Source organism: Schistocerca americana, chromosome 8 (genome assembly GCF_021461395.2).
Source record: "Schistocerca americana isolate TAMUIC-IGC-003095 chromosome 8, iqSchAmer2.1, whole genome shotgun sequence".
Lineage (NCBI taxonomy): Eukaryota > Metazoa > Arthropoda > Insecta > Orthoptera > Acrididae > Schistocerca > Schistocerca americana.
This window is the reverse complement of record NC_060126.1, coordinates 285,558,586-285,630,674: the sequence shown is the minus strand read 5'-3', so window position 1 is coordinate 285,630,674 and position 72,089 is coordinate 285,558,586. Positions and strand designations below refer to the sequence as shown.

At 42.0% G+C, this 72,089-nt stretch overlaps 1 protein-coding gene across 1 annotated transcript; it reads right to left on the bottom strand.

Annotated features, from left to right (window-relative positions):
- Positions 1-17,640: 17,640 nt before the first annotated feature.
- Positions 17,641-50,423, bottom strand: LOC124544659 (flexible cuticle protein 12-like). Its single transcript, XM_047123277.1, has 3 exons — positions 50,296-50,423; positions 28,853-28,977; positions 17,641-18,191 (listed from the first exon to the last, which is right to left on the bottom strand). The coding sequence occupies exons 1-3, from the start codon at positions 50,308-50,310 to the stop codon at positions 17,879-17,881; spliced, it is 453 nt and encodes a 150-aa protein (XP_046979233.1). The 5' UTR covers positions 50,311-50,423; the 3' UTR covers positions 17,641-17,878.
- Positions 50,424-72,089: the final 21,666 nt, after the last annotated feature.

Sequence of the window (72,089 nt, the reverse complement as noted above, 5' to 3'; positions counted from 1 at the left end):
GCAGAAGATCCCTGAATGCAGAAATATTTTCTTTTTGCTGACCTGTTAAAAGTGACACTCTTAATGATCGTGGCAATTTAGAAATACATAATTGAATGAGTGCAGATTCACTATATGGTTCACTTAAGTACTGGTTTTGTTGGACCATATGCTCAAAAAATTGCGTGACACTGGGAAAATTTGTATTCTCATAATTTGGTAAACTGATTAGCTGATCTTTAATTCTGCGCTGTGTCGTCTTCGACCAATACGCTGATAGAAAAGCATTCTGAAACTCTTCTACCGAATAGCATTGTCTCGCGATCGGTCTCATACGAGTTGCCGGTTCGCCTTCCAAAATACTGCAAATAAATTCAAGTTTATGCGTTACGGGCCAAGTCGGTGGAAAAGCAAAGCTAAATTGTTGTATCCAATCGAGTGGGTGAATCTGTGTTCTGTCATTTTCAAACACTTTAAATTTTCTCACTGACAGAAAATGTTTGTAATCAAAATTATCGTCTCTGTATGATGGAACAGGTTCAGGATTGTAAGAGAATCTGTTTGACTGTGACTGTTTTGAATCTAACTCACGTACTCTCTGTAGATTACCTAAATTATACGCGCTGCGTGAGTCTGACAAAAGTTCGCAAAGTGGCGTCTGCTGTGATGTGTTATTAACTGAAATATTTTATATCTCTGTTACCTCTTGCTGTAAACTTGACAATTTTCTATGCAATGTGTTATTAGACGAATCGATCTCATTGATTGTATGCTGTAAATTTTGGAATTCAGGTGTTTGGTTAAACAAAATCGGTGCAGTATCGTCTGATTTGCTGTCATTATTACTCTCAATAATATCAATACGACTGGCCAATTCATCACATTTTTCAGTCAGTATTTTTACCTGATCATCGGTTTTAGTGTCAGAGGCATTAATCCGTTTTTGCATTTTACGTGTGGTTTCGTTCAGTTTTTTAATGTCAGCTTTGATGTCATCGGAATCCTGTATTAGCTCTAATTGTTCGAGTCTGTCTGTCACTGTCTGAATATCTGCTGTGTGTGTATCTGTTTTTGATTTAAGATCAGAAATTTCATCACATAATTCGGTGTTCAACTGTTCGATGGTATTAATTTTGTCCGATACTGTAGCAATATTGTTGTCTACGTATGTTTTTGCCTTCGCAAACATTTTACGTTTATCTTCTTGTCTCTGTGCAGTGATTGTTTCCATGACTTGACGTTTTACTTTATTTTGATCCTGTATAAATTTGCGGAAACGCGTATCACTGTTTTGTAGGTGAAGATTAAAACGTTCGTCAATTTGAGTGTTCTGTTGGTCGAATTTCGCGTCTATCTTTGCATCCATTGTGCGCGCAAGTTCTGCTGTCATTAACTTAAACTCGTCGCGTAATTGTGTAGCTTTTTCAGAGCATTGTTTACCGACTGCACTTATTTCGTCTCTAAGTGTTTCTGTCGTGGCTGTTTGCATATCCCTTAATTCCTGAGCAACAGACCTAATTTCTTCGCTACTTTTTCTTGAACAAGCCTCAATTTCCTCGCGTAACTGTTCCTTAGTATCATGACATTGCGCGGCAACGTCTCTAATTTGTTCACTAAGCTGTCTGGAATTGTTGTCTAATTTTTCATTAAAGTATTGTTTGAGTTTTTCGTTATCTTGTTTGTTATCTTCACTCTGTTGTCTGACCTGTTCACTATGTTGTTTGAAATTTTCTTTAAATTATTTGTTATCTTCACTCTGTTGATTGGTAATCTCGTTTTGTTCTGTCTTAAACTGTAGCAATACAGCCATAATTTCATTCAAGCCAAAAGTAACGGCTGCATTCTCTGTGCCGTGAGATGCCGTATATGCAATTGTCGCGTTTTCTGTACCCATTAGGATATTCTGTGATTTGCTAGTCGGATGTGCACAGTTAGTCACTACTTCGGAATCAAGTAAATCTGTCCTACTTTGAGTATCCTGTTCATTTTCATTAGAAAAATTTGTCCGTTTGTCACGTGAATTTTGCGAACTGGTTGCGTGAAGCTGGGCAGCGCTCATTGCAACAGAACGCCTCACGTCATCAATTGTCGTCAAATTAACAGAGGAGACAATTGAGTTCGTTTGTTCATCATTAAGATAAAAATCATCATTAGTGGTTGGAACGCACTGATTGTCAGTGAACGTAGGATTGTCATCATTACACTGCGTGTCACGCCTCACGTCATCAATTGTCGTCAAATTAACAGAGGAGACAATTGAGTTCGTTTGTTCATCATTAAGATAAAAATCATCATTAGTGGTTGGAACGCACTGATTGTCAGTGAACGTAGGATTGTCATCATTACACTGCGTGTCACAAGTACTATCAGTGAAGTTGTTTAAGTCGGTAATTTCATTCATTACACCTCGCGATGTACTATTAATAGTTTTTCGCGGCATTTTTACACAAATCACAACTATTCACAAATGAGACAAAGACAATGCAAAATTCAACAAATACAACAAAGAGCAACGAATTGCCAATGATCTGTGGAAGAAAGTCACAAAATTAGTAAAAGCGTTGCGCCAAATGCTAATTATATTTAAGTAAATAAGAGCTGATATCTGACTACTTCTCAAAAGATTCTCAAAGAAATACGATCCTGGTCCAGATGTCGCCTAGTGTAACCTCCCCACAAAAATAGGAAAATGAAAAGAATTGAATAGAATTGCAAATAGTGCCAAATGTTAGCTTCATTACCTTATTTAACAATATACCTCGTCCCGAACCTAGACCAGAGATGTAAAGGGCGCACGCCGCCGACCCATGCCGACGCCCGCTCAGTACTACCGTCCACTCGCTACTACAGTCGGCTGACTACTACCTCTCGCGACTCGCTACACACAACATCCTACTCGCAACTGAACTCTCGCGCGGTCAAGCGCAGACTAGCAACGATAAACAACTCTCTGGTCAGAGATTCTGTCATGCCTCGCCATCGCTGGTACTGAATACACACGCGTTTCAACGGTGACACCGACGAACGGCCTTGAGCGACGGTTGCCTTTGGCCCGTCAACTACTATGGATGTTTCCACGTCTGACATGTGAGTTGAGATTGAGACCACAGTCGTCACACGACCCCCGTCTTCAGGGAAGACCATGTAGTAGATACAGCAATACAGCACAGTCCCTCCCAAATGAGTGCGTGGGGCGACGACGTTGAGGACGAACCGGACCTCACCCGGAGTTGCTGCTGTCGTCCTATATTGATACCCTACATAGCTTCCATCCACATTGTGGAACAAGTAGTCGTGATGTCGGTCGATACTGTCCTCCACCGCTTCTAACGACAACAGATACGATACCAGCACCACCTCGCTACACATACAATGTCGCAAGGCTCAAAACTAATATGCCCAGCAACAGTGGGAAGTTTCAATTTCTGCGTGACATACCCGCTCCTTCAGAAGTTATCTCCTTTCTACAAGAGGTGCATCTCGCTACCACTCCGACTGCGGATTCGTGTGTTTGTCCTCAGTCGGCGATCAAACTGCGTGCGGTGTGGCGCTCTACGAAGAGGAAGGCATCCCAGAAGTGGTAGCTTTCCCGTCTGGACGAGATATGGCCCTCACACTCTTTGATTACAGGGCTCTGTAACGCCGGAAATGCATATCATTCTATTTCCATCTATTGTACTATAAATTTTTTCCTTATTTTGTTACCTGAAGATATGACATATCTGTGTCTTTATATATTGTAATCGTTTTACTATTACAATATATAATAGCATGGAGAGCTGCATCAAACCAGTCTCAGGACTGAAGACCACAACAACAACAACATATATATATATATATATACAAGGTCCGGCGGAAAAACCTCCCCTTTAAGGAAAGCTAATAAAAACGAAACCAAATAAGGTAGAACAATTTTATTTATACTAAATAAAAGTACATATTATGCCATTTTAGAAAATACTCTTATGGTCTTACTTTTTAAATAAAACATCCCCTAAATGGCTTCCTGCACTGTCGACACACTGATTGAGTCTTTCCCTGAAGTTATTCATTACTCTTTGAGTCATTTCAGGTGGAATAGCTTCAACCTCTTGTGTAATTGCTTCTTTCAGGGCTCGTAAAGATTGTGGACGTTGTTCATAAACTTTTGCTTTTAAATAGCCCCAAAGAAAGAAATCACAGGGCGTTAAGTCCGGCGATCGTGGGGGCCAGCCAATGTCTCCACGCAACGAGATCACATGTCCGGGAAACATTTCCTTCACCAATGCCAGTGACTGCCGCGCTGTGTGGGCTGTAGCACCATCTTGCTGGAACCACACGTTCTCTATTTCACCAAAAAGCTCCCTTAGTTGCGGTTGGAGAAAGTCGCGGAGCATGGCACAATAGCGTTCACTGTTGACGGTTAAATTCCTGTCATTTTCTGCGAAAAAGTAAGGACCGATCACTCCGGAATTGTAAACAGCGCACCATACTGTTACTTTAGGGCTATGAAGTGGTCGTTGATGAAGTTCTTGGGGATTGTGTTCACACCAGTACCTGCAATTTTGGCTGTTCACTGTTCTGGCAAGGTGAAAGTGTGCTTCATCAGAAAAAATCACAATATCGTTGGGACGAATGTTCCGAAGAAGGTCTTGGCACAAACTTACACGGACACCACAGTCTCGTTCACTCAGTTCCTGCGTAGTTACAAGTTTGTAAGGATGCATTTTAAGATCTCGATGCAAGATTCTTCTCACACTTCGATCAGATATTCGTAATGCTGCCGCATGCTTTTTAGCGGATCGTCGAGGAGATTGTTGAACTGAAGCTCTAACTGCATCAACATTTCCGGGGCCTGTTGCAGTCCGTGGTCGTCCAGGTGGTTTCCTTTTTAATGCGGAACCTGTCTCACGAAAGTTAGCAACCCAAGAATAAATTGTTTTCTTATCGGGAACAGGGTCCCGTCGTCCGAGCGCAAAGCGAACGCAAAAAGCATGTTGAGTATTAATAGGCGATTCGCCATTTCGAATAAAATCTTCCACTACGAAGGCACGATGTTCACCAGACCACGCCATGGCGTACACTGAAAACGGCACGTAGGCAGCTACTTAACGACGTGCCCCCCACCACTCTGCTCCTTCTACTGTCCGCTGCACGTTACTTTGTAATCGGGGAGTTTTTTATGCCGGACCCTATATATATATATATATATATATATATATATGTGTGTGTGTGTGTGTGTGTGTGTGTGTCGACGTATAATTGGTTTGTTTTGTAAATACTATTTGTATTTTTACGCTGGGTCTTGCATAGGGAAAACTATGCTATCGAACGATTACATCGACAGGTCGTGTGGAGAACCAAAGTGTTTAGGATCTTTGGAAGTGTTAACTCTGCCACGTGGAGCGCTGGCAGAGCGGAGTCGGGCTGGAATAGGGCAGGGTCCCTTCCTTTTCCGAAATGAACTTGAGTGTCGTTGAAATTCAAACGCCAGCATTAAAGTAATATCATTCGATTTCACTGCTTTAATTTCAAAGTTCAGTTAAGGTATACATACTGGCTACAATATTTAGTTTACACAAGCAGAAGTTAAGAGTGCGAGTTTTGTTACCATATTTTAGCTTACCTGTGACTGCAGCTTAGCTAGGGTACGTGCTAAATTTTATTATTGTTCATTGTTCAGAATCATTTAATTCAAGTTCAAAGTTAAATCTCTGATTTCTAAATTGCGTCGATTCAAGTATCTTTTGAAATGATTGTTGAGGTAGCCCAAGACTAACCTTATTTTATTGAATTTCGTAGTGCTTCAGAAACAAAGTTCACCATTAATTTCAATCACTAAATTAACTTTCAATTTTCCGGTTTTATTAATTCTTTTGCTAAATTAAGTCAGAGTGTAGCGAAATTTATTACTTCTGACAAACATTCAGTTTTCACACAAATCGTGTCAACCTTCAGTTGCCACGCTTTTAGTGCTAATTATATATGCAATAACCTTTCTTTTTCAGTTATTATAGTAGTTGTCCATAGGACTGGCGACCGTAATTTTCCCCAAATCTCAAATATCTAATTAACGCCAGTTAATTGTTAACGTAACGACCGCACATTTACTTTCTTTATTAACTTTACCCGTTTTCAAAATTAATTTCCACCAGTTTCATTTGCATTTTTCCTTTCATTTAGATGTAACCCTTTCCTCCCTCTTTACCGACAGATTAACTTCGGTGACGATTGCTTTTCCCAAATTTCCATTAGGTACACGCGGTTTAATTTTTACTGTCATTAAGGTCGATAAGTGAGTGGGAGGTTACAGCTCGACACCCCGATGTCAACGAACTACGTTATACGCAGAATAAATAGCACCTTTATTTGCTGGGCGATCCGACTATTACATAGTGGGAGGAGATATCAGCTGTGGAGCGATCCAATTTTGGAAACCCAGCCAATGCGAGCAGCAGTATCTCCACTGCCTCCAGAGGCCACGATCCTGTCGAATCCCGACACGTGCTGGTACACATTCCTTACAAACAACCAGTGTCAGATGAAATAACACAGTTTCAAAGATTTTACTCGTCTCATACTGATATGACTTTATGAATATCGACAGAAGCGGTGAGTGAAAATTTTTAGCAACCCTGGGAACCAAATCAGGTTTCCTGCTTACTCGTCAGATGCATTAGCCACTAAGGCACCTTGGCACAGGAGTTTACAGAGCTGCAGGCATTATCCTACGATGCTTCCCTCCTCGATCCAAGTTCTCGCTGCCACTACAGTCTACTGTAAATTCCTTCTTAGACATGAACAGAATTGCTGAAGCTCTGCACGTTCTGGAATTGCATCTCAGAATCGAACCTAAATGGAGGATCCAAACTGAAACCAAGGTACAGGTACTTACACAAATAACACTTTTTCAGAGACTTTGCTGTTCTTATGCCAAATATGGTTTTATGCCTGAAGTGGAGAGTGAAAATAGAAGTCAAGTCCAGTAACATAAGGCTCCTGCTCACTAGGCTGAAGTATTAGTCAAGAAGCCACCTTGGCACAGTCTTGGAGAGCGTCGACAATTCTGGTCGTCCGTAGGTGAGAATTTAGAGTGGAGCGAGAGTGGAGCGGCAGTGAAAACGTGGACAGAGCAGGGACTTTGAGTAAGTAGACTGTTCTGTCTGGCGCCGCTGGCTCTGATCGAGCATCGACTCACCCTCTTGCGGCCCCATTGCCAATATCTATAAGGAAGAGTTGGTATCTGTGGGTTCTGCCCTTAGAAGGTATTTGCTTACCGATGTATGTACGGGGTTCGTTGGCCCGAGACGGAGGCACGGTTTTGGGATTGGTGGTAGCGTCGCGACAACAGGTGGTCACGAGGTCCGAGCGGCCGAAGCCACGACCTGCGCAAGGAGGGTCTGTGCAGAACGAAGATACCGGAGTACTTCACCGGGGTCAGCGTCGACTACAAGCAGCAGGCAGACATTCGTGTCGGACGACCGCTCATGGCCTGGCTGCCCTCTTCTACCTGTCTCTCATCGCCACCATTCAGTAACCGCTGCGACCCACAGTGGATCCATGGAACTACTTGCTGATGAAGGGGAGTGACATTCAGTAATCCTCGTGGTAATCTGTTTCTTTGTCTACCTGCCTTCCTTATTATTTTCTGGTTTGTATCCGACTCTCAGAATTTTACTCGGTCGACTCATTGGTCGTGTACTAAGACGCTAGTTGTCACTTGAAAATTTGTGTCGCTATTATATTGCCTTTCCTTTCTGGTTTGTTTCCGATCATTAATGTTCGAATTAATCAGCTCTTGGTCGTAAATGCAGCCGAAACAACTTTTTTTTCCTTCGCAGGGGAATGCCTCGGCTGCCCGATAGTTGCCAATTGTATCGAAATGACACTTTGTATTGTCTCCTCGGAAGATGGCTTTGAGGGGACCTTTCATTTTTTGTGTTTGCATTTTGTTGTTTTATAAAATCGCAGTGCTGGTACACGACTATAGGTTACATTCTGATTTCGGCATCTTTTGTTGTTTGGTTTGTTGATGGTCAAGGGTCGGCTCGTGTGTGGGTACTGGGTTCGTTCGATTCGGCACGTGGGCCGATACCTGCCTCTCTCGGTTCATGTTTGACTGCCATGTGGTGTGAATGTTGTTCTGTCAGGTCCGACACGTTGTAAAAATTTTCGTTCTCAAATGAGAAGTTGTCTTGGGTGAGCTGTAGCAGCACTTTTGGGGATATTTGGCGTCGTTTTTTTTTTTTTGCCTAGCAGCAGTGGTCTTCCCGTGTCGGGAATAATTTACACGGCTGCGACCTAGTGTGTCGATGTCGGACTGGTTCATTCCTTGTCTTGGTGTGGGTTAGGGATTGCTAGCGGGTTGGCCTTGCTTTTTCTCCATTTTGAGGAGTGTCTGGTGATTGTAATTTTAGTCCGAATTTTGGTACCGGCAGTTGGCGGGGCGGGCATGGAGATGGACTTCTTTTCGCGGTCGCCTGCCTAATTTTATGTATTGACCGGGGCTGGCGGAAGGCGGGCTTGAACCTTCGCGCCTCGCGGGGTAGCCATGCGATCTATGGGCGTCATGTCCCGGTCCAGGCGGCTCCCCCCGTTGGAGGTTCGAGTCCTCCCTCTGGCTTGGGTGTGTGTGTTGTCCTTAGCGTAAGTTAGTTTAAATTAGATTAAGTAGTGCGTAAGCTTAGGGACCGATGATCTCAGTTTCGTCCCTTACGACCTTACCACAAATTTCCAAATTTGTTCCGCCGCAGCAGGGGCCCTGGCCTTGCAGCGTCCCCTAACTCTGACCAGCCCTAAAGTCCGCAATTTCTAAGCCCTGCTCTATACTTCGCAACATGACCTAGTGGCAAGTTTGCTTTGTTTTCGACGGCCCTGACGCAAGCAGCTCAGCGGCGGCGATGGCGGCGGCAGTGACAGCGGCTATGGCGGAAGCTACATGGAGCTCGCCCCGCCCCAACATTCCAACTTTGTTTCGAACGAGGCACCCCTCAAGGGTCTGCAGTACGGTGAGGGAAGCAAGCGCTACATCGGCTAGTGCGCGACTGTGATTCTAGTGTTTTGTTGTTGTTGTTATTTTTAAGGGGGGGTGGGAGGAGAGGACTTGAGGTACAGCGTCACCGGTGGATCTCGGTCTTACTGTTTGCGGTAACGGTAAAATTGTTCTATCGTATAATGATGTCATTCCAAGGACATCACTGGTGTGCACGTCGAAAATTTGGCTGTGAGACTGGAAGTCCCATACCACCCTCTGACGGTGGAAGTTCAAGGTTTCAAGCAATAGGTAACACAACTATATTAGGTACTGATAATGGGGGTCGTATGATAGTCGATACACATCGAGTGGTCGTATCAAATTAGGAACGAGTCCGATACTTATGCCTAAGCTGTGCTAGGCCGCTCCCTCTACCGTCCGCTCCACGCCAGGCGCTCTGTCCGTGGTGTGCGCCGGCCAATAGCAGCGTGCGGAACAGCTGTGGCTAGAAGAAAACGCTACAGTCGTTGCTATTAGCCGGCGCAAACCACAGACAGAGAGCCTGACATTGCGAGGGCCGCAGAGGGAGCGGCCTAGCACACAACATACGCATAAATACCGGACTCGTTCCACATTGGAATCATTATAGACAACACATGAAGTAGACTGCCAGTCACGTAGTTGAAATATCGTGGAGGAAAGACATGGATTTCTGGCTTTTGTTTCTTCTCGCTGTCACTGTGATATCTGTAATTTAGTCGCTGCAAAATTGCGTCCCATTCTTTAGGCACTGTCTAAAACACAATTCATTTATGTTATTTTATTGTATCATACTGCCAAATTATCTCAAGTCCATGTGGGCAGCTTTGGTCCATGGACAATCTTCCTCATTATCTAGAGGCATCCGGAGATTTGAGTCTTATATTTCTTCTAGAAAGATGTGGGAATGCAGGGACTACCTGATTTCTGGAAAGCTGCACGTTGTAGGATCATGTTGTAGAAGAGATTTTGTGATTCCGTCGTGACGTAGCCTACTAAATTCGAGTCTGGTCCACTGTTACTTGATTTTTCCGATATGTTTTTGGTGTTGAGTGTTTCGTGTAGAGAATTTGTAGGAAATTGTCGTGACATAGATTTCCAGCAATACACAGCATCATTCGGTCAACAAATATAATTCTTTTTTCTTGGATTGTTGACATGATCTGTACTTGAGATTCATATTCGAGTACGGTGCAGACAAAGATATTACACGTCAGAAGAGCCATTGGTTGATCAGCTTCATCTGTTATGCTTTTCATGAGTTGCAATAGGTACAGTCTCTATTCGGTTTGTTTAAATTTTTCAGATTTGTACGTTAGGTAGTTTCCAAGATATATTACGTTACCTTGTGAAGTAATTTCATGCCCCAAAAGTTGAATTTTGAATTTGTGATGGCTGGTAACCGAATATTGTTTAGATTTCTATGCCTAGAAACTGCTGACTGTGCCTATAGCCCTTGGTATGTAGCTCCCTCATTGGCACACGATTTAAATACGGGAAAACTTTTGCTACTGTGTAGCAACCCATTTGTGGTCACATATTTCAGTGGTGCGGCAGCTCAATGCTAACAAAATTCTGCAGTCGCATAGAAATTCAACAGTTCAACCAATTGGCAGTCGGGTAGAAAATCGCTATCGTAACGTAATGTAGTGGTGTAGTAGTTCCGCAGCGGCAATATTTTGCAATTGTCTAACGTTTCAATTGTAGCAACATTTTGCATTAGAAAGATAACGTCACGCGTTTAATGTGACGTTTCTCATGTTTAATGCGTTTTTGATTACCTTTTCATACCCTATTAGGTCACGTGAGAGAGGAGATAGGAAAATCTGCAACGCATCGATAATAACCAAACAATGAGTGTACATATAAACCTTCTGTTATAGATAAGTAACTTCCTTTGTAATTCTTATTACTATTGCAGCGCGCAACAACAGTGAGCTTGGAATAGCTTCCAAGCGTAGTAGGCGCTTGTCAGAGCTGAGCAGAAAAGGATGAGGTACGCATTCGACAGAGCGAGACTGGGTCGCTTTACTGCCCCCACTGTATTAGACTTTGGCCTCCTTCTTCTCCTGGCAGGGAAAAGAGCTCTATCGGTAGAAGGGTAACTTACAGTATTGGACACGGGATGCAAAAGAAATACCATCCGCCACCCGCTTGCAAAGTGATTTCCTATTTGGCTCCAAGCCATAGCGTGGGAATCGTGCAGCACTCTGAGAACTTAAGTCCTACGGCGAAGACATTGTGACATCAGAGGGACGGCTGTCGTGACCCCCACCCGTGCTAGATATATGAAACCAAGCATTCATTGAGCAAACACTTTTTTTCTTTTGGTAACAAAGAGACTCTCGCGGTGCTAAAGCCTATGATTGGAAAGGACCTGTGAAAAATACAGACAATTAGTGTGGGGTACAAAGTTCCGTAATTCCCACAGGATGACATACACCACACTCTGGATTCTGCTCACGTCACTGTCGATACTTTGCCACAAGACGGGTCAGACCGGGCTGTTTTCAGACTCACCAGATCAATAGTCGTCTAACTGACTCCATGCGACTGCAGGAAAACTTGTAACATTGGTGTGTGGTGATGGACAACGTCTGCATGGTTCTTTGCAATTGATGGATGACCTTCTGCCCTAGAATTCAGCCAAGCACACAGATTTTTGTTTACCCTCCTACTTTGTCAGATTATATTTTGTCCTTAGATGTGAGAGTTGACGAATGTCTGGTTCAGATTTCTGAATGTGGAGAGTACTTTGCAATTTTCGATCCAAGTAGGAGAGCTTCATTCTAAGTGCGGGTTCGATATGAGCATCACTCGGGTGCACATACTGTAATGAATTTAGTTCTTCTGACTTTATTCATATAGATAGAATATTTATTAACTTGGTTTTCGGAAATTTAAAGATAGATTTGCATTGGAATGGACGCATACCGTCGTCCTCATTAACGTAAATCTGAACAAGTGTCTTCCAGCACCTATTTCAGAGTAGGGCAGGATTACTTTCAGTTTCAACTTCAACTAAAAGACCATATCTTTACGAACAGACCCGTCGTGCAGTACGTGAGCCGAGACCTCACACCAGCAGGTGACGGCTCAACGGCACACCACAAATGTTCAATACAATAAAATATAGCTCAGCTCCTGTGGTGTACAGACTCTTTTGATGCCGACTTCTTGCTCATTTCTGGTCATGAATCAGTAGATCGTTAGGCTTTCATAACAATTCTGACATTGTAATACACGTTCATTTGTGATTAGGGAGGGCATATTCATACAAGAATGAGAAGTGGGAAAACTGACATTCCTCCCCAGACCTTTTTCTTTGCTTTAAAAGATATTCGTCTTCGAATTGATTGAGGTCAGTTTATTTTCGTTGAATAACTCTTGCTGATATTCACCACCTAAATAGCAGTGATGCTGAAAAGTATTCAATGTGCCTCTTTCTGGTTTGCTCAAATAAATGAAATTCTTAAAACATAATACCTTTCTTTCGAGTTGTAAGTAACAGTGGTCCTCCCTATCTGTGTTTGATTCTTAAGGATGGCAGATCCACTGTCAGAAGATAGTACAGTTATTTTGGTTGGATGCGTATTTTTTTATATTTGTTGATAGGGTTCATTCACATGGCACCCAGGGGTTGAATGGCCCAGAGCTAACTTGTTTTTCACTTTATCCAACATCCATTACGTAATTGAGGGAGTTAAGGAGTCAGATCACAATGTAGTCGTGACGAAAAGTAGTTCAAATTTAACACATTAGTCAAGAAGAGACAATACGCAAAGAAATGGCATACGGAACCACTAAGGAGCGATGAGATACGCTTGAAATTCTCTAAGGCTATAGATGCAGCAATGATGAATAGCTCAATAGGCAGTGCAGTGGACGAGGAATGGACATCTCTAAAAAAGGAAATCACAGAAGTTGTAAAGAAAAACGTAGATACAAAGAAGGTAACTGCGAAGGAGATATTGGTAACAGAAGAAATACTTCAGTTGATCGATGAAAGAAGGAAGTACAAAAATGTTAAGGGAAATTCAGGAATAAAGAAAAAAAAGCCGCTGAGGAACGACATATATAGCAAGTGCAGGGAAGCTAAGACGAAATGGTTGAATGAAAAATGTAAAGAAATCGAAAAGGCAATGATTGTTGGAAAGACTGGCTCAGCATGTAGGAAAGTCGAAACAACCTTCGTTGAAACTGAAAGCAAGGATGGTAACATTAATTCCACTACTAAATGCAGTGGCTAGAGCGGATAGGTGTAAACAGTACATTGAAGACAGAAGATTTGTCTGATGTGATAGAAGAGGAAACCAGAGTCGATCTTGAAGAGATAGGGGATCGAGTATTACAACCAGAATTTAAGAGAGCTTTGGGCTACTTAAGATCAAATAAGACAGAAGCGTTACATAACATTCCATCAGAATTTCTAAACTCATTGGATGAAATGGCAACAAAATGACTTTCACGTTGGTGTGTAGAATGTATTAGTCTGGCCGCATACAGTCTGACTTTCGGAAAAATATCACCCACACAATTCCGAAGACTGAAAGAGCTGACAAGAGCTAAAATAAACGCACAATCAGCTTAACAGCTAATGCATCCTAGTTGCTGACAAGAATAACATACAGAAGAATGCAAAAGGAAACAGAAGATGTTTTAGATGACGATCAGTTGGGCTTTAGGAAAGGTAAAGGTACCAGAGAAACGATTCTGACATTGCAATTGATAATGGAAGGAAGAATAAGATACGTTCATAGGGTTTGTCGACCTGGAAAAAGCGTTCGAGTGTAAAATGGTGAAAGATGTTCGAAATGCTGAGAAAAATAGGGATAAGCTACACGGGGAGACGGATGTAAGACAGAGATGTAGTCTACTGTTCAGTCTGTACATCGAAGAAGCAATGATGGAAATAGAACAAAGCTTCAGGAGTGGAATTAGAATTCAAGTTGGAAGGATATCAATGATACGATACGCTGATGACATTGCTATCCTGAGTGAAAGTGAACAAGAGTTACGAGATCTGCTGAATGGAATGAACAGTCTAATGTGTATAGAATATAGTTTGAGAGTACATCGAAAAAAGACGAAAATAATAGAAAATGGAAGAGCGACAAACTTAACATCAGGACTCAGCACCACTAAGTAGATGAAGTTAAGGAATTCTACTACCCAGGCGGCAAAATAGCCATTGAAGAACGGAGCAAAGAAGACATCAGAAACAGACTAGGACTGGCAAAAAAGGGCATTCCTGGTCAAGATAAATCTGCTAGTATCAAAGAGTGGACTTAATATGAGGAAGAAATTTCTATGGTAGTGAAACATGGGCTGTGGGCAAATCGGAACAGAAGAAAATTGAAGCATTTGAGATGAGATGCTGCAGATGAATGTTGAAAATTAGGTGGGCTGTTACGGTAAGGAAGGAGGAGGTTCTGCGCAGAATCGGAGAGGAAAGGAATATGTGGAAAACACTGGCAAGGAGAAGGGACAGGATAATAGAATATCTGTTAAGACATCACGGAATAACTTTAATGGTACTAGAGGGAGCTGTAGAGGGCAAAAACTGTAGAGGGAGACAGAGACTGGAATACATCCAACAAAGAGTTGACGATGTAGGGTGAAATTGCTGCTCTGGGATTTAAGGGTGGCACAGGAGAGTAAGTCGTCTTTGGCCGCATCAAACTAATCAGAACACTGATAAGTCGAAAAACAAAAAGAAAGACTTAAGGGGAGTAGAGTGGTGTTTCACATACATTATTCGAATTTACCCGAATATACTACACATGAAAGAGGTAGGTCTCGCTATACTTGCAACTCAATGCTGACAATAATTTCCTACTGTGTATCTGCTCAGTGGTGGCAGTATTTTACAGTGGTGTAGCAGTTCAATGATGACATCATTTTCCGGTAGTGTAGTAACTCGATAGCCGTATATTGTATAGTGGTGTTGCAACATCTTTCGAGCAGTGTATCATCTTAATGGTTGCCATGTTACAACCACGTAGCATGTTAGCATCGGCCAAATTATGCAGTAATGTAGGGTTGCTGTTGTGGCTTGATTTTCATTTGTGCAGCAGAAGAGAGGTGGCAATAATTATCTCTTAAGTAGCAATTCAGTGGTGACAAACATTCTGCAGCCGTGAAACTAATCACTGGTGGTACCAACTCGTGCAGTGTAGCAACTCAATGTGGCAATATTTCGTATTTGTGTAGTAACTGAGTAGCGGTAACATTTTACTCTTAAATAGAAATTCATCAGTGCCAAAATTTTGCAGTAGTCTAGCAACAAAATAAAGTTCACACTTAAATAGCTACATAGCAACCCCTGTTGGCAACATATGTCATAGTAACCCAATTGGGTCAATAGTCTCCAGTTAAGTTGAAGTTCAGTAGTATTATCGTTTTGTAGAAGCGTAGCAAATTCATGACGGCACTATTTACATTGAAGAAGCGGCTCACGTGTTAACCATTGCAGTGGCAAGCCAATGTTTGCCACATTTCGCTGTGATGTCGCATATCAATCGTGGCAACATTTTGCAATGTTGTTGCAAGTCAGTGGTGACAATATTTTGCAGTGATGTAGACACTCAATGATGCTGATTTATAGCACTGGTTTAGCAAATCAGTGGTGACAGAATTTACACTTGTATAGCAGCTCAAGGGTGGAAAGAAATCTCGGTGGTGATACAACTCAGCTGTGGAAAATCCTGCAGTGGTGTAGCAATGGTTATGCGTTGTTGTAACTTTTTAATGCTGGCGGCAGTGTCCATTGTAATAGTAAGTCAGAGGTGGTAATATTTTTGTATTGATGTAACGACTCAATAGTGCCCACATTGTGATAGTGTGTAGCAGATCTAGACAGGTAACTTTTTGCAGTGGTTCTGAAATGCAATGCTGGTAGCATGTTGCAGGGGTGTAGCAACGCAATGGTCAAAACAGTTAGTGATTTTGTAGAAATTCAATGGTGACAAAAATTTTTAATGTTGTGGAAATAAAATTTCCACGATTATTTATAGAGGTAGCAACTAAATCGTGGCAGCGTATTGGAATGTTGCAGCAGCTCAAAGCTGGCATCATTCTGAACTGCTTCACATTCAGTCTATGAATGACAAACGTTTTTTGTATGTTAAAAGATTATTGTATTTGTTAATTCGCTTACACATACAATACTATTCAGGTAACCAACATCGGAGCAATTGTTTAACTTTGTTTTGTAATGATAAGCTGGAAGTTTGGCTTAGCAGTCGATTGCAAAGACAAATTAGCAGACCGGTACCCTAAGATGTTACTGTGTTGTAATTTACTTTTAAGGAGACCTCACAGCAATAGGAATTTAGCACGTTTTATATTTAAAGTTTGTGAAGTTCACTATTTAAATATCAATAAACCAAAGCATCTCGATGGAACTCTCAAAAATTCTCGAAAAAACCGACTGTTAAGATTTCAGACCATCCTTAATACGCCAGTTTATCCGACAACCAGCGAGACTCTGTGATAAAGGGCTTCCTGCCACTTGGAGGAAGGGGAGGGGGAAGGTGAGCTTGATTTCTAGGGAACAAAGTTTTGAACGAGCATTTCCACAAGGCGTAAAATACATAAAGGTGAAGAAAATTATGTTAATTTTTTAATGTCAAAAATCTTTCTTAATCTTTTGCAAAAGTTCTGTAATCAAGTATTTGCATTTGCAATGAGTACTGGATTTTTGTTTGATATGTAATTATAAATAAAAAGACGTGCCTATTTCATAAAAGTCCAGTTTTGACAAGAGTTAATTGCGTTATCTTTGACGGGTTTTAAATTTAAATAATGTACATATTCGGATCGAACAGTTAAAAAAACGAAAAAAGAATAACCAAAAAGACACTTTATCCCTTTTTATGTATTGTAGGCTTCAGATAAACACCTGTCCCATACGTCCTCAGTTGTTTGTTGATGTATTCATATCTCTGTCTTTTCTAACAGCGTTTATCCTCTAGAGTTCCTTGTAATGTCAGGGAGGTTTTTCCGTTATGGCTTAACACATGTCCTTTCATCCTGTACCTACTTCTTGTCAGTGTTTTCGTATGTTCCTTACTTCACCGTTTCTGCCGAGAAACTCCTCGTTCCTTATCTTGTCGGCCCACCTGATTTTCACCAATCATCTGTAACGCTACATATCAAACGTTTCGATTCTCTTCTGTTCCAGTTTTCGCATTTATTTATGGGACAAGGAAGACGGTGAACAAGCTAAGGAGTTAGAGGTCTCGGTCCAAACTCAACCACCGGAAACGGGGCTTCAGCAGTCGTGGTAGAATTTGCCAGTATGGAGGCCTGTAGGACCAACAACAGCTGCCAATCAGTAGGAACCTGCAAGATAACTCTACTACTGGTGATCTTGCTGCAGTTAACAAAGCTGCTGTCAAACGAATCGGAATAATGGGCTCTCTACAGAATACGAAGAAAAGTATCCTGCTGCTTGTTCTTTTTTTTTCCTTACGTTCTTGTCTCTACTTCATAAATTTTTGTGCTACATATAAATCTTAGTATTTTTATTGTTATTACTTTCTGCTTCTACTGTACTGAATTTTCTCTGACATGTATAAGTTGTATGTAATTAATTTTTGAAGTTATTAATGGACCATCAGCATTGTTTCATGTCCTGGACAGGTAAAGTAAATAAAAGTAGAGTATTAAAGATAGTCGGAAATCTACGACTTCTATTTACTCGGGAATTTTCAAGAGCTGCAGTGATCTGCTCAGCTTGACTGATATTTGTGTCCTGAATTTCACGTACCATAAATTTAACAAAAATTAACAAAAGTCCGCCTGCCGTGTGGTCTCCTTGTTAGTGATTTTGTTACATGGAGTGCCACGTTGATTTCTGCCTGTAAACCTCGTCGCCCCGCTGCCAGAGTAGCCGGGTATCCCCTATTTTCCTGCTCCCGGCCGCCTTGGGCTTCCGTCGGCACCTGCGCCTGGCGGCCTGGGGTAGCCACCTGGCCGTGGCTGCGGCTGCACGCGACCTCCGCCGAACTGCGGCTCCAGAGGCTTGGGCACGCCACCTGCTCCCTGCTGGGTAACAGTGGGGACGAAGCCGCGGTCGTCGTCGGCCGTGTAAGTGACAGTGAAGGTGATGCCCTCTGGAGACGTCCACGTGTAGCCGCCCTGTAGCGCCACCGACTCCCCGTCAGGCGTCAGTGCTCCAGACTCTTCGTGGGACTGACCGTCGCTCGTCTTGTAGCTGCAAAAGGTAAGAGGTTAGACTGGGTTCAATCTCTCGCGAGTATCGAGTTAATTAGCTACCTAGCTTTCACTCGTATTCTACGTTAAGTGGAAGTTGATAGCAGCATCAGATCCACCTGATGTACGTAATTTACGGATACATCGGAAAAGCTGCTCTATCGAGAATACAAGTTCTTAATTACTGCCACATGCATCTCGGTTTCGTAATTACAGCATCCCAGTCTCCGGGTTGGTCTCCTCAGAACCTCTCTCAACACCTGAGTACTGATTTAAACAGAACAGGACGACCGTGCGACAGCTGAACTCAGTTCTTTCGAACAACAACCAGCTGGTTGCGCATGTTCATTCCGCCATCAGACTTTTTTATTGAATGCTCGATAGCCTGGTTTCACCCTGCCAAGAATGTTATTCTTGGGCTTGACTTGTAATGCTGTCCTTTATGCCTGATACAGGCTAGTCCGTGTCTATGTTGCTGGCCTTAAAAGCAGGGGTGAGCTAAGCTCTGCATTGTGACTTACGCCACCATTTGACTGTGCACACCAGTGATACGTTGTTCAGTTGCTGAAAGCGTCACTAGGTACTGTGCAGATCCGTGAGTAACAGAGAAGCATCAGAAATAAGTTTTATGCTCTAGAGACAGACTTTTGGAGACGAAGTTGTGGTTTCTTTAAGCTGCACCATGTATAATTGCCGTCTGCTTCACATCACCTGTGGAGCAAGCTACATAATTTAAGTATTGACAGTGTTTTTCTTACTTGTCACTTCTTTTTCCATGTGTTTTTGCTTTTAGGAAGCTTTAATTTTCGAGTACTAGTAGTAGTGTTCCATATATTTCGTGTTTGTTGTGAATATAGTCCCGAAACAGTTAGGGCTTATTTTCATTGTTTCCAACAAGAAGTGTCTAGTAACCACAAGTCAGCTATCATCCGCCTTTAGTGAATTAGCAGTCTAGTTAAAAGTTGATTAACTCTCTACAGTAAATTGATTTCTTATGATGGATAGGATGTGTGACTGCTGTGTACGGACGCAGGAGGAGCTGCCCACTGTTAGCGAACAGCTGAACGTGCTGATGGCCGCGGTCAGCCGTCTTCAGGCTGCTGCTTTGGAGTGCAGCGGCAGTGGGGAGTCTGGTGCGTCGCATGGTACACCCCAGGTGTTACATGCTTCACCCACGGTCCCTGCTGTCGAGACATCTTCGCGGGTACCGGCGCGGTTGGGCCACCCTCTCCCCAAGGGGAGTCACAGGTTCAGCGGCGTTGGCGTCGCACGAGGCGTAGGGTCAATGTGGAGGCTGGCCGTGTGGCATCGCCCGCTCTGCCTGTGAGTGGACATGTGGCCGCTCCTTCAGCAAGATCCGAGCAGGCACAATGGGGGAGGGGTTTATTACTGATTAGGCGGGTGATGGAGCCCGTTATGAAATAGCGGAAAGGTCGGGGAAGAAGGCCAGTGTTCGCTCTGTCTACTTGCCGGGGTTCTCATCCAAGATGTGGAGAAGGACCTGCCGGCGACGATAGAGAGCACTGGGTGCACCCGACTGCAAATTGTTGCTCATGTCGGCACTAATGACTCCTGCCGTCTGGGTTCAGAGGTCATCCTCAGTTCGTACAGGCGGTTGGCGGAATTGGTGAAGGCGGAAAGCCTCACTCGCGGGGTGGAATGAGAGCTAACTATTAGTAACGTCGTTCCCAGAACCGATCGCGATCCTCTGGTTTGGAGCCGAGTGGAAGGCTTAAACCAGAGGCTCAGACGATTTTGCGGAGATCTGGGGTGCAAATTTCTCGACCTCCGCTATCGGGTGGAGAAATGTAGGGTTCCCCTGAATAGGTCAGGCGTGTTCTACACGCAGGAAGCGGCTATAATGGTAGCGGAGTATGTGTGGAGTGCACATGTGGTTTTTTTAGGTTAGAGAATTCCCTCCCTAGGACCGACAAGACGCCTCCTGACACCCGACAAGGTAGCAATAGGCAAAACGCAACAGCGAATGACAATATTAATGTGGTAATAGAAAGGTCCCAGAACTGCTCTCATTAATAAACGGTCACAATGATCACATAGTACGAGTGACAGAAAGGTGGCTGAAACCAGATGTAAACAGTAATGAAATTCTAAACTGAGATTGGAATATATACCGCAGAGACAGCCGGACAGTGAAGGGGTGTGTGTGTTTATAACGATAAAAAGTGCAATAGTATCTCAGGAAATTGATGGAGATCCGAAATGTGAAATAATTTGGGTGAAGGTCACGGTTAAAGCAGGCTCAAACATGGTAATTGAATGTCTCTGTAGGCCCCCTGGCTCAGCAGCTCTTGTGGCAGAACACCTGAAGAAAAATTTGGAAAATATTTGAGTACATTTCCCGACCATGTTAAAGTTTGGGTGGAGATTTTAATTTACCAGATATAGACTGAGAGACTCAAATGTTTATAAAGGGGGGCAGGGACAAAGAATCCAGCGGAATTTTTTAAAGTGCGTTATCAGAAAACTACCTTGAGCAGTTAAAGAGACTCGAACTATTTGAAAAAGTTAAGGCAGAACAGGGAGTCAGCGATCATAAAGCGGTTACAGCATCGGCGATTTCAGCCGTAAATAGAAATACGAAAAAAGATAGGAAGATTATTCTGTTGTGCAAAAGTGACGAAAAGCAAATTTCAGAGTAATGACGGCTCAACGCAAAAGGTTTATCTCAAGTACAGATAATGTTGAGGATCAGTGGACAAAATTCAAAACCATCGTACAACATGCATTAGATGAGTATGTGCCAAGCAAGATCGTAAGAGTTGGAAAAGCGCCACCGTGGTACAACAACCGAGTTAGAAAACAGCTATGGAAGCAAAGGGAACTTCACAGCAAACATAAACAGAGCCAAAGGGTTTCAGACAAACAAAAAATTTCACGAATCGAAATGTAGTGTGAGGAGGGCTATGCGAGAGGCGTTCAACGAATTCGAAAGTAAAGTTCTGTGTACTGACTTCGCAGAAAATCCTAAGAAATTTTGATGTTATGTGAAAGTCTGTAACAAAATGGTGCTGAAACAGAGCATGATAGACTAAAGGTCGAAATACTAAATGTCTTTTGTCCAAAGCTGTTTCACAGAGGAAGACTGCACTGTAGTTCCTTCTCTAGATTGTCGCACAGATGACAAAATGGTGGATATCGAAACAGATGACAGAGGGATAGAAAAACAATTAAAATCGCTCAAAAGAGGAAAGACCGCTGGACCTGATGGGATACCAGTTCAATTTTACACAGAGCACGCGAAGGAACTTGCCCCCCTTCTTGCAGCGGTGTACCGTAGGTCTCTAGAAGAGCGTAGCGTTCCAAAAGATTGGAAAAGGGCACAGGTCATCCCCGTTTTCAAGAAGGGACGTCGAACAGATGTGCAGAACTATAGACCTATATCTCTAACGTCGATCAGTTTTAGAATTTTAGAACACTTTTATGATCGAGTATAATGACTTTTCTGGAGACTAGAAATATAATCTGTAGGAACCAGCACGGGTTTCGAAAAAGACGATCGTATGAAACCCAGCTCGCGCTATTCGTCCACGAGACTCAGAGGGCCATAGACACGGGTTCCCAGTTAGATGCCGTGTTTTTTGACTTTCGCAAGGTGTTTGATACAGTTCCCACAGTCGTTTAATGAACAAAGTAAGAGCATATGGACTGTCAGACCAATTGTGTGATTGGGTTGAATCCTAGATATCAGATCGCAGCATGTCATTCTCAATGGAGAGAAGTCTTCCGAAGTAAGAGTGATTTCAGGTGTGCCGCAAGGGAGTGTTGTAGGACCGTTGCTATTCACAATATATATAAATGACCTTTTGGATAACACCGTTAGTTTACTGAGGATTTTGCGGATGATGCTATAGTGTATCGAGAAGTTGTAACAATGGAAAATTGTACTGAAATGCAGGAGGATCTGCAACGAGTTGGCGCATGGTACAGGGAATGGCAATTAAATCTCAATGTAGACAACTGTAATGTGCTGCGAATACATACAAAGAAAGATCATTTATCATTTAGCTACAATATAGCAGGTCAGTCACTGGAAGCAGTTAATTCCATAAATGATCTGAGAGTAGGCATTAGGAGTGAATTAAAATGGAATGACAATGTAAAATTAATCGTCGGTAAAGCAGATGCCAGTCTGAGATTCATTGGAAGATTCCTAAGGAAATGCAGTCCGAAAACCAGGGAAGTATGTTTCAGTACACTTGTTTGCCCACTGCTTGAATACTGCTCACAAGTGTGGGATCCGTACCAGATAGGGTTAACAGAAGAGATAGAGATCCAACGGAGAGTAGCACGCTTCGATACAAGATCATTTAGTAATCACGAGAGCGTTACGGAGATGACAGATAAACTCCAGTGGAGAACTCTGCAAGAGAGACGCTCAGTAGCTCGGTACGGGCTTTTGTTGAAGTTTCGAGAACATACCTTCACCGAGGAGTCAAGCAGTATATTGCTCCCTGCTACGTATATCTCGCGAAGAGACCATGAGGATAAAATCAGAGAGATTAGAGCCCACACACGGGCATACCTACAATCTTTCTTTCCACGAATAATACGAGGCTGGAATAGACGGGAGAACCGATAGAGGTACTCAGAGTACCCGCCTCCACACACCGTCAGGTGGCTTGCAGAGTATGAATGTAGATGTAGAAAATACGAACGTAAGAGATGCTATGGGTATCGATAAACCAATAACAGATGCCTTGAGAGGAAACATCTAAAATGCTAAGAACGTCCGAAAGCATGGACGGTAGTCGATGGCCAAGGAAAGTGTGGCCATGGACCCCAGCAGAAAGAAGCATGCGTGGACGACTTAGGAGGAGCTGGAGTCGACATGTCTGGGACTACAAGAAGGAGGCTGGCGAGCCGGAAGACGTGGAAAACGGGAAGCGAGAAGCGTCGCCATCCGTAGAATACTCGCAAGATGCAAGATGGGGACGATGGACGGAAGACCTCAAGCTTCACAACAGTGTGTTAGGAGAAGGCCAAACCACCAAAATATGAGGAAAAAGAAGATGCCTGTTCCCGCAATAAACGAGAAGAGCAGTAGCAGCCAGATTCTATTTTCAACGGAGGAAAAAAGTACTATTACGTACGTTTTTGTATATGCCGATTTGAATTAGTCAGTGTATCTATTATTATATGCTTGTTCCGTTCGTCTCTACATTTCAGTTAACTAGTGCTGAAAGTATGGCAACGCCAGCGGAAAATATTCACGGTTATTACTTCAGAAAGTGAAAACCAACTCATTGTACAACACAGTTTTGGAGGTACAATTTAGGTTAACCGTTGTATCAACATTATCTCGTTCCGGTTGGTCAACTGCTCTGAAGGCGTCAAATTCCTTATTATAATGTTCTAAATATAAATACTTAGCAGTCGTTATCGCGTGGTGAGAGATTGTGCTTGCGTTTGAGAGAACTGGCTTTCAATTCCCCACCTACACATAGTGATTTAGGTTTTCTTTCGTATTCTTCAGGTAATTGAGGTGTTTACTGAAACAGTTCCTTTGAACAGGACACGGCTATCTTACTAACTCACCCTTCCCCAACACGAAAATATGCTCGAATGACAATTGCAGAGCGCTGTGCCCTAATCTTAGCTGCATTCACATCCTCACAAAAATAACCACCTTGGTTTGCAACAGGTTCATAAATCTTTAGCTCAAAATGATTTTGCTCTTCCGTCTGTAAGTCCATGTTACATAAATAAAATTTTATTTCTATATTACACGTAGATTAGTAGTCACATGCACAATAAAGCAGAAAAAACAAAAAAATATTATTACAGCAATAATTAATCATTAATTACAATAAATTAATAGCAACCACTGTCGGTGGGTAGCATCCTTGATTTACAGTTAAAATGTCCTGAGTCCCAGATTCGTCCCAACAACTAATAAAATTTAAAATAACGGTCGTCATGAATGACTGCCGGAGACTTCCGGTACAGGGAGTCAAACTCGTTCTTCAGTCGGGCTTGCCAAAGTATTCCAAGTATCGGGCAGAGTATCGGGACAACCCACTAAACTTTCGGGGGAAACTGCCCCTAAGAGTCGGAATATTCTATAATGATGAACAGTATGAAGATGCAGGAGTTGCGGAAACCACAGCATTTGAGACAAAATTGTAACCAAGGATATCTGTGGCCTGTATTGAGAAAGTATCATGATGATCTCCACACTGGCAAAAGATTCTGGCTTAGTCCCCATTCAGATCTCCAGGAGAGGACTGCCAAAGGGCGGACGACAGCGAGGGAAAGATTGAATAAGCAAAGGAGGGATAGCTTTCTAAAAGTCGGTGCCTGTCAGACGTTTGAAGATGGTAGCGAAGCTCGAAAATCGGAAAAGCGAAATTGAAAGGTTCAGTCTAGATGTAGTACGGTTCCGTGAGATGAAATGGTGCAAAAATAAGAATCTCTCGTCAGCTAAAAATAGAGTAATATCAACAGAAGCAGAAAATGATATAACGGTACGATCATTTGCCATGAATAGGAAAGAAGGCCAGAAAGTGAGATACTGTGAATAAATCAATGATAGGGTTGTTCTCAGCTAAATCAACAACAAACAAAAGAAGACGGCAATTGTTCAGGTACATATATAAACGTCAGGAACAAAAGATGGAAAGAGAATGAGAAAATATGTGACGATATAGAACGGGTATTTTGTATGTGAAGCGAGACGATAATATCACAATCATGGGAGAAATGGACTCTCTAGTGGGGGAAGGAGATGAAGACTGAGATATGGAAGAATGTCGGTTTGATAGTAGGAACGACAGAGGACGGAGATACATGCTTGCATACATACGTATGTTCATAAATTAGTTTTAAAAACCAATAACTAAAACGATTGCATTTTTTGCTAAAATTTCGTAGACAATTTGTGATTTCAAGGAACTATGATTATTTAGAACAGCATAGTGGATACCGATGTTTTACACACGAACATGTAACAAATTTACACATTCTTGTTTAGAACTGTAACTGTAGAGTATATCAGAGAAAGTTACTTCATTTTCAAATGGTTCAAATGGCTCTGAGCACTATGGGACTCTTCATTTTCTATTTAAAACATTGAGTCTTGTATAATTCTGTAATTGGTGTCTTGGTATTTGAATAGTAACTAGATATCTTCTGCACACATCTGAAAATAGTATCATGTTTTACTAAATTCCTAAATGTAGAGTGATATTACTTACTTTTGGGAGGTGAAGAACGTTTGTAAATACAATAGAGAACTCGTTCGTCATCTAGAAAGACTGGCTTCGAACTGGCTGGCATAATTAGCAATCACAAACCGCTAAATAGACGTGAGAAGTGCTTTCTTGTTAGTACATCGGCAACTAGTCTGTATTTTTATCTGTTTTCCGTCTTTCCCTTAGCTGCTCTAAAGTCGTGGAGGTATGTACCGTCTATGCAACTAAATGATGGCAGTTGGTTTGTTGGCATACGCGTTTCGCTTCATTTATTTGAGAAGCATTATCAGTAGCCTGAAATACATGGTTTTTATATATATACAATAAACGTATTATGTGATAGATACAATATGCTGATATATTACATTTTATCGTGGTTTTCTCTTGATTGTTAGGTTATACGCCACTTTCGTAGCACAAGTTTCGTGTTGTGAATGTATCGTTAGGTGTTACTTACGATTTCCAGCGCTGTTAATGCATGTGTATGTTCCTGCAAATGTATTTGTTGGTCTTCATACTCCAGCTGGCCGATTTCTGGCGATGTTTCATACACACGTGTCGCATCGCATGTTCAACTTTCACTTCCATTTGATGATCAAGTCAGTTCACATGAACTTCAGGGGTGTGGTGTTTTTTTGCACGTGTCTACACCATGCTCCTTGCTGTTTGAAGCTCGCTCAGCAGGAGGGTGAAGGCGCAGAGAAACTTTGTAGGCATCGTTGAGCCAAATTTCAAATTTATGCGTCACTGTGTGGGACAATTACGGAGTTTCAAAGCAGTTATTCTACAATTTTGTTCTGCAGTGTGTTTATAATTCTTCATAACGCAGTAAGGTGGACGAAACTCCTCGTCGAGCTCCAGAAACTTTAGCTCGTAATGAAACAGGTCAATAAATATCTGTCTGGAGATATTTTGATTAGATTCCAGTACTTCACGTGCTTTTCATCACAACTAATGCTTCTACTCCAATCAGCAGCTCCAATCAGCAGCCTTGCTACACGGGTATTGCTATTTTTTTGGGGCATTAGCTTTGGTGTGCAGCAGCAGCCCACTGCTGCGTGAAAACACAACTCCATTTCTTAGTCAGGATTCATGGACTTATGTGAACACACGAGACGAGCTGCTAATGGCAAATTGATATGGATTTAGAAAGCATCGCTCCTACGAAACTCAACTTGTCGTTTTTGCGCGCGATATCCTGTGAACCGCGAATGAAGCGCAACAGGAGATTTGATTTCTCTAGATTACCGGAAAGTGTCTGATACAGTGCTACACTGCAGACTGTTAAAAAATTTACGAGCCTAAGGAATAGCTTCTCAGATACTTGAGTAGGTCGAAGACTTCTTACGGAATAGAACTCAGTAGGTTGTACTGGTCTGTGAGTGTCCATCGTAGACAAAGTCATCGTCACAAGTGCTCCATGGAAGTGTGGTAGGACCACTCTTGTTCTCTGTCCACAGAAACTATCCAGAAGATAGGATGAGCAGTAACCTAGGACTGTCCGCTCATGACGCTGTAACGTACTGGACAATTTTGTCTTTGAGTGACTGCTGGGGGCTCCAAGTTGCCTTGGACAGAATATCTATGTGATGTGGTGAGTGGAATCTTGCTTTAAATATGAAAAAAGTTGTGGTAATGCAGATGAGTAGGAAAAACCATTGTATGACATTCGAATGGAATTATGTGTGTGCTCTTTGGCACGGTCTCGTCGATTAAATAGCTAGGCCTAACGTTAGAAAGCGAAATGAAATGGAATGGGCATGTGAAGTCGAATGGAGGGAGGATGAATGGTCGTCTGCGGTTTACTGGGAGATTTATAGGGAAATGTAGTTCATATACAGGGTGTTTCCGTCAGAAGCGTGCAAAAATGTAGCAGGCCATTGGGAACGCCCCACTGAATAATTTGAGATAGAGAACCTGGTGTAGGGGAATCCAGCTTAAGGAGACATGGAAATAAACTTGTCTACCGCTTTGTCTAGTTTTACTGTTTTCCAGTTTTTTTACAACTATCGCGCTTACAAGTTTACAGGTACTGTACTGTTTATTTACATGTACATTCTTCATTTCCTGCAAGGAAACAAGGACGACGAACATGATTAGCAGAAAATCGTGATGTAAGTTTTATTTACTTTACTTGTTCATAAGGTTGTTCTGTTGTATCGTATTTACATTGTCCCATGACAGAACGTGCTATGAATCAACGACAGACCCATTCATTAATCAGCGCTATTTAGAGACGTACAGTACATTACGATGGGGCAGTACCCACAGCACTTCCTGCCCATTCGTTTGAAAGGGTAGGTCTTCTTCCAGAGCCTGCGAGCACACTTGACCTGAATCCCCTTGATTATTACCTAAAGACGTACCTAAAGTCACTTGTGTATGAGACATCAGTGGATACGGAGATGTACTTAACTACCAAAATTGTAGCTGCCTGAGATGTGATTCGAAACACGCCATGATATTTGTCTGGGTGCGTCAGAATCTTGTTCGCCGATGTCATACTTTCATTAAGGTTTATGGCCGTCAGTTTCAGCACGTTTAGTGAAACACGGTACAAATTGTTCATTCAGTGTGTCAATGGTGGTATTTGCAGTTAACTAATTTAAATTAAAGAGTACACAGTTATGTAATTTTATTCCTATTATCTCCTTAAGCTGACTCGTCCGATCCCAGTTTCCCCACCCCAAATTGTTCAATGGAGCATCCTCTATGTCCTGTTAAATTTTTGCACGCTCATACCGTGACACCCCATATACAGATGAGTAGTCGTGCAGTGCATTTTTGAGCATTGTTGAAGCGTTCGCCATACCTACCAATTCGGATAAAAAGACATCGGAGCAATAGACAGTCGTGTTGCTAGACTTGTTTATCGCAGGTTCTATCGATGCGCGGTATGCTACATGAAGTCGAATCGGAAGTGAACGAGGGAAGAAGTAATTCTAACGAAATACTGTCGAGAGAGATTAGAGAATCGATTTTTGCGCCAGACTGCAGAATGATCTTAATGTTACCAATAGGGAATGGAAAGGCATGATAAGACCAATCAGGGCTTACACGGAAGCAACAGTCGTTTTTCTCTCATTCCAACTGCGAATCGGAGAGGGAATGGCTAGAAAAGTAGTATGAGGTACTCTCCGCCAAGGTACCTCAGGTGGCTTGCCGAGTGGGTATGTAGATGTAAATGCTGAAGAGACAGAGAGATTTTCAGCTTTTGGGTGGACATTTAGAGGAAAAGTTATTGAAAGTCAGAGACTTAGCAGAGTTATCCTTACTGTATATTTACACATTAATAACCTCAGCATCTCTCACAGTTACCTACAGGAAAAGGAAATTGCAAAACTACGACGAATGAAATGTTTAATTAATCGTAGATTTTAAGTCGGTAAACGAAATTAAAGTTAAAGCTATTATTTGGATAGGCTTTAAAACCAAGAAAAATCTGTAATACCTCCAGCGCCAGGGGTCGACGCCATTGAAGTTGTTCTCTTGTTCAAGAATGACAACTTCCTCGGGCTTCATCTGCGGTTTTGATGCCACAGAGACTGCCTTTAGCATCAGAACTCCAAGTATGAACTGAAATAAATAAATAATTGACAAGTATTGAATGGATACCATTAATTTCTTTTGAGACCAGACTTCAAGAAAATAAGCACAGATTTCGTTTTGTAAACGGAAAAAAGTATTCTAAACAAAAACACATTTGAGGCGCACTGGTTATGGATGTGATTGCATGTTTCTAGGAATAGGTTTTTTGTGCGGCACAATCACAAAAATTGCAGTAGGAAATTACCAGTCAGCCGTCTCCGGCCATCCTAAAATAATAAGACAAAGATTGCGATTCACTCTTGTCAGTGTGGAACCAGGGTATTTGTCTTATGATCTACGAATATAATAAGACAAAGATTGCGATTCACTCCTGTCAGTGTGGAACCAGGGTATTTGTCTTATGATCTACGAATATCTTTGACGAACAGAATCACTAATCTATATTAAAATTTTTGTGACTATGCCGGACAGTAAATTATTTGAAGAAAAAATATGACTGCACTGGCCAAAAATGTCCATACATTCACATAACAATTAGTTATTAGTATTTTACGTGATTCTTCCATCGCTTCATGGTAGAACAATATGAAAAGTGCTGTATATATCCCCTAGAACGCTGTGCTTTTCATTTATTATAATTAGTAGGTAATTGATAACACACCATTCTAGATTACCATCTTCACATTTTTTACCAGGAATCCTCAACGACACATAAACTTTTTAAAATTCTTATATCAAATCCATAAAGTAAAGTAGTACGGTATTGTTGGCTAGGAGACCCCAAAGTGCAGGTTTAATCACCTAACTGGAAAGATTTTTCTGTCCTTCGCGCATACTGGCACTTTCACTCTCTAAGTGTGAGAGTTCTATGTTTAAGAGTATGTGAGGGGTGTTAGTGTGTAGTGCAGTGTCATTCGCGCTTGCACGATGATGAGAGAAGTGTGACATTAAAATCTAGTGGTGGTATATAGCCCACTCCTTCCGAAAGGCACGAAGTAGGCCATGGACCTTCACGTCCCCACCAGATGGTCAGATCACCACCAACAGAGTCACATCACTTCATGAGACTCTGCGTGGAGCATTGGAATTTCATCCAGGACTTTGGGGCTAAATCTGATGATCAGGAACTCTACGTCTCCCGCCCCCCCCCCCCCCTCTCCTCTTAGCCGTGAAGGCAAAGAGAAAGCTGCCAACAACGCGTAGCCTACCAAGCGGTCACTCATCAAAGTTTCAAACACGTCCAACGCTGCTTAACTTTGGTGAACTGAAGGAAACCGGTGTATTCAGCAACACAACACAGTTGGCTATATCACAAGTTGACAGTCCACTAAATTACATATGAATGAACGTGCAAAATAGAGAATGCTGACATTGATTTGTGTTCTAAATAGTCGTTGAGGGTGAGAATATGTAGTCAAACTTGAAAAGCAGATTTCAGGCCTCACGTAATGAAATGTACCGAGCTAACATTAAGTAAAGTGTGGAGTATAGTGCGGACAGCAGTGTCGCATTCATGGAAGATACACTCCTGGAAATTGAAATAAGAACACCGTGAATTCATTGTCCCAGGAACGGGAAACTTTATTGACACATTCCTGGGGTCAGATACATCACATGATCACACTGACAGAACCACAGGCACATAGACACAGGCAACAGAGCATGCACAATGTCGGCACTAGTACAGTGTATATCCACCTTTCGCAGCAATGCAGGCTGCTATTCTCCCATGGAGACGATCGTAGAGATGCTGGATGTAGTCCTGTGGAACGGCTTGCCATGCCATTTCCAACTGGCGCCTCAGTTGGACCAGCGTTCTTGCTGGACGTGCAGACCGCGTGAGACGACGCTTCATCCAGTCCCAAACATGCTCAATGGGGGACAGATCCGGAGATCTTGCTGGCCAGGGTAGTTGACTTACACCTTCTAGAGCACGTTGGGTGGCATGGGATACATGCGGACGTGCATTGTCCTGTTGGAACAGCAAGTTCCCTTGCCGGTCTAGGAATGGTAGAACGATGGGTTCGATAACGGTTTGGATGTACCGTGCACTATTCAGTGTCCCCTCGACGATCACCAGTGGTGTACGGCCAGTGTAGGAGATCGCTCCCCACACCATGATGCCGGGTGTTGGCCCTGTGTGCCTCGGTCGTATGCAGTCCTGATTGTGGCGCTCACCTGCACGGCGCCAAACATGCATACGACCATCATTGGCACCAAGGCAGAAGCGACTCTCATCGCTGAAGACGACACGTCTCCATTCGTCCCTCCATTCACGCCTGTCGCGACACCACTGGAGGCGGGCTGCACGATGTTGGGGCGTGAGCGGAAGACGGCCTAACGGTGTGCGGGACCGTAGCCCAGCTTCATGGAGACGGTTGCGAATGGTCCTCGCCGATACCCCAGGAGCAACAGTGTCCCTAATTTGCTGGGAAGTGGCGGTGCGGTCCCCTACGGCACTGCGTAGGATCCTACGGTCTTGGCGTGCATCCGTGCGTCGCTGCGGTCCGGTCCCAGGTCGACGGGCACGTGCACCTTCCGCCGACCACGGGCGATAACATCGATGTACTGTGGAGACCTCACGCCCCACGTGTTGAGCAATTCGGCGGTACGTCCACCCGGCCTCCCACATGCCCACTATACGCCCTCGCTCAAAGTCCGTCAACTGCACATACGGTTCACGTCCACGCTGTCGCGGCGTGCTACCAGTGTTAAAGACTGCGATGGAGCTCCGTATGCCACGGCAAACTGGCTGACACTGACGGCGGCGGTGCACAAATGCTGCGCAGCTAGCGCCATTCGACGGCCAACACCGCGGTTCCTGGTGTGTCCGCTGTGCCGTGCGTGTGATCATTGCTTGTACAGCCCTCTCGCAGTGTCCGGAGCTAGTATGATGGGTCTGACACACCGTCGTCAATGTGTTCTTTTTTCCATTTCCACGAGTGTATATCTAATTTAGTTACAAATTAGCTATTCATACCAGTCTTTTATTAGTTAGTCTGCTTCTGCCGTCTTTCCCTGTCTACCTCATCCATCACCTCCTCTCTGTTCATCTCTTCCATCCACTCTCTCTTTCCAGCTCCTCAGCAACCCCCATCCCCTCTACTCTCTGCCAACACGTCCTATCCCTGTGTATCCATCACCTCCTAACCCGCTCCATCTACTCACCCCCTATGTCCACCTGCTTCAACGACATATGAACTTTTTAAAATTCTTATATCAAATGGATAAAGTAAAGTAGCACGGTATTGTTGGCTAGGAGACCCCAAAGTGCAGGTTTAATCACCTAACTAAACATCTCTTCTGCCCCCTCTAATTCCACCCTCCCCCCTCTCTTTGTCCATGGCTCTTCTCCTCTATTTCCTTCTTCTCCTCCCCCTCTCTAATTCCTTTTCCTCCTCCCCTCTCCCTGTACATCTCCTCCCTAACCATTTCTTTGCCAATTTCCTTCTCCGCCCAGCTTGTACTCATTTCCTCCTGTCCTCTCTTCAACTGACCCTCTTTCCATATCATCATTCTCATTGCAGAATGCGGCTGATTGTTCTTATCCTAACAGTATTTCTCTCTAGATCACATTATTCTTGATTACCATCTTCACACTCTTTAGTAGGAATCTTCAACAACGCACGTACTTTTTAAAATCCTTATATCAAATGGATATTGTAAACTAATGAGTGTAAACAAATAAGTGAATCAAACTAGGCTGAAATAATTCCAGTGGTTTAGAATGAGCTTCTTACTTGTGCCTGTGCCCACAAATGCACATGTCTAATATATTCTACATGCATTTGTACATATATGTCACCAGTAACTGTAACGAATTTTATAATCTTGAGCACTGCAGTGGTCAGAAGCTCTAGAATTATGGATGCAATGGGAATCATACAGCCAACCAATTGCGTGTTAAAAGTTTATTCCAACCTTTACCTATTTGTCGACAGGTATAAACGTCTCTTCCTTAGCAAAAGTAATAACAAGTGTTATATATTGTTTGAAGAGAAAAACAGTCATAAGCCCTGGTCAACAGTAAAATGATCTATTGTATAGAAATGCTATGGTATAGCCATAAGGCCTACTGGACGGTAAAATTGATCCACGTAAAATCTAAGGCAGACATAATTTCTGTTTGTGTGTTTGATGCACATATGTCATAGGTTTTATACAGATTATTTTCACTGCTAAATCTTGTAGCTATGCCACAGCATTTATATGTATCATTTTACTGTTTACTACGCCTTATGACTTCGTTTCTCTTTACACACGTGTTATTACTTCTTCTGAGGTAGACTGGTTTATATCTGTCACGACCTTGCTAAAGGTCTGAATACACTTCTGACATGCAACCAGTTGGCTGTATGATCCCCCTTGTATCTAGTTAATTTCTCTATGCGATCTCATTTTCAAGCAGGACACTTTTTATGAGTCGTGTTTACTGAAGAATGTGTCCTAAAACGATATAATATTGCATGTACATCCACTGATACACGTGGCTACTGTGTGAGAAATGTGTTATGAATAGAGTCAGTAGTAAGGAAGTAATAAATTGAAACGTCTTATCTGACGCTACAGTTTTTCATCCACCTCGCCTTTTATGATGTCATGTCCCCTGAACTATGTGTCGTACAATGATATACATTGCTAGGCACATTCAGCGGTATATATGGATATTCTCTAAGAAATACATTGCGAATAGAGTTTGTAGCAAAGAAGTAATAAGTTTAAATGACATTCATGATGAACAGTTTTCAACGCATCTCAGTGTTCATGGCTGAACTATCTGGAGTACTGTGACACAATTTTTCTAGTACGCAGATTGATATATGTGTCCACTGTCTGCAAAACGTGTCGCAGGTACAGTTAATAGCAAAAAAGTAATAGATAAAACGTCATGCTAATGTGACAGTTTCACAGCTCGAAGATCTAAAATGTAACAAGCGACAATCTTTTCCTCCTTCCATCGATTTGTGAAGTTAGTCAGCGTGAAAAATTTTCTTAATGATTTGAAATTATGTGTAAAGTTTATTTCAAGTCCCTAAGTGCTCTTATTCTCAAATACTTGAGGGCCAAAGTATGGGTATTCTCGCATCATGAACTATATTGCTTTTTCACTACCACACCTTTAATACATGGGTCGTTCTTACCCACACAGTGATTCTTTCAGGCAGTAAATGATCAAATCGGACCACTTTTTTAGAAGGAAATGTGGAACTTACATTCATGCCCTCATACATACACACATCCATTATTGTAATAATACTAGCTGATTACCTGGTGTTGCCTGGGTATGTATTTATTCCAAACTTCTGTTAGTCAATCTCTTTCCTTCTCTCTCTTGTCCATCTCCACCAACCCTCCTACGCCCTCCACTCTGTCTATCTCTTCCTTCTCCTCTCTCAGTCTGTCCACCACCACCTTCCCCCTTTCTCTGTCAACCTGTTCCGCACCCTCTTTACCCATCTGCTCCTTCCCTTTTGTTCACCTCTTATTCCATCTCCTCCTCCCCATCTTTGTGTCCGTCACCTCTAGCCCATCCCCCTGTTCGGCTCATCCCCTACACCTTCCCCCTTTCTCTGTCAACCTGTTCCGTACCCTCTTTACCCATCCGCTCCTTCCCTTTTGTTCACCTCTAATTCCATCTCCTCCTCCCCATGTTTGTGTCCGTCACCTCTAGCCCATCCCCCTGTTCGGCTCATCCCCTACACCTTCCCCCTTTCTCTGTCAACCTGTTCCGTACCCTCTTTACCCATCTGCTCCTTCCCTTTTGTTCACCTCTAATTCCATCTCCTCCTCCCCATGTTTGTGTCTGTCACCTCTAGCCCATCCCCCTGTTCGGCTCATCCCCTTTCCTTTCTGTGTCCATCTCCACTTCCTCCATTCCTCTGTCAATTTTGCTCCTACACTTCTGTCTATAGTCTCACCGACTATAAGACTCTCTCTTCCTCCCCCTGTCATTGTCCATCTCCACCTCTCTCCTTTCTCTCTGCATCTACTCCTCCCCCATTACGGTCTTCCTATCTCTATCCATATCCTCCTCCTCCTATCTGTGCCTATCTCCTCCTTCCTCCTCACTGTCTGTCCATCTCCACACCCTCCTTTCCACATTATCCTCAATAGAAGGCTGGTGGTTCTTACCCCCACAGTATTTCTTTCCAGATTGTATTTAATAGGTGTACCAAATTTCACTGGAATCGTCGCAAGGGTTTAGTATGAGCTCTATACTTGTGGCTTTGCCTGAATACACACATGTCAAATATGTTTAATATATTTCACAAGAACTGTGCACATCTTTCTCCGGTATGTCTAGCGAATTTAGTCTGTAGTTCCATTTTCACAGAGCTGAATTTTTATGATGATGTATCTTCTATTACGTGCAGTACAATCACATGGTTGCACAGGTACATTCAGTGGTGAACGTGTCTACTCCCTGCAAAATGTGTTGCAAATAGGCTTACTAGCAAAGAAGTAAAAAATTAGAAAGGTTGTAAGGTGGCATGGTCTCCTGACCTTCATTTCTTACATATTCTGACCTCGCCATCGTATTCTGTGTAACACGACGTTTCATTCAAGCCCAAACTCGATAGGGTAGAGTCAATTTTACATATTTCCATTTAACCAATATGAAAATCTAATAAATAAACCACAAGTACGCACCGAGATTAAAAAGTCGAGGATGGCGTACACAAACATTCAAGACATGATGGCCACAGGAGTTTTTGTTCGGCAGAGGCAACCAACCCGCTGGAAAGTCCGTAGGAGGCGGAGTTAGCATGCAGCTGCGCCAGCCAGCCGACTGCCCACTGACCAAAACAGTTTTTGCCAGAGAAAAGGGATAATGGTCTGCGTGTTCACCTTAAAAGCAAACCTCACTGTATTGTTTGGGAGAGCCCCAGCATACGCATTTTTTTTTACGGACCTAGTGCGCAGTTTCAGAGTTCTCACAGATGGACAGAAAATGTCTAATGCAGATGCTATATATTTCCAGATTGGTCGGCTTAAACGGAGAGCCATTCTCCCGTTTGTAAAAGTAGCGCTGATTGGTGGACTATTTCTGACGCAATGAGCTGGAGGAGTGAGGGAAAGACGGCGGATGATATACCCTTTCGCTTTTTGCGTGGAGGGAATTCGTTTTAGTCATGCTCTTGTAGTGGGAACACGTAGTGATAGCGAGTACGCTCGTGCTTGTATGCAGAGAGTGAGGAACAAAGCCTCTACTCAGTAGTGACTGAGAGAGCACCTCTGTCTCTAGGGGATCGGAGTAATACTCTATACTGAGTCGTTCGCGATTAAGCGGTTGTTCACTGTGTTGGCCGCGACACTTAATGTGCGGTGTGAACACAGAAAGAGTATTACAGAAAGAGTATTAGTTAGCGCCTGCGAGTGAACATTGAGTGGCATTGCGGTGGACTGGTTATCTGAACAGTGTACCACGCCAATAGTTAGAAGGGGGGCAGATAGGAGTCCTTGACTTCATCAAGGTGTAGTGAGAGTTCGATTGCCGAAGGCCAATCCAGATAGAAAGATATAGTTTTGGTTTTTATCAGCGTCGAACGACGCAGGCAGCAGTCGTTGCAGCTCACAGTATTGTGCGCTACAGTGTACGCAAGCTTCCTCTTTCCTCCATTAGAAATAACATACTTCACTCATGTCACACCATTACATTTCTCATGCGATATCCTCGACGGTACTTATAAAAATTCACTCAGATAATTATTCAAGTTGAGTAGGTGCGGGTCTCAGCCGTTTTGCTGAGTAAATAACATTCTTAAAGATAAGGGATAAAAGAGCTTTCCCACACTTTGTATATAAATGTCATTAACAGGATTCCTATCCATAAGAGGTAACCTCCTATTCCGAAAAGAACCTGGAAATTTGTGTTGTTGTTGTTGTTGTTGTTGTGGTCTTCAGTCCTGAGACTGGTTTGATGCAGCTCTCCATGCTACTCTATCCTGTGCAAGCTTTTTCATCTCCCAGTACCTACTGCAACCTACATCCTTCTGAATCTGCTAAGTGTATTCATCTCTTGATCTCCCTCTACGATTTTTACCCTCCACGCTGCCCTCCAATACTAAATTGGTGATCCCTTGATGCATCAGAACATGTCCTATCAACCGATCCCTTCTTCTAGTCAATTTGCGCCACAAACTTCACCCCAATCCTATTCAGTACCTCCTCATTAGTTACGTGATCTACCCATCTAACCTTCAGCATTCTTCTGTAGCACCACACTTCGAAAGTTTCTATTCTCTTCTTGTCCAAACTATTTATCGTCCATGTTTCACATGCATACATGGCTACACTCCATACAAATACTCTCAGAAACGACTTCCTCACGCTTAAATCTATACTCCATGTTAACAAATTCCTCTTCTTCAGAAACGCTTTCCTTGCAATTGCCAGTCTACGTTTTATATCCTCTCTACTTCGACCATCATCAATTATTTTGCTCCCCAAATAACAAGACTCCCTTACTACTTTAAGTGTTTCATTTCGTAATCTAATTCCCTCAGCATCACCCGGCTTAATTCGACTACATTCCATTATCCTCGTTTTGCTTTTGTTGATGTTCATCTTATATCCTCCCATCAAGGCACTATCCATTCCGTTCAACTACTCTTCCTAGTCCTTTGCTGTCTCTGACAGAATTACAATGTCATCGGCAAACCTCAGAGTTTTTATTTCTTCTCCATGGGTTTTAATACCTACTCCGAATTTTTCTTTTGTTTCCTTCACTCCTTGCTCAATATACAGATTGAATAACATCGGGGAAAGGCTACAACCCTGTCTCACTACCTTCCCAACCACTGCTTCCCTTTCATGTCCCTCAACTCTTATAACTGCCATCTGGTTTCTGTACAAATTGTAAATAGCCTTTCGCTCCCTGTATTTTAACAATTCCATCTCCAGAATTTGAAAGAGAGTATTCCAGTCAACATTGTCAAAAGCTCTCTCTAAGTCCACAAATGCTAGAAACGTAGGTTTGTCTTTCCTTAATCTAGCTTCTAAGATAAGTCGTAGGGTCAGTATTGCCTCACGTGTTCCAATATTTCTACGGAATCCAAACTGATATTCCCCGAGGTCGCCTTCTACTAGTTTTTCGATTCGGCTGTAAAGAATTCGCGTTAGTATTATGCAGCTGTGGCTTATTAAACTGATTGTTCGGTAATTTTCACATCTGTCAACACCTGCTTTCTTTGGAATTGGAATTATTATATTCTTCTTGAAGTCTGAGGGTATATCGCCTGTCTCATACATCTTGCTCACCAGATGGTAGAGTTTTGTCAGGACTGGCTCTCCCAAGGATGTCAGTAGTTCTAATGGAATGTTGTCTACTCCCGGGGCCTTGTTTCGACTCAAGTCTTTCAGTGCTCTGTCAAACTCTTCACGCAGTATCGTATCTCCCATTTCATCTTCATCTACATCCTCTTCCATTTCCATAATACTGTCCTCTAGTACATTGCCCTTGTATAGACCCTATATATACTCCTTCCACCTTTCTGCTTTCCCTTCTTTGTTTAGAACTGGGTTCCCATCTGAGCTCTTGATATTCATACAAGTGGCTCTCCTTTCTCCCAAGGTCTCTTTAATTATCCTGTAGGCAGCGAAAAAAAGTGTCGTAAAGTTTTGTTACAGGTTTCTAACTCCACCCATTCTCAAATACTGTACGAGTAAAGTAAGGGTATTTTCGAGTCATGAGCTACTCTGTTTTTGCACCCCAAACCGCTTTAAAAGGGGGACGATTCTTACGTCCACAGTGATTGTTTTCAGATAGTAAATTATATGTGTACCAATTTTGACTGTAATCGGATTAGTGATTTAGGAGGAGATCTGGCACGTATGCATGTACGTACATATATAATTTGTATGGATCCCCTAAATAGTAATATATTGGCAATCCACGGTTCCAAAGGGTTCGTAACAGCTGCAGCAATATGAAGACGTATCTACACGTTAATAACAGGTGAACGGCAGCGACATATAAAAGACATGAAATGTAAAGAACAATGAAACAGCACTGCCTGAAACAATTGCAGTCTTTTTTGAAGGCCTTAGTCCGTTTGAATGAGTCCCTTTTTGTCGTCACATATCCACTCAAGATCTAATGAACCGCCTTCGAGACAGTTTTCCATCGAATCGTTTAGCTCAACTGAATTGGCTGAAAATCCCCAAATATCTTGTGAATGAATAAAGAAAATTTATCAGTCATTTAGAGAAAAAAACACTGAGTTTTGCTTGGGATATATGGAAGTTCATGGTCCCACGGGATCAAATCTGTGGGTTGGAGCATAAATTCGTAGAGTTTTTCCATACGTTAACAAAACAAATACACATAACAAAATGATATATTCTCCTTCCACTATTTACTACAGTTTCCAAACGCTACGGGTAACTTTTCAATTCCGCGACTATAGAAAGCCTGTGATTTAGAGGCGAAGAACTCGTCATGTTCGGATCGTGTTTTCATCCGGAAACGAAGTTCCTTGAGAGTTGCTCGACAGAGAGCGGAAAACGTGAAAATCTGAAGGCGCAAGATCAGGTGAATAAAGTGGGTGCGGAGTGACTTTTCAACCAAGCTCAGTCTAGTAGAGTGCGGGCGAGCGTTATCGTGGGGTATCACCACTTCACACAGTCTACCTGGTCGTTCTTCTTGGGTAGAATCGGAAACACGTTTTAGTTGTTTACGATAAATGTCAGCAGTAATGGTTACACATCGGGCAAACAGTTCGTAGTACACTACACCGTCATTCCACCAGACGCATAACATTGTCTTTTATGGGTCTGTGCAGGTCTTACGGGGACTTGCTGCTTTGTTTGGATTCAACCATACCTTGTTTTTCCTTATATTAGCATAAAGACACCAATTCTCGTTACCACTAACGGTAAAGGATAGGAATGGTCAGTGTTGTTCACGATTTAATTGATGACGAGCAAGCAGAGATGCATATATGGCCACTTACTGATTGTTGTGATTTTGTCTTAGAGCATGCGATACCCAATGAATGCGTTTAAACGAGCTTCATCAGACCCCGAAGGTCTTCCTGTACGTGGAGAGTAACTGAAGTGCTTATTTTAGAAACAGCGTAATTCCAAAATGCGTATTTTTCAGGAAACTTATAAAACTATTTTTAAGAGAATGTTTAACACGTATCAAAAGATGCTTCATCCCTTTTAAAGAGTATAGTTAAGTGAGCAATTTAACATAGAATATAATCTCCAGTTCCTAACAGACCCAACCAAAACAGTTATCAAAGAGAATGAAGTTCCATTTTTTTCTAAAACTAACTCAAATGCTCGTGAAATCGTGCTATTGCAGTCACCTTAATAATAATTTTACTTTCAAAAGCAATGAAACGTGCAAGAACTGATGTATATAGCGAACTTACAGAAATGTATGAGATTAGTAACATGTTTCCTTTAACATAAACGTTAATTTGAGGAACCTAAAATTTTTTAAAAAATTACTCAACAAAAATAATCTTATGATATTATGAACTAGCAATGCAAATGCAAGATTGAAGACGATTACGTCAAATTATCCAAGATTCTCCAAAATTTCAATGTAAAGTTGGCGATATTCTTCAGGAATACACTGCAGGACTTCTTCAGGTCAGCATGTTTACCTTCAGTGATTGACAGCTGTCTGTTGTATGCCCTTGTTTGCGGTAAACACGCCTTTCGCTTCCCAGTACGCCGCATTATTAATGTACGTTTTACCGCTGTGTTGATGAATGGTGATGCTAATTCTACACCCGGATGCAGAGGAAATGCCTTAATGTTGATATCTGGAATACACTACGGTTGTCTCCTGAAATATGTTCGCTTTACAGTGAATTTACTACCTTCTTATATAGAGGAGCCCATCTATCCTTAAAGTTAATTACATCTTCAGCACCTGTCGTAATAACCATCAACTTACCAGGGTGATTCCATTTTACTGTTATCTCATATATTTCTTCTGGAAGATAAATTCGATATACTTGGCAAACGTCTCTTCACAACACTAAACCACGGTGATTGGGGAGAAAAACGATATTCGCTCGGAGGAAAGCGGTGCTGCAATTTATCAAAACGCTCTATAAATGCCTTATTATGGTGTGATTTGTTATCACTAGAGAGGTGCAGTTCATTCACATACTTCGGGATGCTGTTACATATGTAATACAGAAGAAAAGAAGCTAATTCATTTGGTCCTTTGTTACCCTGGGTTACATCATGGAGGTGAAAATGACCTCCTGATTTTGCATTATGAATTTCAAAAACTTTGAGTGTTAACTGTCGTAGATTAAACACCAGGATATCAGTCAAGTGTTACAACAGCCAGAACCTCCCTTTCTTTACACAGGTTCATTGAAGCCTGAAGAGTATTGGAAATTTTTCAATCTCTTCTTTTGTGAATTATTGATTCTGCTTCAGCAACCATTTTTGCCTTCTCACTAAAGAATGGGGACTTCAGTTCCTGTTCCAGAACTTCGCATGTACAGCAAGTATCAACCTGATGCCTCCAAAAACTGAGGTGAAAATGCATTTTGATGTATTTAACATAGTACTAATATGTAACGACTACGTCAGGATGTTATTCCTTACACATCTGAATCATGATTTTCAGACGTTACTTTGTGCCAAGGTAATTATTCACCTTAAGGCAAGAGTGAGTCTGTTTTCTTGGAAAAGGCTCAGTATGTTGAACAACCATCTTAATGTCGGTAGATTTTAAATTTCCTGTGGGATTTTGTCCTCTTAAATCAGCTGGAAAATTGCCAGCCATAAACAGTACTCTTAGAGACGGAATCTACTGTCACACATAAGACCATGGAAAGCTACGTATAAATACCACCTGGAAACCTTCTTCCTTTCATCACTGAATAGGATGAAGTACTTAAAACTGGGACCACTCTTGATGGGTGACACATTTTTAGACGGGCGAGGTCTTTCTACATTGTTGGAGGTAATGAGACTTTCTAAATATATATCTTTGCTCTTGAAATTATTAAACTTACCTAATAAAGATGATTGATGAAATACATCAACATTAGCAAAAGCATGCTTCCTTACAATTGTATTTCTCGCTTGTTTTTTCTCTGCTTGATTGTTTCTCATGCATAGTTTATATATCCACTTCCTTGAACACGTGCTCTTTTAACTACCCTACTCTTGAATTTAGTTTTATTCCTCACACCACTCATTCGTTTAATAAAACTACTATCAACCTGCACCTACTATCACATAACTAAGACTAAGAATGTTGTGTTCTGTCTAAAAGACAACGAAATCTTCAATAACGACAAGCTTATTACTAGAATAAAGATATCGCACAGCATTGCCGACAAAGTCAACAGCACTGCCACCTTAAGATTAGATATACCAGAACTGCAGAATACCAGAACACGCAGTCGTCACAGTGTTCTAGATAGCTACAATCGCACTTTGCGGGGAAAAGACACCAATGTGCTCAAAAAAAGAAAATTCTTCCAAGTAATTAAGGTCACCATATAAGATTTCCTAGTCAGGAATATTTTACCTTTCTCGTATCATTCAGCTACAGTTAAACTCCAGGAAAATATTGGAATTCTCTTGCTGGAGAGTGAGTAAAATAATAAATGAACAGCATTGCTACGGGAGACAATGAAAATGAAATGAAATATAGGCATGAACAATAGAACTATCACATAGTCCTACTGGAAAGTAAATTGTTTACGGTTTTTCACGTTCCTACTCCTGAGTCATGGTAACTATTAAATTTATCGTAAAGTTCTTCCATAATCCATCAGTATAAAAGCAATGAAAAAAATAATGCAGTTATATCTTAGACTGCTTGATCTCTTTTTTGTAGGATCAGAATCGAAAAAGAATCCGTCTTTATATGATGACACACAAAAGAAATTATCACTGATCTGTCGGTATGAGAATTATTCCCGAAAGGTAAGGTTCTGGGTTCGAGTACACGTTCGAGATACAGATTTCATTTGGTAAAAAGGATTGTTTGTGCTCCTGTCTTGAAGATAGTCATCACAGGCCTAAATTAACTGTCTGGTGTAAAGTATTGTGGTCCATAGCTGAAACAAACACAGAAAATAAACATTTTCGTTTAAACTTTAAATACCAGCCAGATATGAAGCACAATGCGGATGTGTGAGACTCCAGACATAGAAAGTACGATAGGCAACGACTTGATTCCTACGAAAATACCACCACATGGCAAACATGCAGATAAGAAAGTTTACGTTATCGGTTTAACATAGGCACGTTAACCAGTTTTCGATGTTGAGTTATGCAAAGATATAACCACAGATCGTATATACAGACGCATTTTACGAGACAGTTATTATTACGCTATACGTACGCATAAATATTTGTCTCATTTGAAAATGGGCTCTAAAGCCAAAATCTTTGGTAGTGACGCAATAAAATTCAATTGTTAACTAAGAATTTCAAAATGATTTTAAGTTTCAGTATAGTTTCAACGGAAAAGTGACTTTATACTTCGTTAAATTATGGCAATACTGATGATTAAATCCGTATCTCAGTAACTATACGGTGAAGGCAGAGAAGGCACGACATTAGTTAGTCTGCCTGTCCATGCCCCTCGCGGGGCGGTTCGGCCGCCGCTCCACAAGTTCTTTAACGCCACTACGGCGACTTGCGAGTGAATGAGGATGAAGTGATGATGAAAGACACACAACACCAGCGACCGTGCGGTTCTAGGCGCTGCAGTCTGGAGCCGCGAGACCGCTACGGTCGCAGGTTCGAATCCTGCCTAGGGCATGGGTGTGTGTGATGTCCTTAGGTTAGTTAGGTTTAACTAGGTCTAAGTTCTAGGGGACTAATGACCTCAGAAGTTGAGTCCCATAGTGCTCAGAGCCATTTGAACCATTTGAACACACAACACCCAATCATCTCGAAGCAGAGAAAATCCCTGACCCCGCCGGGAATCGAACCCGGGACCCCGTGCGGGAAGCGAGAACGCTACCGCAAGACCACGAGCCGCGGACAGACTTTCGGTAGTCTCCCATAAATCGTTTAAGGCAAACACCTACCTGATAGCCCAGTCACCGAAGATCAAAAAAAGGAAGAACTGGGGGGAAAATTCTTGTAGTAGCAGTAGTTTCCAGGAGTGGTATAGTGTTGTGCCAAGAATAATATCCTATAAAAATTCTGATTGGGAGGGGGGTGAGAATGTGAGTGCGGGGCTGGGAGGATGGTGACTAAAGGCCACTTACTTACATTTTTTCCTGAATAACTTGAAAACGTCAGCTTCTTGCGAAATTGGTTGCCGGTACAATAATGAGCTGCATTAAATTCCTTGCAAAAAAATCTCCTATTCATTTTCTCTCTAGGACTAATAATTTCCGTGCTACAAGGAAAGGTAAAATCGCACATTTTTAACGGTATTAATGTAGTCTTTATGGTCAAATAACGTGGATTTAGAACAAACAGGAAATACGTGTATCATATCCAAGTGCAGTAGAACCGTGTTGAGAATGAAATTTTTTCTCCACGTTTGACGGCCTGAAGTGGTAGGGGTGGAAAGTAGAAGCGCAAGGGAAGGGATGTTACCGTGTTGTGTTCATGCGTATTCCTCAACTGCAGGTCTGCGAACTGAGGACAGAGCAGCCGAATCCCCATTATCTCTCACCTACTACGTCGCCAAAAGCAACATTGGGTGTTTCAGAAGGTTATACCGATCCTTCCTGAGTGTATATATGAGTTACTAATAATACTAACGCAAGAAAATAGTACTGACACGTTTTAGTAAATCGTAGTACATTGTTCAACTCTACAAGAGAAAAAATTGATTCTTAGCTGTAGCGTTCTTCCGTGAAAGGCAAGTTCATCCACTTCGAACGTTCTTCAGTTTACAGACTATACCGATCCTCCAGGTCTAGTTCATTTCACTTATGTCAGTATACAAAATACATTGAAGGACCAAATAAACTGGTACACCTGCCTAATATCGTGTAGGGCTGCCGCGAGCACGCAGAACTGTCGCAACAAGACGTGGCATGGATTCGACTAATGTCGGGGCAGTCCATAAATCCGTAAGAGTATAAAGGAGTGGAGATCTCTTCTGAACAGCTCAATAATGTTCATGTCCGTGGAGTTTGGTAGCCAGTGGAAGTCTGAAAACACCTGAAGAAACACTTTAGCAATTCTGGGCATGTTTGGGGTTTCGCAATGCCCTATTGGAATTACTGCAAGCCCTGGAAATTAACAAACATCTTGCTCACAGTCCAGATCTAATCCTAAATGACCGGACACCGCTCAACACTTCCCATCTCTGTTGTTCATTACTTCCTACACTGTCTCTTCCTACATATTCCCATTTTCCTGTATTCATTGATTTCTTTTGTTTTGTTGAAGTTGTCTTTGTATTCCATATAAACTGTAGTTTCAATATTTAAGGCTTTCTTTTAACTGCTACTTGGATTACTGTCCATGTTTAACACCCCTTGCAGTTGTCTCATCAAATATTGTTCATATTTTACTTTGTTCATTATTTAATGCAAATCGTTACACAGTTAATGTTAAAATGCAGTACCACCACACTCTCAGAGATTTTATTTACTGTAGATTCCCTCAAACGCTTCCATTTTCTTGCATTCATTTATTTCTGTTTATCTTACTGATATTGATTAAGTTCCTTACGTATTCAGTACTTACACTGATAATTGCCCCTTCTTTTAATTGATTTGTGTATCACTCTCCATGTTTCATACCTCCTGATGTTGTCTTGTCTAGTACCAATTTTCTTTTATTTTATTAGTTTTGTTTATTCATAGAAACTGTTATGTAGGCTTGCTATTCCTGTTTTGTGTTAAAGGTTTTCCTGTCTACTCCATTGTTATTTATGTACTGTTCAATTTTTACTTTTTCATTGCATTACCACCACACTGTCAAAGATGTTACTTACTTTATTTTTCTATTTCAGTCTAGACGTGTTACTTCTCTTCCAATGTTGTTTGCGAACATTCTAACATTTTTGGTGGTAATACTCAGTAAATGTCTGAAGGTGGCCTTGTAAGCCGAAAACCGGTTAACACAATAAAAGTAATATTGTAGAACAAAAGCAAACTGGTGCTTTTCCTTTATTATAATGTTGTTGTATCAAGAACAGACGGAAGATTCTGTTAACATGATGCTGAAGAAAATTTACGGCACTGGTGAATAGTTTGTCTGCTCGTCCTCTTTCATCTTACAATGTATTAATAAATTTAAATTAATGTAAAAAATTAAAGTAACAGTTTACATTTATTACCCTTAACTGAAACTTTCCCGCAATATCAATTTTTTAGTGCGTCCCTAATTTGTATCTAGAAAATACAGTCACCTTGACACACTGAACTCTGGTGAGCGGCTACAAGAAACTTTGGTGTGCATGAACATTATACCGCAAAGCGCACGTTGCTAACGCTTCCCATTTCTGAAACATGTGTACTCAACGTTGTGAAAATCATTTTGGAACACCCTGTGTTTTCCATACTTCTTTGCATAGACAATGAGAAGCCGTATTCACCGTGACGCCTCCCCGACCGCCAACCAACTGGGTATTTTAAATGTTATGTGGCCTCTTCTCATTGAGCTGTATTGAAAGTGATTTAATTTGTTTTCATATTCCTTCCACGTTCGAACATGAATGTGTCTATAATACGCTTTCCAAACCGTTGTTACTCGCTTGTGTAGTTTACATCTGTTTACCTGTAGGAGGCGCTCGCCCGCTGGCGTTGTGACAACTGAAATGCCAACGAGGAAATTAAGTCCTCTCTCATGGCGTTGTCAGCACCGAAATGCAGGCGAGGAAACATTGTCCCTCTCATGTCACCGCTCCCCGCGTACGTCGTGGCCATCGGCCCACTTACCCTCTACAGACCGTGTGTGTCTGGTACAAAAATCCTACTTGACCTAAATGTCCGGGTTTTTCGAAGTTTTTGTCTGGGATCGGCAATTTTAATGAAGGCAGCCCTACCTAGTGATACGTCGACTCAACTAGTTACGCGTGAATGGTAGCTTGAACAAATTAATCCACAACAGTTTTAAATGATGAAAAGAAAAAATACTCCAAAACATTATTAAATAAGCATTTATAACGCTTATGTTAGATTTACCACTGGGATATGTCTTCACTTTTCCCTGGGGTAGGGCTACCCCCTGACCGTGTAATGTAGCACTGCGTTACTCCAAAACATTATTAAATGAGCATTTATAACGCTTATGTTAGGTTTACCCTTGGGATATGTGTTCACTTACCCCTGGGGTAGGGCTACCCCCTGACCGTGTAATGTAGCACTGCGTTTAGTTCAACTCTTGAAAGTACTGCAGGCTGATTTCACTCAGAAGAATGAATCGGTAGCTTAATCAGCTGAAACACTGGAGAATGGTTTCAGTTGAAAGAATGAATAAATGGTTCAACCGACATAAAAACTACTGTCTGTTTTCAGTCAATACGCAAAGCTACAACGGTGGCGAAAGATTTCATTCGGTTGCCCCAACAGACTGCTTTCACTCGAAAAAGTTAAATGAATAATAATACAAACTATACATAGAACGATAAACGACTGACTCCATTGTTATCATTCGTTTGCTCCCACACACTGGTTTCATCGAAAAGAATGAAGGAGCAGTCCGAATTTGTTCGACCGGAAATACGTAAGTTGATGTTTGAAGAGTACTTTGAAAATACAGTGACGAAATGGAACAGTAAGCTTGGAGAAGCTTAGAAAATGTTGTCTATCGTTTCCTTGATCTGTATGAACAGTCTGATTATAAGGAAATAGTGGAAGATACGTTACAATTACTTAAACAGTTATGATGAAAATCACTCTAAAACTAAACTTTCTAATGTCACACTTAGGCAATTTTCAAGAATATTTGGCTGACATATCAGAGGAATATGGTTCCGTCAGGATCTAAAAACTCTGGAACATTGTTATCAAGGTCGTAGGGGATGTCCGATTGCTGGTGCGTCACACTTGAAGGAGAAGCGACACACAAATGAAAGGATGTTAAGCGTTCATTCATGGCCAGACGTAAACAGAAGTAAGTATTCACCATAACATTCGCTTCCTCTACTTCACGATTCTTTTTTTTTTAACCATTTAACTGTTCCATTTCACCTTCATCGTCCTGTAATTGCTTTCCGATTTCATTGGGTACAGATCTGAACGATAACGTCGGTAATGATGATGGTAAAAAACCTACCGTGCTGTAGAGAAAAAGGCTTTGGATTCGTTATCAGCGGAGTCGATTTAGTCAGAAGAATTCGAAATTTGTCGACCTGTGTTATTAGTAACTCATATATGCTTCCAGGTACGTCTGCACTCCGCTTCGCCAGTAACTCGTAAGGCCAACTGCGGAAGGGTAGATATAACTTTGTAAAAGTCCCTGTAGTGGCTTTTTGTGACGTACGTTGTGCAGAGACTGAGAAATCGTTTGCCCGCTTTTAAGTTTGCTAACCTATGAAGAAGGAAAGTGCGTGACCACAATCTTTTGACCTACCTTCCCTCAAGCTTCTAACTTCCACACCCTCGCCCCAGCTCTCTCTTTCACAGTGTTACATTCTGGAGCACAGTTTATTCTTTAATAAGGTTCTATTTCACTCAGATGTGATACACCCATTCAGTGTTTGGTCTTATCAAATTTTATTTAATAGTAAACATTAATTTCGCATAATTAGGAAACTATTTTTGATAATCTACAATTGTACTATCCCTCCAATGTGGAAACTACTAGTCCTCCAGAACAAATGAGCAAGATCCTTTTATGTAGGAAATTTATTACAGTTTAATTTTGTACTGTGAAACATATTCGTTAGAAGTCACGGTCTTCGATTTATTCAAGAAAAACATAAGAAACTTACCTTTAAAGTCCCCTCCCCCCCCCCCTTCCCCCCCCCCCCCCTCATCCACTCGCTATACACTCATTACGACTTTTAATATGTTGTTAACGACATTCCATCCTACCACTGTGCGTAAATTTTCGACTACTCGTTTTCTCCAAATTTCCCTTTGTTGACGGGACTGCTTCCTTTGAATGTAACATGTCTACTTCCTTTCTCATGCTTGACCACTTTGCACTGCTTTCTGTCTCTAACGACATCATCGGTAAAACACTGCGGTTTAGAACGATATGCATGTTAGACAATGGCGTCACAACCGCAGGCTACGTAATTCTTGGCGTACCTTCACTGCAGCAGTGTAACATCAAAAGCCACAGTGATGACATTACACGCATTCCGCTGTGTATTTATGCCCTCACTGAAACTATACATATTCACATCGATGACTATTAAGGAAAGAACGTACGGCAACACAGTAACTTCTGTTTTGGGAAATGCGATTGTAAGTATTTTATGTGTTAACGTATAATGTTTCCCGCAAATGTTAAACTTTTCGATTAATAGTGCCCTGTTTGGGACACTTTTGATGTTACTGGTCATATTGTCTGGTAAGTCTTATAGCTTATTAAGCAACTTGTTCTTCAATAGTTTTTACTTTCGTTAATTTACAAGCATCGCAGCCTTTTAAGTATGTATCACCTTGATAGTGGTGACCATCTTCCTTGTATTATTGGAAAATTAAAGAAAAATGGCTCATGGAAATGGCACCCAGTCGAGGTCCTGGATCTGTATTTAGGAATCCAGCAAGGGTCGGAAACCTTACTTAACGATATCCAGAAGGGAATCAGAGGAGAGATACGTTTTATATACCCTGATTAAATATGTTTAATGCTATTTTGTCTAAAACTGACATGGTGAGACCGTGGCTGTGTACAATTAATGTAGGTTAATTCTTACAAAGAAGAAAACAGCAACCAGCCACTGTTTTGCTGTTTTCTTAAATATGTTTATATACATAACCTAACTAATGATGACACTAAGAGCTTACACTAAGACCGAGAGTTTGTTAAAAGACACGACAAAAGACTTTATATGATACTTATTGTAACTGTAACAACCACCGATCAGACACATCAAGTTACTTCACGATCATTTTTATTCGACTATAGGCCTTAATTCTGCTATATTTCAGTTACAGGAAAGCAGATGGAGTTAAATGTCACGTTACAAAATTTTTATTCTTCACTCGAGGTCACGAGCTGATGTCACGCGGCAGCATTTTATTCTTCACTCGGGACGAGTGGCCTTGACCTTGTGCGACCTTAAGAGAGAGAGTATGTGTGTGTGTGTGTGTGTGTGTGTGTGTGTGTGTGTGTGTGTGTGTGCGTGTGAAAGAGAGAGAGAGAGAGAGAGAGAGAGAGAGAGAGACAGGAGGGAGAGAGTGCAAAGAAGACAGAGAATCATGTAGATGGGAAATTCACAAGCTTGACAGAAGGTGAATTAACAGCCGGACTTACCGTGCTTGGGCCCATCTCCGCGGCTGTCGAGCGTGTGGAGGCGTCCAGGCGAGTGGTGTCTGCTGCGGAGCTCGCCAAGTTATATTGTGCTGGCGGCCCTGCAGGCGGAACCCCACTCCCCGCTGATTTGACGGCTCATCCGTATACGCAGTGGTATTTTCTGCGTCGCTGCGGCTATAGTCCAGTCAGTGCCAGAGATGCATTTTGTGCGTCCTGATCAAGGAATGCGTTTTCTCAATAGCTGCACTTTGAAAACAGTGACACTTCCGAACCAAACTATCCATAAGCAAGATACGTATGGACAGTTTTGGTCTAAGACAAAAATGTATATCATTTAGTGTTATGTCGTTTAACATCGCGGTTGTATCGATTACTACAGTTATAGAATTCAAAATGTGTGTTTACTGAAGTTATTATAGATGAATTAAGTGAGTAGGAAACACACAAGTGCTAGGTACACACACACACACACACACACACACTTGCTTTGCACTAATCCATACGTTAGATGCAAGGACACACATACTGCAAAAGAAACGCGTAAGTAATCTCTTAAAGTTCCACTTGACTAGCAAAAAGTTATTATATTACAAAATATTAACTAGTTTCCAGCGTAGTTCAGTCTGCAGAAGATATCTACCTGGTATTCAGTGACCAATGGTACCTATACCCACTGTGTGATTGGTAGCGGAGGTTTTGAATAGTGCGTCAGTTGTCGTAACATCTTTGCTGCCTTGTATGCTAAACACCCTCATGTAAAGTGTTGCTTTCCCTTTCTGTCGATAGTACGGCTATACCAGGAGTAGGTCACTGTCCTCTGGCTCCGAGTGTACCATTTCCTCCAGAAAGTGTCCTGCGATGTCGTCCATTGGGGTCTCTGAGACACGTTCCAACATATACAGACTAAGCATACATAATCTGCATTGAGACATATCTTTTCAAGTTTCAAGCTCCCAGACCAATCTAAAGTTTACTTCAGGTTTGCAAATACCGAAAATGTGATTCCTCTTCTAAGTATTCCAAACTGAAAATCCTCTTGTCACTGTTTCATCTCGTTGGATTTTGTAAGTGAGCACGGAAATCTGCAAGGCCAAAACGTCATAAACCGTTCGCCTTGAGTGCGAGAGTAATGTTTAATAGCACTTAACAGGAGATAAAATGAAGTTTTATTATCTACCATCAGGGTAGACGACTATTTCACAGTGTGCAACAACAGAGGAAAGACCTCAACTGTGATCACATCTTAAGAAACATCAAATCATTTCCTTGGGGTAGTTTGGGGAAACTAGGGAAAGCTCAAAGCGTACACAGAGATTAGCGTCTGACTCTTTTCAGTTACGAGTTCAATACCTTAAGAGCACATTAATTGTCTAGCACGTTCAACAATTTTATTACACTTCGTAAAATATAAATATTGTTCGTCAAACATAAAGGTCAGGTTCATAGGCAATCTGAGACTTCCTGCCTGATGAGCAGACAGAGTGTATGTGATGAAAATGTAATGTATCACAGCTGGAATATACCAAGTTCCGCACAGTGGTGCATCTCCTCAGTGACGTAGGAAATTATTTGTAAAAGAAATATGGTATCCGTATTGTAAGGACCACATTCTTCCACCGGTGCGGTAGTCAACAGATACGTCTCTGCTGTTTTTTTTTTTTTTTTTTTTTTTTTTTTTTTTTTTTTTTTTTTTACCACCGATCTCTGACTTATTATTCAATAATTTCTAACGTTTGTTTTCCTAATTAAACATGATCTTTCAACAGGACACCAATATGACAGCTTCAGTGCACAGGAGAACGGTGCATGGCAGTGTCCCGTCCTCTACATCTACAAGCACCTACTCGGTAGGTGGAGCACTTAATAGTATGGAGGCGAGCTATGGATGAGCAAAGCTCAAATCTTCGTGTGGCCACCGCGGTCGGGGTTTACCTTGGTTCCCCCGTTCCAGTTTAGATGAAAGCTATGAGGGTTTCTCAAACGGGGTATAGATAGATATTCTCACCTGTCCCAGCATCAGAGTAAACGATCTGTTACTGATGACCACAAATTCATTTTTTGTACTGTTTCGCTTGGTTTTCATATCCAATTGTTTTCATGTGTTCTCGAACTGGTCTTTCGTCGTCTCGATTCACAATTTTATACTCAATGCAGACCATGGGATGCAGTTCTGTTTTGAAAACGTGGAACTGTTGATTGCACTTCTTCAAAATCCTCTATAGTTGTTCCATGATTTCCCATCTCAATCCACTTTTACTTGCGCAAAGTTATTCGAATCCCGTTTGTTTGTCGGCTATGAAGTAAACTGGCAAAAATTTACAAGATTCGTTTGGTAACGGTAATGATAGTTCAAAATACAGAACTGAATTTATATACTTCTCTGCTCGTGAAAGTAGCACCCAAATTATGTCATCTGAAATCAAGCATTGTACGCTCTCATATTTTATAGAAAATGTTCTCATTCCTAGGTTTCTACAGTCGTGTAGTAAAATAATTCTGATGAAGGCACTTACAATGGTGCTAAATGAATTTTTCCGCTTATGAGACACATTCCTGGTGTCTACTGGATTTGCAAACACAGCTAAACTAATACACTCGAGCCATGTGGCCAATGACAACGTAGTGGTGTTTGATGTACTCTTTACTGGCACCATAATTAAATGCTTTATTTGACAAGCTGCAATGTCTATTTCTTCTGTTTTGCTCTTCTCGTACATCAGTGTTTCCTTCGTCCGTCTTTCAAGAACTTCAATCGTTGCAACTCTGCTTGGTTCATTTCGTAATCTTGTTTCCTCAAATGTCTGTTTACTATGTCACTCGATACTCTTCTCTAATTTCGCCTGATTGTTCTTCTCTTAATTTTCCTCTCAATTTATTCATTCTCTTTCACTGACTAGCTAAACGTAGCTCTCGCAGTCCATCTGTTGAATTTCTTCGCTGTTCTTTTTGTTTCCTTCCTTAACATTCACCACTGGCGAGATATCCTTTTCTTTTACGCTTCGGTTTTGTGTTAAATGTATTACCTAAATCATTAAAATTCGACTAATTGCAATGTTCACCACCTTAGACAGTTCGCTCTCGTTTAAATTTATTTCACGTTCTGTCACTTCCACTTTTCTCTACCCTCTCTAGTTCATTTGAAAACGTATACTGACACAGGAGTCTCTCAGTCACCTATATACACCATTCAGAGTTGCAATGTAACCCGCAACCTGATAATGAAACACCCGAGAGCAAATTTCAACCATCCAGAAACATTCTAGAATGTTCTCGTACGATATGAACATTACTGAACCTTATGGAAGATTACGTAATATGCTGGAACATTCTAGAATATTCTCGAATCTTCCGGGAGATTCATAACATCCTGGAACACTGTCGAACATTGTAAAAGGAACAATATAAAAGGGACTGTTTGGTCAGTCTCGGTCACTTCGGAACTCTATTCCCAGCTGCTTCAGCGACTTCCCATAAGGAAACAAGAAAAATATCTAGTAAACATAGGACCTAACACGCATGCCTGCAGAGCTGTGAGCAATTTTCATCTTTTGTACTGTGAGATTCTTCCCTTGTACTGGAATTTCTTTGCTCTCCGTATTTTGGGAGGAGGTTGTATGGTCTAAAACAGGGGAAAATGTCCTGTAAAAATGTACACTACAAGGCGTATCCCTGAACCCGGAACTCAGTACCAGCTGGAAGTTGCCTATCTGACTGCTTCCAGGGCAATGAAAGTTTGATTTTCACTAGTTGGCGTAATCTTTGACCGCATTTAAAAATTTTCAGTGGTGTCGTAATATACTCATTAAGAGGTATAATCTAATGTTAAAAGTTTAACACAAGATAACAAAATTTTAAACTTCATTTCAAACCTTTTCGAATCCTTCTCTCGCTGACATACACCACAATTTGATGAAAAAAATAAGAAGGTATTGTTTTCTACATTTTTGCTGTTCATGTAGTGAAACGGCAGCATCAGGCATGACGTTTCATTTACTACTTCTTCACCATTATTTGGATCCCCAGCAAATTTTGTAGACAGTAGGCACATACACCATTGAATGTACCTCCAAAATAATATCACTTTTCGACGGACGGTTGAAGGGATATGACGTCATAAACCCTGAGATACGTGAAAAACTACTTTTTGTTTAAAACGGAGTGTAAATTAAATAGACTGTATTCATTCAGCGTTTCATAGTGAGAGCGGTTAGAGACTTACAACAAACTTGAAGCATAATTTCAAAAGTCCTAAGCTTGTTCTCTCTTACATGCACAATGTCAAATATTCATCACAACATCTCATTTGTAATCAGATGATTGCCGCTGTTTATACATGAGAGTTTCTGTAAAGAATTAGTAGGCTGTAATATGCATTCCTTAAGAGTTATGAGCACTTGTTCAGTAGAGGAGATGTGTTTCATCGTGGCGAAGTTGAACGAGTCTTCATAGATGTTAAGATATGCATTTTAGAACCCATGCTTGATAGACATTTTTTTTTCTTGGTTTGGTCCACAGTACCAAATTTGAAAATTTCTAGGTGGATTTCTGACTCACGCTGTATACAGGGTGTAAAAGGTAACTGTTTAGGACGTACGATAATTGTAAGGTGTAAAAGGTAACTGTTTAGAACGTACGATAATTGTGAGACAAAGTCGAGGCGAACTGTTTGATATAGGACACTTGTGGTCCATCAGATCGGGAAAATATCAGAAATTGGCCTACAGAAACTACCTTAAGTTACAGCGCACGCGCGGTGCGTGAGATTTTGTACTGTGATACCTTTTCGCTTGAGCTCACTGTTTTCGACTTATTAAAGAAAATCGTACGCCTGTGACTTTTAAACGCAACGATACTCACCCCCTCCCCCTCCCCACGCCTTTTCAGTATGTTGTTCATGGAACTCCCGCCTACCACAGTATGAAAATTTGCGATTACAATAATTATTTTCCGTAATCGACACTTTTTGTTCCAGATTTTCTGGATTATTGTTCCACCATCTACTTAGAAGCCCACTTACAAATTGCGTAAATTTTACCTCACAGTTTTGTGAACTTTAACAGCATAAACATAAACATTAAATCGTTCTGTTTGTCTGACATTTTGTTGCGAATCTACTGTGTTTCTAGGGGTTAAATAGAGATCGAACTGTAACCGTAAATAGTATATGCAGAACATTTGTACAAGTCTTTTTCATCCCCATAACCTCATGTGAATATTTAAATTAATATAGTTAACGGAATAGCGACTAAGCTGGAGGCATAATAGGTGAATTAATGAAGGCTAAAAAATGTCGAATGAGGAAAATAATCCGTGTAACCAGAGTTTTTTGTATTGTTGAAGGTGGGAGTACTGTGAACAACATCCTAAATATCCCGACAGGTGACGGAAAAGGGACGGGATGAGTATCGTTGAGTGGGTACGTCTGAAGACCACTTTTGTACATTACTCTTGAATAACTCGAAAACAACGGCCAGTAGTAAAAACATATCCCACTACAAACCCCATTACATTTGCAATAACAAGGATTTTGTTCACTTTTTCCCTAGGACCAATACTTTTCACGCAGAGTGTGGGAGTATACTGAAAATGTAGCTCATCTCCTAAGCGCTATAACTTAGATGGTTGTTGTAGGCCAGTTTGTTGTAGTTTTCCAATGAGTCAGCCAGCAGTAGTCTGCGGAGACGCAAGCAGCAAGAGGAAAGTAACCAATACTGTGACTCACGAGTTCCTAACCAGGAGCAAATTTTATAATATCATCTGTGTGCTTTAATAGTTTATTTTCTTGAGTTGCTGCGTGTTACTTTAATATTTAATAACCACAGTTCTCACACTTTCGATTGCGTCGGAAAGTAACCGGATTTTGTGACATGTTACAAGTTCCTAACCAGGGGTGAATTATTTAGTTTCACTTGAGTGTTTCGTAGGTAGGTTTTGGAATCTATGCGTATTAATCTAATTTATTAGACACAGTTCCTGCGTTTTCGTCAGGGTCTACAGTAGAGTTGCACAGCACGTGCCGATAGTCCATTGATCTACATAGTTTAATTTCCAAAAATGGTTCAATTGGCTCTGAGCGCTATGGGACTTAATATCTGAGATCATCAGTCCCATTTATTCATTCTTTCAACTGAAACCATTGTCCAGTGTTTCAGCTGATTAAGCTACCGATCCATTCTTCTGAGTGAAATCAGCCTGCAGTACTTTCAACAGTTGAACTAAACGCAGTGCTACATTCCACGGTCAGGGGGTAGCCCTACCACAGGGGTGTAGGGTCCCCTAGACTACTTAAACCTAACTAACCTAAGGACATCACACACATCCATGGCCGAGGGATGATTCGAACCAACGACCGTAGCAGTAGCGTGGTTCCGGACTTAAGCGCCTAGAATCGCTCGGCCACAGCAGCCGGCGTTTGGTTTCCCGCGCTCTGAAGTATGGACAGGAACTGCGCTTGTTGTGTGCGGATGCGAGCCTAGTTCGTGACACTTCGCTGTCAGCTTCAGGCTGTGATGGCTTCGGTTACACAGCTTGAGGCTGCAGTAAATGGGCATCACTGTTGTAGGCCGGCCGTGGGGATCCAACGGACGTCCAGCGCGTCGGAGTCCTCCGATCGGTTCTCACCGGTGGCCAGCCCAGTTACTGCTCACACTGAAGTTGGCCCCTCACCTGTGGTCGAGTGGGAGGTCGCCAGCGTAGCACGCGGGGAAAGACTTCCCAGGCGGCCGCACGTAACGCCTCCAGGGGGTTTGTCTGGCTATCAGGTTCTAGGTGCTGTCTATGGCTGACACTGTCGATGAACCAGATACTGTCGCTTGTCCTATTTCAGATGAAACCTCTGAGCCTGCAAGATCTGGACAATCACAGAGGGTGGGATTATTGATGGTTGGGAGCTCCAACGTTAGGCGTGTTATGGGGCCTCTTGGGGACATGACGGACAAGAATGGAAAGAAAACCCATGTGCACTCCGTGTGAATACGGGGTGGAGTCATTCCAGATGTCGAACAGGTCCTGCTGGATGCCACGAAGAGCGCAGGGTGCAGCCAACTGCAGGCATTTGCCTACGTCGGTACCAATGATGGTTCAAATGGCTCTGAGCACTATGGGACTTAACATCTATGGTCATCAGTCCCCTAGAACTTAGAACTACTTAAACCTAACTAACCTAAGGACATCACACAACACCCAGTCATCGGTGCCAATGATGTGTGTCGCTTCGGATCAGAAGAGATTCTCTCTGGTTTCGAGCGGCTAACAGAAGTGGTAAAGGCTGCCAGTCTTGCTTGCAAGGTGAAAGCAAAGATGATCATATGCAGCACAGTCGACAGGACCGACTTCGGACCTCTGGCACAGGGCCGAGTGGAGGGTCTCAATCAGAGGCTCAGACGGTTCTGCAACCATGTAGACAGCAGATTCCTTGACTTGTGCCAAAAGGTGGTTGGGTTTCGGGTTGCGCTGAATAGGTCAGGTGTCCACTATACGCAGGAGGCCGCTAACGGGTAGCAGGGACTGTGTGGGGTGGACTGTGTGGTTTTTTCAGGTTAGAGGGTCCCGGGAAAACACATGAAGGGGATCAGTCACAAAGTGTGCAAGCCGAACACAGGAAGAACGTAGATACAGGTGCCATCGGTATAACAGTTGTAAATCGTCGTAGCTGTGCTGGGAAAGTACCAGAGCTCCAAGCGCTAATAGAAAGCACTGATGCTCAAATTGTTATAGGCACTGAAAGCTGGCTAAAGCCGGATATAAGATCAGCCGAAATTTTTGCGACGAACATACCGGTGTTCCGAAAGGGTAGGCTAAATACGGTTGGCGGGCCGGCCACGGTGGCCGAACGGTTCTAGGCGCTTCAGTCAGGAACCGCGCGACTGCTACGGTCACAGGTTCGAATCCTGCCTCGGGCATGGATGTGTGTGATGCTCTTAGGTTAGTTAGGTTTAAGTAGTTCTAAGTTCTAGGTGACTGATGACCTAAGACGTTAAGTCCCATAGTGCTCAGAGCCATTTGAACCATTTAAACGGTTGGCGGTGGCGTGTTTGTTGCTGTTAGTCGCAGTTTATCTTGTGGCGAAATTGAAGTATATAGTTCCTGTGAGTTGGTATGGGCAGAGGTCATTGATGGCAACCGGAATAAAATAATAATTGGATTCTTTTACCGACGACCCAGTTCAGATGATACAGTGGTTGAAAGGTTCAATGAAAACTTAAGTTCTTTTTTAAACACGTACCCGACTTACACGATTATAGTTGGCGGTGACTTTAATTTACCCTCTATATGTTGGCGAAAATACGTTTAATTCCGGAGGCATGCATAAAACATAATCCGCAATTGTGATAAACGTATTTTCCGAAAAGTATCACGAGCATTTACTTTGAGCCCACGTGAATAATACACTGTTGTGAAAACACACTTGACGTCTTAGCAACAAATAATCCTGAGTTAATAACGAGTATCAAAACGGATACAGGGATGAGATTGAGTATTGTAACCCTAAAATCCTCCAAAAATAAACGAGAACTACGCCTATTCGAAAAAGCAGATAAAATTTCACTTGACACCTTCCTGAGACACCATCTCCACTCATCCCAAGTTAACAATATAAGTGTACACCAAATGTGGCTTGAATTCAAAGAAATAGTATCGGCAGCAATTCATAGATCTATACCAAATAAATTAACAAACGAAGGAGCTGATCCTCCTTGGTACACAAAACGGGTCAGAACATTGTTGCAGAAACAACGAAACAAACATGCCAATTTTTAACAGACGGAAAATTCCCAAAATGGCGATCTTTTACAGAAGCTCGAAATTTAGCGCAGACTTCAATGCCAGATGGTTATAACGCTTTCCACAACGAAACTTTGTCTCGTAACCTGGCAGAAAATCCAAAGAGATTCTGGTCGTATGTGAAGAATGTTAGCGGGAAGAGACGATCAATTCCTTCTCTGCGTGATAGCAATGGAGGTGCTATCGAAGACAGTGCTACCAAAGCATACTAAACACAGCCTTCCGAAATGCCTTCACAAAAGAACACGAAGTAAATATTCCAGAATTCTAATCAAGAACAGCTGCTAACGTGAGTAACGTAGAAGTAAATATCCTCGGAGTAGTGAAGCAACTTAAATCATTTGATAAAAACAAGTCTTCTGGTCCACACTGTGTACCAATTAGGTTCCTTTCGGAGTATACTGATGCATTAGCTCCGTATTTGACAATCATATACAACCGTTCGGTCGAGAAAGATCCGTGCCCAAAGACTGGAAAGTTCCACAGGTGACACCAATATTCAAGAAAGGTAGTAGGAGTAATCAAATTAATTACAGGCCCATATCATTAATGTCGATATCCACCAGCATTATGGTGTATATATATATATATATATATATATATATATATATATATATATATATATATATGTGTGTGTGTGTGTGTGTGTGTGTGTGTGTGTGTGTGTGTGTGTTCGAACATTAGGAATTACCTCGAAGATTCTAGGCGTTACAGTCTGGAACCGCGAGACAGCTACGGTCGCAGGTTCGAATCCTGCCTCGGGCATGGATGCGGGTGATGTCCTTAGGTTAGTTATGTTTAAGTACTCGTAGTTCTAAGTTCTAGGGAACTGATGACCTCAGAAGTTAAGTCCCATAGTGGTCAGAGCCTATTACCTCGAAGAAAACGGTCTATTGACACACAGTCAACATGGGTTTAGAAAACATCGTTCTTGTGAAACGCAACTAGCCCTTTATTCGCATGAAGTGCTGAGTGCTATTGACAAGGAATTTCAGATCGGTTCCGTATTTCTGGATTTCCGGAGGCTTTTGACATTGAACCACAGAAGAGGCTTGCAGTGAAATTGGGTGCTTATGGAATATCGTCTGAGTTACGCGAATGGATTTGTGATTTCCTGTCAGATAGCTCACAGTTCGTAGTAAAAAATGAAACGATCGGATGACATCGTTGCCCGGGAGGCCCCATTCGGGGAAGTTCAGCCGCCAGGTGCAAGTCTTATTTCAGTCGACAGTACATTGGGCGACTTGCACGTCGGTGATGAGGATGAAATGATGATGACAACATAACACCAAGTCCCCGAGCGGAAAAAAAATCTCCAACCCGGCTGGGAATCAAACCCGGTTCCGCTTGTATGGGAGACGAGCACGTTACCACCCAGCTAAGCAGGCGGATAGTTCGGATTGACGTAGTAATTGACGGAAAGTCATCGAGTAAAACAGAAGTGATTTCTGACGTTCCTGAAGGTAATGTTATAGGACCTTTGCTGTTCCTTATCTGTATAAACGACTTGGGAGACAATCTGAGCAGCCGTCTTAGGTTGTTTGCAGATTACGCTGTCGTATATCAACTAATAAAGTGATCAGAAGATCAAAACAAATTTTCAAAACGATTTCGAAAAATATCTGAATGGTGCGGAAATCGGCAGTTGACCCTAAATAACGGAAAGTGAAGTCATCCACACAAGTGTTAAAAGGAATTCGTTAAACTTCAGTTATACAATAAATCAGTCAAATCTAAAGGCCGTAAATCAATTAAATACTTAGGTATTACAATTACGAACGACTTGAAGTGGAAGGAACAGATAGAAAATGTTGTGGGGAAGGTTAACGAGAGACTGTGTTTTATTGGCAGGACACAAAAAATTTTACAGATCTGCTAAGGAGACTGCCTACACTTCGCTTGTCCGTCCTCTTTTAGAATACTGCTGCGCCGTGTGGAATCCTTACCAGATGGGACTGATGAAGTACATCGAAAATGTTCAAAGAAGGGCAGCAGGTTTTGTATTATCGCGAAGTATGGGAGAGAGTGTCACTGAAATGATACGTGATTTGGGCTAGACATCATTAAAAGAGAGCTGTTATTCGTTGCGACGGAATCTTCTTATGAAATACCAGTCATCAGCTTTCTCCTCTGAATGCGAAAATATTTTGTTGACACCTACCTACATAGGGAGAAACGATCACCACGATAAAATAAAGGAAATCAGGGCTTGTACGGAAAGCTATGGGTGGTCGTTATTTCGGCGCGTAATACGGGATCGGAATAATACAGAATTGTGAAGGTGGTTCGATGAACCGTCTGCCAGGCACTTGAATGTGATTTGCCTATGTAGATGCATATGTAGATGTAGATCTGATGGACCACAAGTGTTCTATATAAAATTATTTGTCTCGGTTTCCTCTACACCACAATGGCACATTGTAAACAGTAGTCGTTTACATCCTGTATGCTGATTTAGTACTCACTAACATTAAGTAATTTACATGAAAACATCGACCACTAGACTCACTAACAAAAAACCTGAACTTACTAATTGAAATGAAAGTGTCTTAAAGGGTATAATATTTAATCAGAAACCCACCCTCATTGAAAGTGACTCTTGAGTTACTCAGTCTGTAGAAGGCAATTTCACCGTAAACAGCGTTACTAGAACTGCAAAACAACACAAAAAAAAAACTCTACGTGGTAGAGCTTTTATTAGCTAAGCTCTCTAAACGACGTACTGGGTAGGAAGTGTCCTCAATGGTTTAAGAAGAATAAAGGTTAATCAGCTAGTAGAAACAGTGCGTTTCAGCTGAATCATTATTTTTACACTTCTAGAAAGAACGATATGGGTTTCCTTACGGCGACCACAACAGGAAGAGTTGAATCCAAGTAATCTTTTTCCAGCTACGAAGTCGTGTATAGGTACGTAATGGTTTCCTTGAAGAACGCCTTACCATACCGTCTATCTCTGCTTTATTTGATGAGTAAGGTTCTTTTTCGATGTGGTGATGCAATTATGGAACGTACATTTACGTTCTCTGCTAATAAAATTACGTTCTCAGTTCAGTCTGCTTAATTTCTACTAAAAATGTAATTTTTCAAATATCTTGATCACTTCTAGGATTGTGACATTCATATTAATTTGTATTGTGCTCTACTTTCCTATGTAGATTCCCAAAATTAATTTTATTCGTAGATACTGAGTTTATTATATGTTAGCTCGTAACTAAATCTTTTGTTACTACCTGTTGTTTGCGATCCTAGTGTTACACAGTTACTGTAGAACTGGTATAGTCCCGCAGTCAGTGATATTCACGATCATATCCAAGCTTGACTTGACATACTAATGTCTCGCGTATTATTCTGGTTCGTTCTGATATCGTACATTGTTGCCGGATCTTTGGCGAACGTATCCGTAAGTACAATACGTTGTTGTAATTGGCCTCTCACATCTCTTCACTTTCCTTCAGTCTTTGTTGTTCCGCGTAGATGCAAATTTACATAATTGCTGTCATGCCGCATAATTTTCAAGGCCTTCCCAGAAGAAGAGAGATGGTTAATGAGTTTCATGATGACAGCGATTACCTTTGTTTTGGGGGCTACATCGTTTTGTGTCTTGTAGAGAAATATCAAACCTATTACGCACTGCATTTATTGTGAAGGTTTCTTACACCTTAACGTCATTTTATTCTGTTGTAAATGTGGGGGTCGAAAACGCTTTTGTTCTCTTTTTATGCAGAATGAGACTCACGCTCTCTCCGGCCCCAAACCCAACACTGACGCGCGCATACACACACACACACACACACACGCACGCACGCACGCACGCGCGCGCGCGCGCGGGCGCCCGCGCGCGCAATAACAGTATGCCAGTGTACATGAAAACAGCTGTTTTCTTACAAACCGTTGCAATAGTATAACGTATTTCTACATACGTAGGGTGTGATTATATTCATTATTGACGTATAAGGAAAAAGAAACATGGGTCTAAGACCCTGCATCGAAATATTATTATTTCTAATGGTTGATGGATTTCTTGCCAGTAAAATACAGAGATCTCCTTGAAATAGTCACGTTTATGGCTCTGATTTTAGGGTTATGTAAATAATGGAAGGTAATATTCCATTTTACTCGCTTCGGGATATCCACTCGCTGTCTTATATAAACTATTCTTTGGTAAGAAAAAAAAAGAAAAGATAGTCATACTCACTGATATTGCCTGAGTGTTTTTCATTTATGTTAGTGACTGGTATGATTGCAACACAAGAAAGGAAGACAAATAATGAAATTTTGTTTAGTCTGCATGTGCAATATAGTAGGAAGACTACATGATTAGAATGTAGAATATTTACGGGATACCTCCAGTGTTGCTCCAGTCTATGTCAGGTTCCATCTTTGGCTGTGGCTGGCGAGTAGAGGCATGTCCTGCTCTCGGCAACCCATGAGCAGGTTTTTTCATTGGGTGAGAACGTGCTGGCCAGGCCAACAGTCAAACTCTCTCTCTGTCGAGGTAAGTTAAGACAGTACTTGCTACAATCGATCTTGCGTTATCTCGTTGAATGATAACATCATGGAGACCTCGAAGATAGGATACAGCCGCTGACCAGAATACGGTACATACGTAAAGCTGTTGCCGTCCTCCCACTGTCCACGGGGAGACTAGTCTTGCTCGGAGACTAGTCTTGCGCAAAAACGTCAGTTTACTGACTACGTGATGTGACTGATTCCGTACGGCCGAGCAGTCAGTGTGACTGTCTTCTTAGGTGCTAGTCGCGTGAGGCTATTCATATCCTGAATTACACTGAGGACGGTCCTACTTAACCTGTCTTTTTCAAATTCGTGTCACAGCCTTCTGACTCCGAACAACAGGAGAAGCAGTGTTACGGAATTCCGACAAGTGATGGTAGATGTTTTTGCTTGTTACATGAGGCTTGACACGATATTCTTGAAAATGACCACATCGGAATGCTTAATATACTTTTTGCGGAACATCCACAACTGTTGCTAAAAATTTTAATGATGAATAAAAACCGCCATTTCCAGTTGCAAGCCCGAGGCCTCAAGTGATGAGGAAGGAGGAGTGGGAAGAGTATCCCCCACGCTAAAAAAACCGGGTCCGTCTGGCCGGATGGTAGTACCCTGTTATAGGGCCCCTTGCCAGGGTTATGGTGAAGACCTCAACGACATCTACGGTGGAGAAGATGGACTACAAATCAGCGTAGGTGGTGGAAGAGGCAGCCCAGTACTCGGGACTAATGGAGTATATCAAATCCAAGTCGCGTCTGCAGTGGTAGCCACTGACGGCTGGTCAGCGACTGTTCACTCAGTGAATGCGGCTGCAATACATGCTTCAGGATCTGACAATCCCTGATTTTAATAAACCCAGTGGGTGGCCACTGGACACCAATGCTTACAAGCAAATAATAACACCAATGCCCCAGGTGGTAACCAATCCATCCATCGACAGGCGGCAACCGGGCACTCTGATTCTGGGGGACACGGACTTCCACGACCACTGAGGAAGTCGAGTTCTCTGGCAAACTCCCACACAAGACACCAACGTACATAGGCACCTTCAACATCAGCACTCTCATACAGCCCGGAAAGCTGCACGACCTAGTAACAGAAATCGATAGGCAGTAGATAATGATCCTCGCACTGCAAGAGACACGTATCGCAAACGAAGACACCGCAGACTACGGCAAGTACCGCATCCGTAAGAGCGAAACCTACGGGCGATTTGCCAAAGGCGCTCCACTGCTGGGGATGGCCTTCGTGGTTCATAATAATGTACTCGAACTCATCAGAGAAGCCACATCAGTAAACGACCGACTGATGACCATGCCTTTAGTGTGCCAACAAAAAATACACACTGACCAATGGACACGCCCCTACTAGCCAGAGCAACAAGAGAGACCCAAAGTCCGCAAATAAATTCTGGTCAATCCTTGAGAAAGTATTATCCGAAGTTCCCAAGGATGACACCAAACTCCTTTTGGGTGATTTCAATGTACAGATCAGCAGAGAAATAATGCACAGGAAAAAAATTGGAAATTATCCCACACATAAATTCACCAACAAAAATGGCACACGGCTCATAGAACTTTGCCTGCAGCGCAACCTCAACCTCATGTCGACATCCCTCAGAAAACACCCCAGAAAACAGAAAACCTGACGTTCACCAATCCAACAGTAAGGCGAGTTATTAACATTCCTGATATATTAGGTTGGTGCATAAATTCCTAGCCTCGCCGGCCGCGGTGGCCGAGCGGTTCTAGGCGCTACAGTCTGGAACCGCGCGACCGCTACGGTCGCAGGTTCTAATCCTGCCTCGGGCATGGATGTGTGCGATGTCCTTAGGTTAGTTAGGTTTAAGTAGTTCTAAATGGTTCAAATGGCTCTGAGCACTATGGGACTCAACTGCTGAGGTCATTAGTCCCCTAGAACTTAGAGTAGTTCTAAATACTAGGGGACTGTCCCATAGTGCTCAGAGCCATTTGAACCATTTTTCCTAGCGTCATTCCGTGAGTTAAATAACACAACAGATACACGTAACAAACATTTCAGTCATCAATAATAGGTTCTCCTTCATTGTTTACAACAGTCTACCAACACTGGGAAAACTTGTAACTTTTCTATTCCACGACTGTGGAAATCACCTGGTTTTGAGCAGAACTCATTGACTCACGTTCGGAACGCGTTTTCATTCGAATAGGACGTCCCTTGAACGCTGTTCGATAGAGAGCGGGAAAGGTGAAAAGCCGAGGGTGCTCAACATTCCCATGTCAACAGCACGCAGCGTAGCCGCTAGGTCTAAGGCCCCGCACGGCAGCTGACTGTGTTCGGTCAGAGAGGCGGTGGCCCTTTGTAATAAAGAACTGAGTAAAGGAATCAACGATCAACTTGAACGGATGTCATTTGACGTCCGCCCAGAGCAAACGCAACGAACAACACCGGGAAAAAAAGAAAAAAGGCTCTTAATACTGCTCCCAGCGTCGGAGGTTCGAGCCCTCCCTCAGGCATGTGTGTGTGTGTGTGTGTGTGTGTGTGTGTGTGTGTGTGTGTGTGTGTTTGTGTGTGTTTCGTCCTTAGCGTGGGTTAGTTTAAGGTAGATTGAGTAGCGCTTAAGCTTAGGAAACGATGACCTCAGCAGTTTGGTCCCATAAGACCTTACAATAATTTCCAAAAATTTCCCATGTCAACTCCTGCATAAAGTTTTTGTCAGTTTAGCAGAACGCTGGCGGGCGTTATCGTGGAGTACCATCACTTCACGCCGTCTTCCTGGTCGCCGTTCTTCAATTGTAAGACGCGTCGGTTGTTGAGAATAAATGTTAGCAGTGATGGCTACACCTCGGGGAAGCAATTAGTAGTAAGCCACACCCTCGCTCTTCCACCAGAGGCATAACATTATCTTCTGTGAACGCACACAGTTCTCCGTACGAGGAGTTGCTGCTTTGTTTGGGCTCAACCACTCCTTTCTTTTCCTTATGTTAGCACAAAGACATCATATCCTGTCACCAGTTATTGATACGGGATGGAAGTCGGCTGTGCTGTTCGAGAGCCAATTGATGCGATACACATACATCCGCTGATTTTTGTTATATTTGTTTAGAGCATACGGTGGCTGCACGTCTGATTTTGAACCTACCTTACGGCATGCAAATGAGATACAATGATGGAATTATCACAGTTCATCACACTAGCCCGTTCTCGAGTACACTGGCATGGATCATTGTGTGTTTTTGAAAGATTTTAATCAAACCCCGAATGTCTTCCTGAATGGGGAGGATTACTGATGTCAAAACTATCTTCCTTGACTCGATAAAACGATTTTTTGCCGTTCTCTGTCCAATGGTAGTATCCCCACACACGCGCAAATGTTTCTGGCTGCCTCCGCTGTTGTCACTCCTCTACTGAAATCAAACAGAAGAATATGTCGGCAATGTTCCAGATTCTCAACTTTGTGCTCCATTTTCTAGCGCTCACTTACTATCTGCAAATGACAAAATGACAGTTTGTAAACTCAAATAGAACAGTGAATTAAAAATAAAAAATGACAATCAATAAATAAACTCTTGGGAACCGGAACACCAACATGAAAAACAGAAACTCTGCAAACTTACGCACCAACCTGATGTTGACTACACCGTTATTCGTTCGTCGATCTGCCAGGACCTTAGTTAATTTCAGAACCTGTGCCTATCTGCATAGAAATGGAAAAATATGAATAGTGAATTTCTTGTGAGAAAGATGAGCGGACGTTTTAAAGTTTTTTGTAGATATTAATCTGGTTGCTACCTCTATCTATGTCGACTGGTTGCTACAGTGTCCGCCCTAATGCGCATTGCCACAGTTCGCGTGCCTTCCCCCGTCGGAGGCTCGAGTTCTCCCTCGGGCATGGGTGTGCGTGTTGCCCTTAGCGTAAGATAGCTTAAGTTAGATTAAGAAGTGTGTAAGCGTAGGGACCGATGACCTCAGCAGTTTGGTCCCATACGAACTTACCACAAATTTCCAAATCTGCTGCAGTATCCAGCATCTGTCCTCCTTTACGTAGCAACTCTTCGTACGGTTTTAAGTTATGTTTCGCTTTCCACAAGCTTTTTAACGTGACGCTAACACTGCTCGTGCAGCTACGCGTAATATCTATAAGTTCATGTATGTCTTATGGATGTGTAAGGGTTATAAATTTGCACAATATCACGATACGAGCACCATTCGTCCGCTATATAAACATTAATTGTTCTGAAAATGTTTTGGCACTGAAAGATATTATCTACTGGCAGAAATGCTTCAGTCGGTTTCAAGTTTAGTCAGATATTATATACTAATAAAATAATATGTAGCACATATTATTTTTTCCGTATCGCACTTATTTGTCTCCTAACATATACGATGCTATGAGCGTACTGACGAAACGTTGTTCTTTCACTATGTATTAAGGATGACAGGTGTTCTGTTGATGCTTCTGCATGCATGTGTAAGTGTTCCCCACTTATAAATTAATGTCTTACGTGAGGTGCATATATATATACTAATCTGCACAATAATTTCTTGGTGTAGTATTTCTTTTGTAATCGGGTTGGTGGCGTCGCGCGGAAGCAGTTCACTACTCACAATGATATTTCACCCAGCACGTTACTATCGCTTAGGTCATATATGGATATGTCTCATGTACCTCAGTTTATGTCCATAGAACAAATTACAGGTAACGGATAGAGCAACTCACTGGTGTCGTAACTTCTGAAACATTGGCCAGTTTCTTCGATGTGGTTTTGTATGGCAAATTCTTTGGTTTTATCTACTCTAAATCAAACAAGGAGTTCCTGGTATCGGCTTTTAAGTGTCGTTCATGTTTGTCCAAGAATCATAACTGACACTGAGCGCAAGAGACCTTTCATACTCCTGTTCGCTCCCAGACGTCTTTTTGTTGATATCATGGATGAAATATTTACGTAGATTGTAGTTAGTACAGATACTGTTTTGATACATCTTTTCTCGAAGATGTTCGCAATTTGGCCACAAACAAGGCCTAACTGTGGTAGTCTTACACAACAAGGAGCCGTGCAATATCAGGATGTGTGGATGAGGTTTTGTTGTCGCAATTATTGTCCTTTTCTGTTTTTATAGTTGAACGTCGGATTATTTTGCTGGGTTTGTAACCATTACTTGCTACTGTTTATGTGACTTGCTGGTGATTTTCTTTGGTTGCGAATGTTTACAAGGGATCTGGAAGCAGTTTTATTGTGGGAAGTGAGACGGCGGAGCCTTTCAAAATGGTTGTGTTAGTGGCAACAAGAGATAGAATCTACTTACATTTACCAAGAAAAAATGTTATGTGGACATGTGTCCGGAAACGCCTAATTTCCATGTTAGAGCTCATTTTAGTTTCTTCCACCTACGCTCAATGGAGCACTTTATCATGATTTCATACGAGATATTCTATCTGCGGTGCTAGAACATGTGCCTTTAAAAGTACGACACAACCTGTGGTTCATGCACGATGGAGCTCCTGCACATTTCAGTCGAAATGTTCGTACGCTTTTCAACAACAGATTCGGTGACCGATGGATTTGTAGAGGCGGACCAATTCCATGGCCTCCACGCTCTCCTGACCTCGATCCTCTTGACTTTCATTTATGGGGGCATTTGAAAGCTCTTGTCTACGCAACCCCGGTACCAAATGAAGAGACTCTTCGTGCTCGTATTGTGGACGGTTGTGATACAATACGCCTTTCTCCAGGGCTGCATCAGCGCATCAGGGATTCCATTCGACGGATGGTGGATGCATGTATCCTCGCTAACGGAGAACGTTTTGAACATTTCCTGTAACAAAGTGTTTAAAGTCACGCTGGTACGTTCTGTTGCTGTGTGTTTCCATTCCATGATTAACGTGATTTGAAGAGAAGTAATGAAATGAGCTCTAACATGGAAAGTAAGCGTTTCCGGACACATGTCCACATAACATATTTTCTTTCTTTGTGTGTGAGGAATGTTTCCTGAAAGTTTGACCGTACCTTTTTGTAACATCCTGTATAAAAACGACAGAATCACAATATTAACGTCTGTTTCGCAGTATCTGTATTACGAATATATTAGAGATGAATGTAGTATCAAAAGACAACAATTTCAACAAAGAAAAGTTCAAGGAATCTAAACTGTATGTTTGAAACAGATGAATGCGGATTAAAAATGTATTAATATACTAGAGGCCAATGTTCTGCCAATATGACTGAGAAGCCACCTCCCAGCTTGCATATGCAGCGGAGCCGATGTCGGCGCGGACACACACATGGCCATGACTAAGATGGCAATGTATGAAAAATATGTTCAAATCGATCTTTAGCACCAACTCCTCCAGATTCCAAACTTGCAACTTATTTATGAAGCAGATGATCGAAAGTATTGATGAAATTGACGTTGTTCATTTGGTGTTTGCTCGGGAGATACTTAGTATAACTTTCTACTTCCTTAAACTAATCAAGGCGCCTTTCTTTGTGAGTACAGTACATTACCTCTGTACCACGTCCACTATCTTGTACTGCACTGTACTGTACGGCTCTCTGTTACAATGTGCGCACCCAGGGCACTTCTGTTCTGGGAGTATGCTGCGCTTTAAAACGAGTTTCAAATGAATGGCCTGTGTGGCCAATAGAATACTGCTCAAAGTCACTGGATTTGACTTTATGCGTTCCTGGATTACGAAATCTGTCACGTTTGGGACCAAATTAATGCCGAAGGCATGCTTTTAATGTGTTAACTGTTTGGAAAAGTATGCTGACGTTCGTTCTCCGAGAGCATTGTTCAGTCTTTAGTGACACATCATCATTACAAGCCACAGCTTCAAATATAGTTTTGTGCTTGCTGTTGTTATTCTTAGGCAAGGATCTATTAGCATCTTGAGGTGCTCTGTTTTTGTTATAAATATTAGTAGCATTGTCCCCTTTGTACTCATTCGCTCCTATAGTCTGCCGTAAAATTCCTGTCTGTTTATCGATTTCGTCTTGCTATAAGCGAAACCGCAAAAGACAGTGGACCATGGAGTTAAAAAATGTCTTGTTATAACATTGTGAATGATACGAATGTGCGTTAATTATAGCTGCAGTACATGTCGGTTACCTAAAAACCCCGAACACATCAGGATAACTTTTCCTAGTGATAACCACATCAAGATAACTAATGGAACAATTCTGTTCTAGTTTCGGAGTAAAATTAGTTTTTGGGGTTTAACGCTTAACGATGTAGGGCAGTTGTTTACGTCTCATTCATTACCTTTAAAAAGGAGCAAAACGTCATCCTCACAACGTGTAAAGTAACGGTTTTTTCCTGTAAACTGTTTCCCAACACATAAAAAATCATTTACGTAATTGTAAGTGTAGGCTTCCGTAGCCATTGTCACAGTCAATAAACTTCTGCTTCGTCTATGAACGCGCTGACAATGTGTATATAAAACTTCCGACACTTCGGCCACTATTGCAAAGTTATATAGTTCTTTCTGCATCTGAGATGCAACCATCTGAGCGACAAATGGCAGATTCATCAACCGTCTTCTTTTGAGATAAGAAGTACAGTAATTATTTTTACGTAGGGGCTTCAGAAAGTAAATTACACGTGTCGTTCCACGCTGACAAGGTAACTTCACCAACTTAACCTCAACTTTAAAAGAGAAAAAGCACAATTGCTAGATATGAGGCCCATCAGTCGATCCCGCTCGAAAATACCTGTCCTAGATGTGATAATAGGCAGTTATGACCTTCTGAAGACAGAGCTTCTAAACTTTCGCGCGCATGGATTGTTCGTCACTCGCACCACCCCACTCCAGTTGCCTGATGCCCGAGAGCGAGATAGTGTATAGGGGAGTGACGATCAGAGCCCTACCATTCGCGCAATATCGATGGCGACCCAAAGGATGGGGGCTCCACGTTTGCCAAACACGCTTTTAGATCTAGTTCTGGAGAAACCATGTTGTTATACACGAAGAGAGGTAAGTAACATGGCTACGTAATCTACCAACGTCACCGACATCATCATCATCATCATCGGCCAATTCAATCATTCATCATGTGACTTCTTCGAATCGTGGATTCAGGTAGGTTTTCAGCAGTCCTCTCCAAGTGAACGGCCGCGCCGGGTAGCCGCGTGGTCTTGGGCGCCTTGCTACGGTTCGCGCGGCTCTCCCGTCGGAGGTTCGAGTCCTCACTCGGGCAAGGGTGTGTGTGTTGTCCTTGGCGTAATTTAGTTCAAGTTAGATTTAGTAGCGTGGAAGCCTAGGGACCGATGACCTCATCCGTTTGGTCTCATAGGAACTTACCACATATTTCCAATTATCCAAGTGGAACGGTCTTGGGCAGTTCTCTGCCAGGGGCTACCAGCGATCTTATTGACATCTTTGTCCCTCTGTCCGCTGGTCTTCCTCTAGGCCTCTGATTCGCTCTTGGACTCCACTCCAGTACTAGCTTCATCCATCTGCTGTCTTTTCTCCTCTCGACATGGCAGCCCACTCCCATTTCAAGGAACCTACTAAGATG

What these genes read in the sequence shown, in the direction of transcription:
- LOC124544659 (XM_047123277.1), bottom strand. An exon ending in GTCGACCCCTGGCGCTGGAG is followed by an intron (nt 18,192 to 28,852) that starts GTATTACAGATT and finishes TACCTTTTGCAG; the next exon opens with CTACAAGACGAGCGACGGTC.